At 36.7% G+C, this 72,089-nt stretch overlaps 3 protein-coding genes across 4 annotated transcripts; 1 reads left to right on the plus strand and 2 right to left on the minus strand.

The window, feature by feature from the left end:
• Window positions 1-13,754: 13,754 nt before the first annotated feature.
• Window positions 13,755-17,517, plus strand: LOC132631879 (galactan beta-1,4-galactosyltransferase GALS3-like). The gene is made up of 2 exons (XM_060347598.1): window positions 13,755-15,221; window positions 16,979-17,517. The coding sequence occupies exons 1-2, from the start codon at window positions 14,038-14,040 to the stop codon at window positions 17,322-17,324; spliced, it is 1,530 nt and encodes a 509-aa protein (XP_060203581.1). The 5' UTR covers window positions 13,755-14,037; the 3' UTR covers window positions 17,325-17,517.
• A 10,379-nt stretch (window positions 17,518-27,896) lies between these two features.
• Window positions 27,897-29,894, minus strand: LOC132631885 (uncharacterized). The gene has a single exon (XM_060347612.1). The coding sequence runs from the start codon at window positions 29,652-29,654 to the stop codon at window positions 28,698-28,700; it is 957 nt and encodes a 318-aa protein (XP_060203595.1). The 5' UTR covers window positions 29,655-29,894; the 3' UTR covers window positions 27,897-28,697.
• Window positions 29,895-30,719: 825 nt separating this feature from the next.
• LOC132631892 (ycf3-interacting protein 1, chloroplastic) lies at window positions 30,720-39,756 on the minus strand. 2 transcript variants are annotated; one of them, XM_060347625.1, is made up of 6 exons: window positions 39,344-39,756; window positions 37,708-37,752; window positions 36,766-36,879; window positions 32,660-32,740; window positions 32,164-32,328; window positions 30,720-31,063 (listed from the first exon to the last, which is right to left on the minus strand). In XM_060347625.1, the coding sequence occupies exons 1-6, from the start codon at window positions 39,644-39,646 to the stop codon at window positions 30,974-30,976; spliced, it is 798 nt and encodes a 265-aa protein (XP_060203608.1). In that variant the 5' UTR covers window positions 39,647-39,756; the 3' UTR covers window positions 30,720-30,973. The 2 variants fall into 2 exon arrangements, with proteins under 2 accessions (XP_060203608.1, XP_060203616.1); XM_060347633.1 differs by having other exon boundaries at window positions 30,720-30,950; window positions 39,344-39,753.
• Window positions 39,757-72,089: the final 32,333 nt, after the last annotated feature.

Below are 72,089 nucleotides of genomic sequence, written 5' to 3' on the forward strand. Positions count from 1 at the left end.
GCATTGTGTCACCGAGTGAAGCGATTAGTTTAATCCTCAACCATTGAGTGAATGCACCATGTTTTGCAAAAAGAAGAATGAGGGGCAGTCATATCTTAAATGCATGCTTGTAACTAATCACTATCACCATTGTAGCCATTATCATTTTGAAATGCTTGAACACTTGTCATGTGGTTATAGTTTTTTGTAAGATGCTTGACGACAAGCAAAAGTTTAAGTTTGGGGGTGTTGATGTGCCGTGACGACATATTTGATGCTAATTCTTTATACTTTTGTGACTCTTCAAGTACTTTTGGTGTTACTTTTCTTGTGTTTGTATCGCTTTGTAGGATAAGATGTTCGGATAGTATAACGGAGCAAAATAGGCCAAGGATGTAGGAAAGCATAACTTGCGAGACGCAGAAGGTGACAATCATTTTGGAAAAATTGAGAATTGGCCTTGCGAGCAGCACCTGCGAGACACATCTGATGCCACAGACACTGCTACTCATTCAGTGAAGAATGCACCACCTGCGGGAAATTGGTGCAACCAGCGGTTCGCAGGTTGCACCTGCGACGCCACCTGCGACGCCACCTGCGGCTCGCATGTTATGCACATAAGGGTATTTTTATCCAAAGCTGGTGCACGTTTTTGGGATGTTATAAATACTCTCCTAGGGTTTTGTAAAAGACATTCTATATTCAGTTTCTTGTCTCTTTGTAGTAAAAGCACTTAGTATTGGTTGTTCAAGACTTTAAGGAGGAATCTTGCACTTTTTGTCTACTTCTTCATAGCTCATTGTAAGCTTTATGAATATTTACTTTAGTTTTGTCTTTTATTTAATGAAAATGTCACGACCCGACTAGGGGCCGTGACGGGTACCCGGGGCTAACCACCGAGCACCATTCATTCTATTACTCATCATACTCAAATCATAAGAAAATCATTTTTCATTTGAGAACATAAATACTTTTATATACATAAGCCTTTCGGCTATCAAAATGATATATGTATATATATATATACATATACAATAGCAACATCGTGAGACCATATAACCCACACCTGTGTATCTACGAGCCTCTACTAGAGTGCTAGACATAGGGACGGGACATGACCCCGTCGTGCCCAAAATATACATATGTACACAAAAGAATAATCAAAGGCACATCTGGAAAAATGGAGTCCTCAAGTCAGCTAACAACTCCTACGAGTCTGGAGCAAGCTCACCTCCCTGTCTACCTGTGGGCATGAACACAACGTCCAAAGAAAACGGACGTCAGTACAAACATTGTACTGAGTATGTAAGACAAGAATGAAATGAACATAATAGAAGAATCATAAGCCATAGAAGGAAGATATAACCTGCATGAGTTTCATAGGTGAATGCATTTCATACATATATCGTATATTTATATAATCATAGTACATGTGTCATCATAGCGCATATATCATCGCATCATAATCCTCATCGTTAACCCACGCCCGGTAACCATCATATGCCGCCCACTAGTGGTGATCATGTCTGGCCTTCTAGGCACGGTGGAATCATAAGCAGCCTGCCTTAGCAGTGACATGCCCGGCCTCTTGGGCACGGTGGAATCGTATCGTCATATACGCATCGTAACTCAACATTTTCATACATGGCATAGGCATATTATAAAATTACATTATTGATCATCTCATAGACATATCATAACTTAACAACATTATTCATTTATCATTAAAAACATACATTAGAACTTGAAGGCAACTATGGCTATGTCGGGGTGACATAAGGTCGTGAACCCCCGATTCCATTATGGAGCATTTATAAGTATTCTGCCTCACCTTGAAGAAAATAGTATATAAGGTGAGTTTATACAATACACGACATCATTAACTATATAAGAACATCATATCATGAACTCTAGAATCTTTAGACTTAAGCTCCTCATCATCATTTTTGGGCTCGTAATGTATCTCTTATCTCATGTAGCTATTCATGAACATAGACTCTTAGCTTTCCGGGATATAGAGGATTCATGGAGAAGAAGGAAAAATCATGCCATAGAAAGAAAGGACTAGCCTCACATACCTTTTTCGTTTAATTAATCTATCGCTTGCTTGTTCTCCTTCAATGCCCACGTCTCTACCTTCAAGAGAATTCGCATTAACATTAGCTAATCGATTACTTAAACGTGCTTACTAAAGCTAAAGAAAATTGGGCAGCATTTCCTTTGTTTATACTACTTTCCCCATATTCTATATCAACTCCCAAACGTTCATAACAACATTCACAATATCGCAAATAACAATCATCATTCATCTACATTACCCACATTTCACCATTTCACTCCAATTTCTCCATAATCATGGTCATAGTTCATTATTGCATTTTCTCACATATAATACTTATTCCATGTTCTAAATGTCGTTCACAACATACTTACAATCACAACACACCAATATTCATAATTCACCCAAAACTACTACTCAATAATGACACTATTCACACAATCATGACCCATTTTCTACCTCCTTCTACAATCAAAGTGTTTCAACTTTTCAATACCTTAAATAACATGTAAATACCATAAAACTCACCTTAGATAGTGTAGGAATAAGCCTTGATTTGAAATATTTATCTTTCACTAAAACTCTAGTTCACTTCCCATGAAATTTTCTTGCCTTAGGTGAACCCTAGTGAGTTTCTTGCACTTGTTTCCCTTGATTTGATGAAGTTAATCATTAGTTTCACTTGGATTCTTGTATATGAGGAGTTTGGAAAGTTCTAGAGAGTTATTGGGTCGCGGAGAGAGAAAATAAAATGAATTAAATGAACTTGGGATATTCTTTTATAAATGAAAACGCTGTCCCGACATCATTATACGGACACTTATACGGTCCGTAAAAATTTATACGGTCCGTATAAGTGACCGTGAAACTGCTCTAGTAACCATCCCATTCTGTGTCAATTTGACGGCACATTATACGTTCCGTATAAATTTATACGGTCCATATAAGTGACCGTGAAATCACCCCCTCAACAACTTCATTCTGTGACCATTATACGACAGGTCATACGGACCGTATAATCGGTCGTATAATTTACCTCTTCTCTGATTTTGGTTCACGTCACTTCGGTTGACCTCAAATCCTTGTGAAGCCTTCTTGATACTTGTTTAACACCTCGTTAACAATCTAAGGGTTATTATAACTCTTCTCCAAAACATTATTACGCCATCATTAGCTCGTCGCTCATAATTCTTACCTGACACGCAACATATCCCTTGCTTTCCTTGACAACCTTCTTCCCTTACGTCAAATGTCTTTGAATCTTGACTAGGGCCATTAAATGCTATTTCTTTCTTATCACAACGTTGTGCCCTTCGCTAGCCTATTCACTGTACGTTAACGGGAAATTTTCCAAGGTGTAACAGAAAATGAGTAGCTAAACCAATTAGCTAAGGTTGGGAGACCACATGTGTTAGTTATGTGATTGAATTTTTGTATTCCAACTATATTTGTATGTTAAAAGGTGTTTTCTATTAACTCTTCATGCTTGAACTACTCTTAATGGTGGTCAGCATTATTTGTGCCTAAATACTTGTACTTTTCTTGGAAAAGAAAGTGTAAGTTAGGAAAAGAGTTAATAGCAAGTATTTGGGGCTTTAAACCCCATCTAATAACTTGAGCTTGGAATAGAAAAACTACTTGAGACTAAAAACGGGTATTCATATTTGCAACGTTCTAAGGCTTGGAAAAGCTTAGCAATGAGATTTACTAATTTGATTGAAAGACCTTTGGTAAAAATTAAGCAACCCATTGTTTACTACATCCAAACATATAAATAAGTTGAATTGATACCCACTTGCATCACTTTCCTTTGGAACCACAACCTTAGTCTTTTTACTTTTATAACAACAAATAGTGATAAATTAGTTAACAATCTTCAAACCAATCATTATTGTACCCCCTTCCCTAGAAATATAGACTAATAGTTGGGCGTTACACTTGGCAAGTATATTTCTTCATTGTATTCTCTGTGGGATTCGACCCCAAGCTCGTTGGGTTGTTTATTTGAACAACGACCGCTTTACTCCTATTTTAAAGGTGTAATTTGGGTGTATCAACTTGCTTTAGTATAGTTTCTTGATAAAATTCACACATGAAAAAAAAATTGATATTTACTTCCACTCCAAATATACCTGTACAATTTGATTAATTTTCAGCTATGTAAATTGATTCATGTTAAAGAGAAACTGAATTATTAAATTTTAATTCTCTTTTTAGATCAATTTTTTTAACCTAAAATAAGTGCTAAATGAGCTTTTTTTTGGTTGTTCTTGAAGAAAACTCCGCCATTTGATTTAAATCTGATGAATAAATAAATAAAAAACTGAATAAGATCCTCCCCATATACAATAGTCACCTACAATTTTTGTTTTTAACAAATTTCTAAGAATAATCACAATGAAGTCATCACGCGGGTCTTGAATACAAAAATAATCTAGTGAAGGGCAGAAGCCACGTTTATTACAATATTTATTCTTTGAAGAATGTTCAATCTACCCTTTTGTGTCTTCGATTCTTTTTCTAACCTTCTTCTTCTTCTGATAAACTTTCTACTTCCGATGATGATGATGATGATTATTCTGATGAACTTTCTTCTTCTTGATCGGAAACAACTTCCGTAATAAATCTTCTGATCTGATCCAACTTTGCAGTGATATATGACAAATGACGAGTCTTTACAATTTCTGATGGCGTCTCATAAACACTGGCTGATGGCGTCTCATGAACACTAGGATAATAAAAAACTAGGCCTGGATACCAGTCTTCATAAAACTTGCAGGCTCTGGGCATGGTATGAATTGGTGCGCTTCAGTTATTGGGTTGAAAACATCATAAACCTTAATTTCGTCAAAGTCAAAATGAGTCAGACCCCTGCATGAGGTTAAAACTTCAACGTCATCGGGTAAAGTCGTCTCAGATTGAGTGGTTGGGATAGGGTTTAAGGAGATTTTGTGGAATTTTCTGAATAAATTATTTGATGAATAAATGAGTTGTGTAGAACAATCCTTTTGATGGTAGAGCAAAGTTTGAGCAAATTTAGAATGAGAAATGAAACTATTAAAATTCTTGCTTATAACTTTAGATGGAACTGCAAATTTCAAGGGCTAGGGGGAGATGATGTCCATAACTATCAAAACATCTTTCATTTTCATACGCACTAATCTACTGTTGTTTTCGTCTGCGCTGTTTCCGTTTCTCATATCCTTAACTCTATCTATGTTTTTTTATGTCTACTTGAGATCCTTCACGCAGAGGCCCTCTAATAGACTAGAAATGAAGCATATGTTCGACCATTCAAAAAGCAGTAATGTGTATATAAGTGATAATAATAGCAGTTAAATCAACATTAACTAATAGGGATACGATCAAATTTTTCCAATATATAAAGAGATCTATGTTCAAATAATTTTATCAATTTAATTCATCTTTGATAAAAAATATATTTTAAATCATCTATGCCTTAAGTAATAGTAAGAGGAAGTATCATGCTATGTATAATCAATTGAATGAATACATATCTATGGTAAAATATTTATTCTTAAATCATCTATATCTTTATTAAAATATTTACTTTTAAATCTACCTTAAGGTATTCATCTTTGGTAAAATATTTATTCTTAAATCACCATTGTCTTCGGTAAGATATTTATTTTTAAATCGTCTATAAGAAATTGTAGGAGGTAGATCACACAATATAATCAATGGACTGAATACATATTTTTCAATGTAGGCCTATCTATTTTAAACTTATAGATGCATTTGGAAACAAGTCATAAACTTATAACATGAAGATACTAGTTTACGGTTCCTCCTATAGCGTCTCATGAATCCCTCTTACCCTTCTCTTGTGACAAACCTTTAGCATAATTCTCATTTGAATTGTTTTTTCATTTCAACTTTAGGTTGATTACTCCTTCACCTCTAAAAAAATGCGACAACTTCTTTAATCTTGTGTCACTGTAAACGGTGTAACACAAATCTGGCCAACCCAAAGAATATGCTTATGTTGAGTTTGTTCCGGAGGAGGCAACTAATAAAAATACTTTATTGAATAAATCAGAGCATTTCGATTAGCAGTTGAAATCTAAATCAATTGAATATTGCAGTAAATCCCCCATGGCTTGGTACAAGTATCTTAGTTGTTACATTCTTTGAGTATCATAGTAACAATGGAAAGACTAGCGGCATCATCACCACAACCATAATGTTGATATTTTCAATAGATTCAACAAACCTGTTCATAGACGTCTTTACCTCCATTGATATGCAATGATTGACTTTGTGGAAAAGATTATACTAGTTAATGTAAATGATGAATTTGGCTGGTCAAACTGAATAATGACAATCTTTGTAGGTCTTGTAAATAGTTTTCTTCAGGGCGAATAGGGATATATTGCTAGATGTTCACCCTCGTACCAAAGACAATGTGATTGCCCCTCGATTTCTTCATGTAGATATGTAGGAGAAGGTGGAGTTATACTCTTAGATTTTTCTTTAAATACTCGAATCTATGCACATATTTCTTTAATAAGTTGGAGATCTTTATTTTTAAAAACTTACAAGTATTTAATAAAATTAATTAGAAGCTATAATTTGATGTACGTCCATAGAGTACTTAATGAATCTAGACGGAACGTGCAGTGAAATGTGTTTGCACTTTTGTTTGCTTTATTTACTTCTTGAAGAAATACCTTGGCAAGAAATATGTGCCACACATGTACCTTGATGTATGTTTCAACTGTACACTTTTTTATGTGATACTAACTAGTTATAGTTGGGGTCTGTTATTACATTTATGTTAAGTTTCGACATATATCACGAGTATATTCATTAGACATCAGTATGTTGACATATGGATAAACATGATAGTATCAAAACATCTCATTCAGAGAACTCTAATTTGTCTTAAATGACAAAAATAAGTTTAGATGGTTCACGATATAACCAAATCTCTATTAATTTTTCATTGTATAGTTGACTGATTTTAATTTACAATGTTTAGATTGATAAAATCCCATAATAATCTTGTTGAAGATGCATCTTTTATTTTTAAATCACAACTAATGAGAATAAATTAAAATCCCAAAGTAATTAGCCATAAATTTCTTGGACAGTAATCAGAAATGTTACCTACTCTTAATAAATAATTTTTATCCCTAGCAACTCAAGTGTTTATATGTTGGACGTAATCAGTGATAAATTAATGTAATTCCGCTTTTAATTTAAGTTGAAAGACTTTAACTTTTACTTGGATTCGCCTACGAGCTTTGGGTATGTGCCCTCATGGCACATTGAGATTTTGGGTCGTCACTACTTCTTTATTGTCGGACTATAAGATATTTTGAGTACACGTGCTTCCATACCCATACTACACTTGTTGCACTTCTATAATGTAGATTCAGTTCCGAGTAAGACTGGGTCCTGCGGAGTAATTGCTTGAGTTTGAGGCGCTGATTTCTAGAGATCGCAATGAGCTACTTGGCTGATCCGTATCACCCTTCTCCATCTATCCTTTATGTTTTATTGTCTTTTATTTTATTCCGGATAGTGCCTTAGATATTTCAGACTTGTATTTATCTTCTTAGTGATTCTTGTACACATGATACTAGTCTTGGATGGTATATTTGGATTTCCGCACTTGTTTCTTTATAAAAGACTTAATATTTGGATAATACTGCTTGTCTCCTTATCTTTCCGCTTAATTAACCTGGTTGAATTGGTTGTTTAATCGATTTGGCTTACCTATGGGGTTGGGAATAGGTGCCATCACGACTAGTAATTTTTGGATTGTGACATTTAATAAAAGTTAAATAAAGTATTTCATTATACCAATAATGGCTCCATATAATGGATTGAACATATCTTCGGATTGAAAAGAAATATCAGTAGAAATTGACTAAGAAACACTCCCTCCGGTTCACAATAAGTGTCCACTTAGCCTTTAGCACACCCCTTAAGAAAATACTCACCCCTAGAAAAAAACGATACTTTGACTAAACTAACTTTAGTTAAAATTTGCATATTACTATTAATTTGACACATTGAGATCTGGTTACCTAGCACTTAAAACTAGCAAAATCTTGAAAAATAAAGTTAATTCCTTCTTGATTATGTAAGTGGACACTTATTTTCTTTGTTAATATTTCTTTCTAAATTGTATCACCCAAACAAATAGTAAATGAAGAGTAAAGTCCACACTACGAGTACAACCCCACAAAAATACAAGGAGCACAATTTTGATATTTCTATTAAAGTTGGGAGCAAATCAGATGTTAAGTAACTTTGTAACAATTTTTAGAAAACCCTAATCCCTTGCCCATCCTACATATAATGATGCTTTACCAGTCCCTCTTACTCTCAATTCAACGCAACCTACTGCTGCTAAGATGAAGGGACTTCACAACAATGAAGAAGACGCCGATGATGATGGAACCTGCTTTCGAAGATAAATCCTCTAGATGGATTCTTTAGAATTGAATCAATGAATCACCATGGTGTAAGTTCTTTCTATTCACTATCTTTTCTTTTACTAATGATGTTTGTTGATTCATGTTTTGGTTCTATCCTAGTATGCATCGATTTTATTTGGGTTACGGGATCATGTTTGAATAAACTGTCTCTTGCACATGCGTTAATATAGTTTCTTGATAAAATTGACACATGAAAAAGAAATTGATATTTACCTCTAGTCCAAATTTACTTGTACTATCTGATTAATTTTCAGCTATCTAAATTGATTCATGTTAAAGAGAAACTAAATATTTTAATTCTCTTTTTGGATCAATTATTGTTTACCTAAAATAAGTGCTAAATCATCTTCTTTTTTTTTTTTTGGTTCTTGAAGAAAATTCCGCCATTTGATTTAAATCTGATGAATAAATAAAAAATTGAATAAGCCCCGTATACAATAGTCATCTACAATTTTTGTTTTTAACAAATTTCTAAGAATACTCACAATCCAGTCATCACGTGGATCTTGACTACAAAAAAAAAAAAAAATCTAGTGAAGGGCACAAACCACGTCTATTACAATATTTATTCTCTGAAGAATATCCAATCTACCATTTTGTGTCTTTCATTCTTGATCTAACCTTTTTCTTCTCCTGATAAACTTTGTTCTTCTTATAAACTTTCTTCTTCTTCTGATCATGATTCTGTTGAACTTTCTTCTTCTTGGTCTGAAACAGCTTCGGTAATAATGTTCTGATATGATCCAACTTTGAAGTGATATATGACAAATGACGAGTGTTTACTATTTCCGACGGCGTCTCATGAACACTGGCTGATGGCGTCTCATGGACACTAGGATAATCAACAGTTAGACCTGGATACAATTCATCACAAAATTTGTAGGCTCTAGGTATGATATCAATTGGTGCGCTCCAGTTATCGGATTTCAAACATAGTAAACCTTAATTTCGTCAAAGTCAAAGAGAATTAGACCCTTGCTGGTGGCCAAAACTACAACGTCATTGGGTAAAGTCATCTCACAGTGAGTGGTTGAAATAGGGTTTAAGGAGACGTGAAATTTTCTGAATAAATCATTTGATGAATAGATGAGTTATGTAGAACAATAATTTTGATGTTGGAACAATGTTTGAGCAAATTTAGAATGAGAAATGCAACTATTAAAATTCTTGCTTATAACTTTACATTGAACAACAAACTTCAAGGGCAAGCGGGAGACGATCTCCATAACTATTAAAACATCTTGCATTTCCTTACGCACTGATATACTGTTGTTTTCGTATGCTCTTTTGCAGTTTCTCATGACCTTAACTATATCTATGTTTTTTTAGTCTACTTGAGATCCTTCACGCAAAGGCCTCTTATAACTAGAAATGAAGCAGATGTTTGACCATCCAAATAGTGGTGATGTGTATATAAGTGATAATAATAGCAGTTAAATGAGCATTCAATAATAGGGATTTGATCAAACTTTTCCAATCTATAAAGAGATCTATGTTCAAATAATTTTATCAATTTAAGGTATTCAACTTTTATAAGAAATTTATATTAAATCATCTATCTTAAGGAATAGTAGGAGGTAGTATCATGCGATGTATAATCAATGGAATGAATACGTATCTTTGGTAAAATATTTATTCTTAAATCATCTATATCTTTCATAAATATTTACTTTTAAATCTACCTCAGTATTCATCTTTGGTAAAATATTTATTCTGAAACCATCATTATCTTTGGTAAAATATTTATTTTTAAATCACTTTTATGAAATAGTCGGAGGCAGATCACGCGAAATAATCAGTGGAATGAATACATATGTTTCAATGTACGTAGCCTATCTATTTTAAACTTATAAATGCATTTGCAAAAAAGTCCTAAACTTATAGCTTGAATATATTAGTTTATTGTTCCTCCTATAGCATCTCATAATCCCCTCTTACCCATCTCTTTTGACAAACCTTTAGCAGAATTATCATTTGAATTGTTTTTTCATTTCAACTTTAGGTTGATTACTCCTGCACCTCTAAAGAAATGCAACATCTTTAATTTAATCCCGTGTCACCATATTATAAAATTCATTTAATAACAATGGTTATAAGGATTATTGGATAAAAATCCTTTTATCTCTCTAAAATCTATCCTTTATTCTCCTGGTACTTTGAAATACTTGGTATATTTGGAAATTTTTTTAATGATTTCCTAGTTTTTTGGAATGACGCTACTTTCGAGCCAATTTTGTTTGGTAAAAGTGACATTTATTTTAGATCGAAGGAAGTAAATGGCAGTCTAACTGCAAGTATTTTCAAATTATTTTTATATAATCATTAGGTGTGCGATATTTATTGGCTCGATTAATTTGAATTTGCTTTCTGATAAGGCTCGTAAAAAGGAAAAAACATTTTTTTTTTTCATTATCAGTACTCAAACTTAAATTTCTGAAAAAGTTTATTCAAAAAGATTGTTAATAAAATACAACATACTTCAAAAGATTACTCACGGCTTTTTATAGATCGTTGTTTAATTGTTTAATAGAGTAATATAATACTTACCTTACTTAACTAGTACTAATAGATCTGATCGCCTCAATTCAATTTTATATGGTAACAATAAGATAAACTACAATCTGTCCATACCATCATAAAATCATTAGGCCAAAATGGAAAAAAGATAATGAAATTAATTACTACCAAATCACACCCTTTAATTTGTCAATTTTCCATATCAAATCACCCCCCTTAAATACATTTTATATGGTAATACTACTATGATAGCTTAAACTAAAATCTGTCTATACCATCATAATCATTACGACAAAATGGAAAAAAGATAATGAAATTACTACTATAAAATCACACCTTTTTTCAATTTTCCATATCAAATTATCCCCATAAATGCATGATCACTATAGACACTCACCTCTCTAAATACATTTTTATATGGCAATAATAAGATAACTTAAACTACAATTTGTCCATACTATCATTAATGCCAAAATGGAAGAAAAATCGGTTCAAAATAAGTGTCCATTAAGCCTTTACTACACCTATAAAAAAATATTAACTCATAGAAAAAATAGGTATTTTCACGAAACTATCCTTAATTAATTAAAATTCGTCCAACTATTAACTTGACACATTGAGATCTGATCTCTTAGCACTTAATAAGGGCAAATCTGAAAAAATAAAAGTAATTCTTGTTGATTATTAATAACATCCAAATCCACTGCTCAAGTGAGAAAGTGTACACGGTCATATGCAATACAATGAAGTCAACTATGAGTCGGGGTTAAATCCTACAGGGAACAATATACCAGCCGATCAAGCAAGTAAGGATTTATCACTTTGTAAGCTAAGTCAAACACTTGATAATATTTTGATTTGAAAAGATTATAATTAATGCGGAAATATAAACTAACCTACAGAGCAAGTAAAATGATCAATGGTCAAAAACATGGATAGAACAGAAATGACCCTCAAGTAATGACCCAATGTATTTCACGATTTAATAAATAAAAACGAGTTTATGTTAATTAGCCTCGGATAATGATTCTATATTAGTCTCTTAGACACTAACACGACTATTTAATTGACTATCTCTAGCCTAATTAAGAGCATTAAGAACACTTGAATATGACCACAATACAAGTAATTCTTCTATCTCAAATTATTAGATGAGGATTAATGCCCCAAATTCTTGTTAATTAATCTTTCACAATTTCAATTTTTCTCTCTCGAGCTCAAATTGAAGTAAATGAGCAAGTCCTAGGGTTAGTTAATCCCTTAAGAAACATTAACTCACATCATTAAGAATAAAATCATCAAATATATAAGCATAACAAGAGTTTTAATCCAAAACTTGGACAATGAATATTTTTCATAAACAAGATTCAAATAATGGCATAGAGTACTGCATACTTAGTTATTAATACATAACAAGAAATTGAATAATAGATTAATTAAGAGTTTGCTTATTAAAATGCTCCAATCTTATTGGAAGGGTGTTGGTTGATTAACTCTAGCTCCCCAAGCTTGGAACTATGACCAAAGATGAAAATAATATCTTCAATTTTTCCAAATCAAAATATGAGCAAATAGGCTCAGATTTTCAAAATTTCATATATGGCCACTTTTTGCGCTATTAATCATTTTTACCATTTTCTTCAATTTTACCTCTTTTTGACTTGTTTTTTCACACTGTTTCTTCTGGTTACTTCTTAATCAAATAAACTTATAAATTTTACCTCTTTTTGACTTATTTTTTCACATTATTTCTTCTGGTTACTCTTCTCAATCAAATAAACCTATAAAATTGAAGTCAATCATAGCAAATGCACTATTTGTTTCAATTAAACATCACAAAAATCTAAGCATAAAGAGAAGATTAATTGGTAAAAAAAAAAACTTTCAATTATATAAGTGGACATTATCTTGGATTAAATAAAATGTTTAAGTTGATACTTATTATGAGCTGGAGGAAGCAAGAAATTACTACTCTCTGTCTCAAATTATCTATCGTGCTTTCCAAAGTAGTTACTTCAAATTATTTGTTGATTTAGAAATTCAAGACAAAATTAATTATTCTTTTCACATTTTACCTTTAATAGTAGATGTTTTTGAGGACTACAAACACCTTAATTGATAGAGATATACATAAATAGAGTAAATATGCAGTAAAATATGTATAAATACGGATAAAATAGTCAAAAATCCCTTAATTACTATTCTCTCCGTCCCAAAAGTGTCACCTTAGCAAAAATTACGCACTTTAAGAAATCAATAAATACAATGTGTAGTTGGCTAGACTGCCCTAATTTATTAGATGTTTTTTTTTTTAAAAAAAAAAGGAATTAAGCAATATCAAAGAGAACTCTTTAACGCTAAGACATACTCCCTTTGTTTCAATTTATTTGAACCTATTTTGTTTTTAGTCCGTGTCAAAATGAATGACCTCTTTCCTAATTTGGAAACAAATTCACTTTATGAATGATTTACAGCCACACAAATTTTCAAGGCTTATTTTGAACCACAAGTTTTAAAAGTCTTCCCTCTTTCTTAAATGTCGTGTCTAATCAAATGGGTTCATATAAATTAAAACGGAGAGAGTAGTTAAAAACACTTGGCACTTTTATCATTCCGAAGAGTGACACATATTTTCGGACAATTTTCTTTTTTTATTAAACTGACACCTATTTTGGGACGACGGAATATAACTTAATCCATAAATACATGATTATAAACACTCACCTCTCTCAACTCTCAAGTCTCAACTCTTCCTATTCCAAAAATGCAGAATTGATTAGAGAGAGAGAGAGAGATAGTCTCTGAATTGGGAAAGCAGAAAGAGGAAAAAGAGATAAAAACAGAAAGAAAAAAATAGAGAAAATCTTGTTTGTTAGCTTCTCTTTCTCTGCTATTTCTGTTTCTCTGTACTTCTCTGCTATTTCTGTTATCTCTCCCACCCCCATCTAATCTTTCCATATATACCAAAAATCAAACTCACAAAGTTAGTAGTATCAGTAATACTATTTTCCAATGACAAAGGAGAAAGAAAGGAAAATGTTTGTTGGTGTTGTTTGGAACTGTGCAGCTGAACTCAAACTCCTCCTTACTGCTATCCTTTTCCTTTTTTCACTTATAACTATTCTTCAATTCATGCCTTCTCGTTTTTCTTTCACTCCCACAAATCTCATCACTTGTATTTCCACTCCAACAAACCCTATAAACACTTCTGTTTCACTTATTAACACCACCTTTACACCGCCACCTTCTGTTTCAGTTATTAACACCACCGTTACACCGCCACCGCCATCATTGGAAAAGGATAAAGTACTCGAAAACGGAGTTATTAAGCGTGCTTTCAATCCTTTCGGTTCTGCTGCGTATAATTTTATACTTATGTCCGCTTACAGAGGCGGATATAACACTTTTTCCGTTATGGGTTTAGTTTCGAAGCCACTACACTTGTATGGTAAACCAAGTTACCAGTGTGAGTGGGTCCCGAACGATGACCGTCAGAAAAAAGTATCTGCTTTAGGCACCCAAATCTTGCCCGACTGGGGATACGGGAGAGTGTATACAGTTTTAGTTATAAACTGTACTTTCCCTGTCCCAGTCGGTGCAGACAACATACACGGTGGACAACTTCTTGTTCACGCCACGACTAACGGTGGTGGTGATGCTAAATTCAACACCACCGACACGGTCGTGGCGTTAACGGAAAATGAAACAGATTTTACCAACTTTGTTTCAGTTTTCAAGAAACCACCTAAATACGATTTCTTTTACTGTGGATCGTCTTTGTATGGTAATTTAAGTCCACAAAGAGTACGTGAATGGTTAGCGTTTCATGTTCGTTTGTTTGGAGAGAAATCTCATTTTGTAATACATGATGCTGGAGGTGTTCACGAAGGGTTGATGGCCGTGTTAAAGCCATGGATAGAAAAAGGATATGTTACGTTACAAGATATTAGGGAACAAGAAAGATTTGATGGATATTATCATAATCAGTTCCTTATTGTTAATGATTGTTTGCATAAATATAGATTTCAAGCGAAATGGATGTTCTTTTTTGATGTGGATGAGTTTATTTTTGTGCCTAAGAAGAGTACTATTAAGTCTGTGGTTGATTCGTTAAAGGATTATACACAGTTTACTATTGAGCAAATGCCTATGTCAAACAAGCTCTGTTTGGAAGAAGACCGCGGTAAATCTTACAGGTATGAAGTTTTGTTAATCTTTCTACTGTCAAACCTCTATGTAACATTGTTGTTTTGTCTAGATATTTTATGACTACTTTACGAAATACTGTTACAGCGAACATATATAATACTCCATCTATCTTGAAATAGTTGTTTATGTTTCGCTTTTCGTGCATCAATTTGACTAATTTTCGGATTTAAATTGAATTAGATTAATTTAACATTTTAAAATTAAAATTTAGATATTAAGAAACTAAATGGAAACTAATTTTTCTCATCAATATGGTAAAAAATAGATCTTTAAATGTTGGTCAAAGTTCATATAGTTTCATTTTTGAAAAATGAAACGTGACAAGAATCTCGGGACGATGAGACTATAGCATAACATGTATATCGGTTCGAAAAGAAATTTGATTGTTATAATGAAATATTATTACAGAGAATAACTATTATGGAGAGGTATTATGGAGAGGCTAACTATATTTGCCTTGTTTTAGCTAAGCTAAGTACTAGTAGAAGATGAATCTCTTTAGGAAAGTTTGGTCGTTCTTTTTTTTCAAAAGTTGACAGCTAATATTCTCAATGCTGACATTAAATTGACCCGTGTTGAATAATAAATGGAATATGAAGAATTTGGGTGTTTGAAATAATACCAATTGGCAATAAGAGAATCTTTTTCTTTTAGGCTTAATTAATAATATCAATGTGGTAATGTTGCTTTTTCATAGTCTTTATGAAGTTGAATTTGGCATTTGGAAGAAGTGAAGTTGAAGCTACTTCTGAAATCACTGTGTGGCTATGTTTTCATGTGACTTTATCTGCCTAATACATGCCCTAAATTCATACTATAGAGTGATTCTTTTGTAGTCTTAGTTGTTTCCAAACTCTGTAATTAGATGATTAGGAAATGGTTAAGTATTGTAGGTGAAATATTAAGTTATTGGTTGAAGGAGTAATACTGTTTTGATGGCTCTGAATTTGTATCTCCTTAAGTTATTTGGTGGTTGATAACGAAATGCTTTGATGAAGACTGACCTGACCACAAGTAGGGTTTGAACATGTATTCTAGTGAAGTCTCTGGTAGTTGAATAATTGAGATGCTTGGTGCCAAAGAAGGAAGGTCCATATGCCACTAGGGTTTAATGACTAACTTCTTTTTTAGTGTGGTATTATTTAGTATAGCTATCTGCTGATTCTGTTCGTTAAGCCTCAGACAAATGGAAAGAAATTACCTATTATATTTTATATTTGATGCGGAGATATTCACATATCGGGTTTAGTGACTAACTTTATCACATTGGGTTAGAATATTTTTATCTGTCTTGTGTGGTCCAAGTGGAAGCTAAGGTCCTTTAGAGCTTGGTGAGAATCCAATGTGGGTCAAATGCTACAAAGTATTATTGATTTGAGTTGGCTTGTTTTATGGAGTGTCGTTCATATTTTTGTGTGATCGATAATCAACTAACTTTGAGGTTCATTTGATAGTGACTTGGAGGTAGCCCTTGTCAATTAGCATTGATTGATAGTATTATTGAAACCTTTAATCATTGAGAATACTGTTTTAAAATTTTAAATTGTTGACTAAATTGTAAATTGGGAGGTTAAATAAGGACAAGATCTTGAGTCTTCTAGGATTAGTTGGATGCTTTTGTATTGTAGCTTGATAATAATAAGTGCATTCAACAATTGAACCAGAACCAGAACAAGAACGAGACTAGCCAATTTATGATGAATCCTTAGAATACGACTGATTATTGATATTTATGTGACTACAGAAAATGGGGATTTGAGAAGCTAGTATACAAGGACGTCAAGAGGGGAATAAGGAGGGACAGGAAATACGCGGTGCAACCACGCAATGTGATAGCCACGGGCGTGCACATGTCACAGAACACGGTAGGCAAGACGACCCACAAGACGGAAGGGCGGATCAAGTATTTCCACTATCACGGGACCATAGCCGAACGTCGGGAGCCATGTAGGCAGCTGGTCAACTCCACGGCGATCATCGTTGACCGGACCCCGTATCAAGTGGACACTACAATGAGGGACATTGCTGGAACTGTGAAGAGATTTGAGCTCAAGATGATTGGTCCTACACTACAACGAACAAGACAATAGTAGTGAGTGAGGTCCATATTGTATGATGCTTTTAACTATTTTTTTTTTTGGCTGGATGGATCTATTCTTCTTTGAGGGTTCGTTTCTGTATGATAAATTTTTATGTTATTTTAAGATAGATTTAGTATAGGAGCAACAGAGACGGGTGATATATGTTTTGGTATAATATTATAGGATTACATTGTGTTTTGTATTCTTTTGTCTATTAATTTATACTAGTAATAAGCTTTTTCCCAAATGCATTGTATTGGTTCTTTTTTGTTTCATAATCTGAAGTTTGGTAATGTTGTCGGTGTCGGTGTCGGTGGTCCCCCCCCTCTCCCCCCACAAACACCCATCCCCACCCCCCCACCCACCACCACCATAACTAGTGGTAGAATGTAGACAGAGAAGTGGCCTGTATTTGTCTACATAGAGAAGTTATGATTGTCATTTGTGCTTTTGCCAAAGAGACCTCAACTAACTTTGTATTCATTCTTCTAGGATTCTTGATGATCATGATTCGGTTGGTGCTTCTTTGTTCTCTTTAATACAATAACACTTTTACCAAAGTTCAATTGCCATACGATTCGAAACTCAATACATAACGACTTTGTTTTTATCCTTTTTTTATCCAACTATGATACTATTTGTATGTACATTTAACTCATGCGTCATGTGTTGCATGTTTACTGTTGAAACAAAACTCGATGAAAGTTATGTACGGCTGCGACAGATCTTTTATATCTCTCGAGATTCTTCTTCAATTTTAGTTTATGTGTCGTATTTTATTTTTTAATCTATAATCACCAAAAATGTCATGCTTATTTAAAACATATTAACTTTAAATTTTTTATTTTATTTTTAATTAAATGATTTATAGTCATATGTATGTGTTAACTTATTTTTTATCATAAATTTTACTTTTTTTTTCTTAAATTTCGTTTCAGTCAAACATTCCCATATAAATTGAGTATTTGTTTATGAGGATAGGATTTACTTTGCTTTCATGGCATAAAGCAAATCAAATGGATAATTTATCAAAGTTGTGTTTCACCTTTGCCGTTTAGACAAGTCAAACAAGTAAGGTGGATGACAGAAGGACCTTTATTGGAATTCTTTAAAATTATTCTAGATCTAAAATTGGTAAAGACAAAATCAAAAAGAAAAGGAAAGATACAGAAGAAAAATAAGTCTATTAGCTAAAGGTCGAGCAATTTCTTGGCTTGGTATGTATGCAAGGTACTGTATTCCCTTAATTAAAGTTTGAGCAATTATTTTTTTGTGTGTCACTTTGCTTAAATTTGCATGTGGCCCTTAATAATGATACTTTATCAAAGTGTCACTAATTTGGGAAAAGGTGTTTGATGTGTACTTCAATCGTGGTGTGTTGTGAAGTTTTTTGTGCTATGTCATCATCTTGCTATTTGTCTTTTTTTGTGGCTATGTGTGTGAAATTTGTAGCCTCAAATGTAGAAATATGAAAGATATGTAGATCTATTCAAGTGAGCCCATACATGATGAGGTGTGAAAACTATTATGTACAGCTTGGCTTAGATTTAGGATGCTGACACAAATTTGGTGGAAAATTCAATTTACTTATTTTAATCTTTCCTGAGTGGGCAGAGAAAGAAATATATAATAATAATAATAATAATAATAATAATAATAATAATAATAATAATAATAATTTCAACAGAGGGCAGTCAGTTCAATTGACTATTTTACATTGCTCAGGGCCCTCTTTTTCTTCCATTTATTAGAAAGAGTTTATATGTGTAATATTTGTACAATTAGGTTAGAGTAGCTTATAATAACATTTAACTCTTCTTATCGAGATCAATAATTGATTATTAGAATATAGAGCAATAAGCTATAATAACCGCTCAAATTGTGCAAGTAATATAAAGCTTTTTATACTAATTAGTCTATACTTTGTACACTGGGTATGTTATTGTTGTAGTATATACTTTTTGTATTTTACTTATGTGAGTATGTAACTAGGTACGGAATTTAAGAAAAATAAATAATGTTTAAAATTTGTAGTTTAAGACAAGCAATAAATATTTTTATCGCTGCAAATCATCTCATTAAAGATAAAATTTAATGTTTAAAATTAAGTTGTTTTGTAATTAAATATAAAAGGACCTTGTTCCTTTTAGAATTGACTAAAAAAAGAAAAATATATCAAATAAATTAAGAAAGAGGGAGTATAACTTAGTTGGATTACTGGTAGTGGCATTTAGCGTGTGTTCGGTGAGGAAAACATTTTTGAGAAAATATTTTTCAATCTTTTCATGTTCTGTTGGCTAAAATTTTGAAAAACATTTCTATATGAAAATAAGTTTCTAAAAAAAAATGAGGAAATGACTTTTCCAATGGAACTACGAAAAACAAGTTCCATAAGTGTCATTTCATATTGATTGTGTCCTCCCACCCTCTACTGCACCTCTACCCCACTCTCACCTCTCATAGTGTTTGTCTAGATTATATACAAATATTTAAGGATAATATTTTTTGTTTATGTACTGAACACAAGAAAATAAGTAAGAAATCCACTTATTTTTTGTAAAATCAAAAATATTTTCCTCTGTACCACCCTTAACGAAATCCAACTAAGATATACTTGATTTTCACAACCATACTCCTTAATAAGAAAGAAAAAGAAGAGTTAAATACATTGACAGTGAAACAGAATAGGAAAAATAGACTGGTGCGCTGGGGCAGTGGGCCTAAACTGGCATTCGAATGTGTAGAGAAAATATATAGAAGATGGGCAAAAATCTGCCAAGTTTTATAATAAACAGGTAGATTCAATTAATATAGTTTCTAACGTCTATAAGACAAGTGAGTTTGGAAGTGTTTAGGCGATTTCATGGTCCCAAGTCTCATATAGCTTACATTTATTACTCCATGAGTTTTGGCTGATAATACTTTAGTGGCAGAGTTTGAGAGTGTATTTATTGTACACTCATCTTAAATATGAAAGATATCTACGGGCTACGGCAAGTAAATCTTAACACTTACCTACTCCTTTCCTTCACTTTTACTTGTCATATTTTGCTTCTCGAGAGTCAAATTATATGGACTTTGATCAATATTTTAAGACATATTTTTTCATCATATTATGAGAAGAATTACAACTTAAATCATTTTTTGTATAGTTTTCGAACATTTAAATTTTAATTTTAAAATACTGAATTAGTAGGTGTTTGGCCATGAAAATCAAATATTTTTCACTTTTTTTGAAATTTTGAAGTTGGAGTTGAAATTGGAGTTGTGTTTAGTTATAGTTTTTGCAAAGAATATTTGGTTGTTTGAATTTACGGAAAGTGAAAAAGGTGAAAATAAATTTTTAAGTGCTTTCCAAATTTCAAATCCAACTTCAAAAAGCAAAACGTGACAAGTAAAAAGCATTTTGAAATTAAATAGTTTTAGCATTTGAAAGTAAAAAGCATTAATCTACTTCATTTTAGCTTCGAAGGTTAGTCAAAATGATTCTCAAAAAGCAAAACGTGACAATGTAAAAAAAAATGAGGGTGTGAATAATTTGAATCATTTCAAATTTTAAGATGTTGTTTGAAATTTATGATCACGATTACTGACGATTCAAGCTTTATGTAAATGAGTTATAGTTAGAAATAAGAACTGTGGACATCTTTTTTGGAGTTAGCCCACCCTAATCATGTCACATCATTTGTGTGCTGATAAAATTTTGGAAACATGTGATATGAAATAAGCGATAAATATTTATGTGACTGTAAACTATTTCATTAAAGATAAATTAAAAAATTTAAAATTAAAAAAAATATACGTTATTTTGAGACATACTAAAAATATAGCTTATCAAATAAGTTAAAACAGAGTGTGATTGTCGCAGGGTAGACATGTATATGTCTTTCCTTTCTTTGGGTTATATCTCCTTTTAAAGGGTGGTTTAATTTCTCTGCATAGGTACTACTTACAATGGATCTACGACAATATTTAGTTACTATAACAATGACTTTAATATAGTAATCTAAATAATAGTAGATTAAAAAACCTGTTATAACTTGTTAATCTACCTAAAATGTATAAAAATTAACTTTATCGTCTGTGTAGATTAATCAGATTCTTAAAAGAATATAAAATTCGAGGGAGCCGTTGGAATGAAGTGGTTGCATATGGAGCATTCATAATCTATAATGACACTAAGCATAACAGTGGGTAGCTCAATGATGACTCACCCTGTCAATTTTTTAAGAAGAAAAAGAAAAAGAATCATAGTGATAAGAGAGTAACAAAGATCATAAATGTTTGTCTCAATAAATTTACCAATCGTTCTCTTCTTTACTTTTGTTTCCTTTATAACTTACTTATTCTTCTCTTCTTGTCTCTATAATTTATAGATCTTTGATTGGTAAACTCTTAATTTAGCCATTGAGCTTGGCGACGAATTGTACATATCTTAACAGTTGAATGTGTGGTCTAGTGAACAATGAAATAGATAAAGTTTGAAGAATTTAAGTGCAAAACTCAAAGAAGTCGGCTAAAAATATTTCAAATGCCTATCTATAATAAGTTGTAGCTGTCCCCCGTGTACATGACATACACACCAAATTTGGTAAAGAATAAAGATCGAGATTATATTTTGTTGTGAATTTTATTGAGCTTCCGTGGAATTTACAAATCTCGTCAAAAAATGCTAGATTATTTCTTTTTGTCTGACTAAATCTTGATAGATATAGCTATTCAATATTAGCACTACGGGGAGTAGCAAAAACTTGTTAATATAATCAAGATCCGTACAAACTGATTCAACACCACCATACCCAAAAATAAAATAAAAATAAAAATCATATAATCTACTTTATCTCGATGATAAGCAAATACTACAAATGGATTGTGCTTTCCAGTCTGGACTGAGTTCAATGATAATATAGCACGAAAAGAGTACTTGCGTGTGTAAGGGGGTTGGGGTTAGGTGTTTCCTCTTTTAAATTAAAATAAGAAATAAAATGGTGGAGTTATTTATAAAAGTAAGTGGGAAACATTTTGAGCACATGGATACATGTGCAGAAGAATTTATGAAAAAGGCTGTTCTGATTAATTATGGTAATTTATACTTGTATAAAACGGTAACGAATTGACAATTGATGAGACATAAAGATACCCTTTTCCTCGTTAGTTATGACTTTTTGGTTAAAGGGTAGTCTTCTATAGAAATAACATAATTCAAATTTATCTACTATCTCATGACTCATGCTGTTCTGTTTGATGTGAAATTTACCATTTTGAAATTAAATAGTTTTTGAACTAGTACCTCCATTAGCTAGTACAATACGGGTCATTTGCCCGATTACCCTTGAAAGGCACTGATATTTAATTTTTATCCCTCAAATTGACGATCTTTAATTTTACCCTTCTCCTAATATCATGAGGTTTGAGGTTCGAACTCCGGCTCAGTAAAACAAAAAAAAATTGTAAGGCAGAATTTCGTAGCAAAGTTAGGCCTTGCGAATCCAAACTTCTGCCTTGCGATTTTTTTTTTTTTTAATTTTTTTACTAAGCTGAGGTTCGAACCTAGAACCTCAAGGTATTAGGCAAAGGACAAAAATTAAAGACCACCAATTTGAGGGGCAAAAATTAAAGACCAATGCCTTTGAAGGGCAATCTGCACAAAAAAAATGTTACAATTATTGATAAAGAAATGAATCTCAAGCCTAACTCAACCCAAAAGTTAATTCACGAGGAGAGAATTGCCCAAATCATATTAAAGAGACCACCCATTGTTTAAAGAGCCAATGTGGGACTCTTAACACCCTCCCCCGTCCAGGACAGGACATCTTGTGTATGAGCAATTTAATATCGAGGCCCAACATCGGAAATGAAAATTGGATTGGTCCTGCTCTGATAAAAGAAATGGATCTCGGGCTTAACTCAACCCCAAAATTTATCTCATGAGGAGAGGATTGTCCAAGATCATGTAAGGAGTCCATGTTCCCATCCCAAAACGATGTGAGATTCTAGCACCCCCACGCACGCCCAGGACTGGACAACTGCAGCGTGGACAATATAAGACAGGTGACCCATCATCAGATACAATGAATTGGGATGAGTCTAACTCTGATATCATGATAAAGAAATGGATTTCGAGCTAACTCAATCCCAAAAGCTAACTCATTAGGCGAGGATTGCCCAAACCATATTAAAGAGACCACTCCCATCCCTTAAAGAGCCGATGTGTGACTCTTAAGAATTATACTAGCGATTTTATGTAGTTTTTCAATATGTACATTTTTTTAAATATCTTTTTAAAAACTTCAATCCAAATTCAACGGAAAATTAGGTGCCTTGAATAGTTGAGCTACATATTCTGACTTCTTCATATAAATTGGGACAGAGAGAGTACCAATATAGAAGCAGGAGCAAAGTATTTATAGAATTTTTGTTTTTGGGTGCTTCATTGGTATTTCACACATACTTTTGCTAGGTTCTATTCCTAAACATCTTCATCCTTTTGCTCAATTCTGTCTTAGGCACCATAAAAGAGTTTAACTTGATAGTGTAATTTTTTCTACACTATCAGGTTGGTAAAAGATAATCTTATAGCTCTTTCAACAATATAGAAAAGCAACAAACTATTGAAAAATCTTACAAATATGGTGTAATCCTTAGCAGAAACCAGAATACGTCCACAGGTAATAGAACCTATGTTACTCGGACTCTTCATTTTCGGTGCTGCACCCGTGTTGACACGACATGGGTGTAGGTGTGGGATCCGTACCCAATCTGGTCAACCAATTTTGGGTACTTTGACCAAAATCGAGGGAGAAATTCCGGCCAGATTCAATGAATTATGTAATCAAAACAAAAGCTATGGTGAAATTGAAGAAAATGGAATAACTTGTATGTAGAAATTTCTATGTCACTCCTTTTCCTTTTATCTCCTTCCGAGATTCTCCTCTTGATCAATATTTTCTCCTCAAGATTTTCACATAATATCTCATAATTTAGGTTTCAAAACCCTATTTTTAGAATTTTGAATTATTTTTTGTTGAATCCGCGCACCCGTATCCATATCCACGAATCTTAAAATTTAGATAATGACAAATCCGACCTCTAGATCCGTACCCGTATCTGACACCCCCACCCGAGTCCGAGCAACATAGACTAGAAGAAGTATCAGCACATCACATATCCATATGAAATAGGAAGTCATAATTACACGTTGAATGGAATACACACTAATCACATCACCCACAATTGATCCCAGCCATCTCTATTTATACAGCAAGCCTTGCATTTAATTGTTTAAAGCAATATTAAAATTGAAATTCAATTTTTCACAACATTTAAAACATTTGATGCAAAAGCTAAATGGAGTATATAATATCACCATCCATTATCCAGACAGTCATAAAGAAGCCCAAAGTCAAAGAACACATAACATTAACTCTGCCACCTCCATGTTTGAGATCAAGATATTGCTTTTAAAACATCAGAAAACAGGCAGTAAGAGACTTGTAAATCAGATAGAATGTACCACACCATCACACATTAATGAAATCTTGAAGATATCTCATTTTGATACGTCAAGGGTCGTATAAGGACAAAAGAGCAATGCACATGAAGAGATAACCATTCAGCTGATGCCTGGACGTTACTCATAAAAATGTTGAGAGTTTGATATCGCTTGTCCTTTTGTGAAGTGGATAATATTGAAGAATGGAGCTCGTCTTGCACTCTTATTGCTGTACTTTCGACTTTTGAGGATTCATTGGGGGCCTTTCTTCAAGAACTTTCACAATTTTAAGTTTGTTGAAGTGTTGGATTTGGAGTGTTTCCCGACTGAGATAATCTACTTAAGGAATTTCATTGCAACAAATGATAGGAAAGTCAATTCCATCAACCATAGCCAATTTTTGGAACCTTGAAGCTCTGATATTAGAATTTTGGGAGAAATATTGTCACTCGTAACACTTTAGAAGATGGTTAAATTGAGACATTTGTACATTCTTACAACTTCACTTGTAAATAATGCAGAAGAATTATCTGAGGACTCCTCAAGTACTTCTTCTGCATATTTATAGTGAAGCGGTGAGAAATATGCAGATGTCTCAATGTAACCATCTTTCAAAGTGTTAATGAATGACTATTTCTCCCGAAAACTCTAATATCAGGATTTCAAGGCTCCAAAAATTGACTATGGATGATGGAATCGACTCCCGATCATTTCTTGCTATAAAGTACCTCAACAAGCCCAGTTATGAAACAATAAAAAACGATGTCCCTCCATATCCAACACTTTCACAAACTTGAAATTTTGAAAAGTGCATGAAATTGAGGAAGTTTGTGCAGCACCACCATGAATCCGATAAGATACAGAACGAACAAGTGAGCAAGACGAGCACGAACAAGTGAGCAAGACGAGCTCCAATCTTCAAGATTATCCACTTCGCAAAGGCCAAGCAACATTGAGCTTGCTGCTTGTGACAGTAAGTAATCGAGGTGGCTCATATGATTCTCATATGATTCTATGTTACCAATTTTATACATTACCATCTACATCTTTCCTTCTTGAGCCCACTCTTCTTAGAATCCAATCAAATATATTTCGGGGTTTGTACCTTCTGAATCACTTTAGCTAGTCTCACTGGGTCGGTTTCAAGATCTGTCAGGGTCCACAATTACTCTTTTTTTACTGTTTCTGCATGATAACTCTATGAAAGCAGCTTCTCTATTATCCATGGTGAGGCAATACAACTGTTTAAGAGCTAGTGTTTTTGCAGATGCAGCCATTTCTCTAGAGCCATTAGAGAATGAAGCAGAGTAATTTGAAATATATTGTGAGTCAAGGACCTAAACGAAAAATGAATAATTAGAGTGGATATTTGAATTCTAACATGACATTTACAGAGACCTAGTTTTTAAATGAGCAAAACCTCACTACACCTGATTAATGACTGTTATGATGCTTTCAGCAGACACAAGAAAAAAGATAAAACTGCTATTCAGCGTGCATATAGAAGTGCTTCAGTATTGTCATCAAACACATGCCATTCCAAAACAAAAATTTGCCATTGCAATTATCAGCCCTAGAACACAATCACATAAGTCCAGACAAAGAGAAAGATCCATAACTCTACAAAATCTATGATAGCCATATGCTATCGGTGAACTGCATCTATTGTGCGTAATTTATTAAAATAAGGTTGCAGTGTACCTTGTTTTTATCACTTTTCAACCTACCATAAAGAACTAGAACCTCTACATATTCCATCTTGTGTTTATATGTTGATGCACGTTAAGACCAATAAGACATAAAAGGAAATATCTTATACTGACCTCAAAATAGGAAGCCCCTGTCAATGTTAACAAAAGCATCCAAATCCATCCATTTTCCGCAACTTCCATCAAGGGAAAGGGAACAGGAAAACCTCAAACATTTCCCACCCCAGTAAAACAGCATTTTTTGTCAATTCCCAGACTCTACTCTTGGTTCATCTCTAAAAAATTATCTCAAAACTGTGAATTTAAATTCATTTCAAGTTCTAGCCCTCTTAAACTACCTAATAAGATTAGAAAGTTGATAACATAATTAGTTTGTCTTTAAGTTGTACTATATGCTTTTATATAAGTTAAAATTTTGATTATACATTCTTTGTAATTACTGACCCTCTTAAATTACCCAAGAATGTTAAAAAGTTTCTTCCTATATCTTTAATTTGTATGTCTCTGTATGTAGAGACTTATGCTTTATTTACCACAACATATCATTAACCAAAAAGGGATTTAATTCGTTTGGCCAATTGTTACTATAAACTGAAATCAAGAATTCATCAATTTAAAGCGAAAGAGCCATGAAAATTTAGCATTTCGAACCATATTACTTCATCCATTTAATGCCATTAATAAGTATAGCTGAAATATTTCTCTTTAATCTACACAAAATCCAGACAGAAAACACTTAAACTTATTATATGACGAACAGGGGACTACTGCCCAGTGGAGGATCCACAATTATGATACCGGTTTCATCTGAATCAAGGGTTTTTGATACAAAGTATAAATTTATATGTAAATATTCACTAAAATTACAATAAATAATAGATATAAATTCATAATTTCAAAAAATATAATCATTTGATGCTAAGAATATTAAAGATTGAAACCTTAGAATTTACACTGTTGTTATTATCTACATGTGTACATTTGCTATTTGTCTACAGCTAAAAGCAACACGTGCTGTATGGAAGATTACGACTCAACTTTGAAATGTCCAAAATGCCCTTAGCCTAAGCAAACGTGTTGACGCCGTGCCTGCTAACTCCCTTTTATAAGATAGTAGTATTTAGGGCATCTGACATTTGCTAAAACACAGCCAAAAAAAACACGGCAAAAACCGACCGACTTTTGAATCAATCAAAAACGATTATCATGTGCGGAAGGAGATTACTTTAGAATCGATTTTCTAATTGATGCTGATGTGTATAATTAAAGGAGGTACATATTTTAAGTGGTTTAATTATTAGTAATGGGTGCTTAAGAACATGCAAAAGAGCTTTTCCAAAATCTGAACCAAAAGTGTGCAACACTATCTTGTATTCAGACGCTCAATTAGAACAAGTCGTCGTTCGACTGTCTAAATAAATTTTGCTTGCAAATTTTAGGGGCAGTCAATTTATTAAGCTTGTTCAATGTACTAAGCCTTTTTTAATCCCCGGAGGTTTGGACAGTTGGACCTGTGGTATGAATTTTGCTTACAAATTGTTGCTGTAGACGTTCTTTTTTCATTAATAGTGCTGAATATTTTTCTTTCATTGTGAGTCTCACATTTTCAAGACTTGAAGACAAGTTTCTTTAATTCCTTCAAGATTTGATAGCTTACACTCCGTAATACTCCTATCATGTTACAAATTCATCTCTCCTTTTCTCTTTCTCACTCTAGCTAAACATAGTAAGGATCTTCTCAAAATTCCAACATATATTTAGACAGATAAACCTTCACTATCATCCTACAATATCCAGAAAAATACTGCTTGTGATTCTTTTCAAGAAATGAGAAAATGCATACAAATACACAATATGAGAGATTATATATATATTGTATTTGAAGTCATCATGATGCTGACAATGGCAGATCCCAGATTTTAACTTCGTGCACTCTGAGTTGAGAGAGTACAACAACATAATGTATTCTCATAAGTGGGGTCTGGAGAGGGTTGGATATACGCAGACCTTACCCCTACCTTTATGGGGTAAGGAAGCTGTTTCCGGTAGACCCACGGCTGAGTTAGAGAGTAGGTCCTGAAATATATATGTAACTCTATCTATAATTATTTCCCGCAAATAAATAGGGTTCGACCTTAAAACACCGGTGAACCCAAAACCCTTGGTTGGATCCGCCTCCAGTCATACACATTGGGCTTCTAGTAAGGCATTGAAATCTTCCCTAGCCTTGCGCATGCGAGGAGTCATGCAGGATGTGGGCGAGTCCGAGTCAGGGGACGATGTAGAAAACCGAACTTGGCGTGTAGCCACGTTCGATTTTCTATCATCTGTTTTTGCTGTGGTACTGTTCTTCAACACCCCTTTCGGCTCCTTGTCAAAAACAAATCCTGTTGTTACAGGAGAACGAGTGTCCTTATCATCAGTGGATTGAATGAGCTCAATTGGAAGATCAAAGAAGAGATTGGACTCATCATTTTCTTCATCATTGATTATAGCTGATGATGTCCATGATCCACATTCAAATTTCTCCAATGACACTTTCCTTGAAACATTGTGTCCAACTCCAATATCATGTACTATTTCAGGTTCTACCCTCCTAGCTCTCACTTGTTTTGCTTTTCCTAAACCAGGAATAAACAAACACATAGCCCCACATTTGAACTTTTTATCAATAGACTCCACTTTATCTTCATCGCTAGACTTATAAAGTACTTTGCTAATTTTGCTTGCCTCGACGTGTTTAACACTACTATTATTGACCTTTGTGAATCCAAGAACGTGTTTTTCCGGTGGCGTGGTTGATCTTCCTTCACCGCACGACTTGCTCCTGCGTAAGTGGTTTTCTTTCAACCGTTCGAGGTTTGCTAATGCCACGGAGTTTTGTCTAGCTAGAGGGTTGTTGGAGAGAGGAGAAGGTTGGTGGTTTTGGTTTTTGGAATTTTTCTTAGATGAATTTGATGCAAATCTTGGTGATGAGGTTGCTGAATTTGGAAGGCTGTTGCTCAAGAACTTCTTTGAGGGTGGTAAAGGAAGAGGAATTGTTAAAAGGTCAGATTTGGGATGTGTATTTGTTGATTCCTTTAAGGAAATTGGGAAGTCAAATTCATTTGATGCTTGAAGATCCATGAATGAAGGCATATTTGAAGTCTGCAGTTGAAAGTGAGAGTGAGATGGTTGCCATCAATTATGGAATGATGTATTTAAGGGAGAAGCTAAACATAGATTAACCAAAGATTGTGGGGGACATGTCTTAGCATCTCTTAGTTATGATTCTCACGTCTTCCTCTCCCAACGTGTGTGGAAAACAAATTTCATTAATCTATTACGCAATACTTTTGACTTACCATGAACTAAGTGGACGACAAGTTCTATTAAGCAACTACCAAGCAAAATTTTTGGTTTATAGGTTCTGGACTATATAAGTAAATTTTTTATAACAAATACTCTCTCCGTTTCAATTTATATGAACTTATTTTCTTATTAGTCCGTGCCAAAAAGAATGATCCTGTTCTATATTTGGAAAAAATTCACCTTTATGCAATAATTTATAGCCACACAAAATATATGTAACTCATTTAACATCACAAGTTTAAAAGTCTTCTCTTATTTCTTAAACTCCATACCCAGTCAAATGAGTTCACATAAATTAAAACAGAGGAGGTATATAATTTTGGCCAAAGCTACTGACTTCTATCAAACCCGTAGCTAACACTATAGCTCCACCTCTGCCAACAAGGGGTGCGATGCGATGATTAAAATCCCTCCACACCATTAACCAGATGTCTCGATTCCAGTCATGTGAATGAAGAACTTGATAGCGAGCGTTGTACTATTCTTCATAGGCTTATTTGACGCTAATCCGAATTAATCGCGTCAGTGAGTTTCAAATTCCGGATGCTTAAGCAAAAAATAAGTCTACTAAGCAGTTTTCTGGCATAGCATTCCACCGGCATCAAAGGTTTATGTAACCCTCTATCAACTCAAAAGACTAAAAACAAATCTTAAAATATTCTTAAACTATGTCTTCAAGTGTAAAAAGAACCCCAACTACATGAGTTGCTATATCTTAGTCAACTTAATCCTGACTTTTGAACTCAAATTTAATAAAATGAACGTGCAATCACACGGCTGAATAAAGAATTATACAACAAACAATTATTGAGAAAGGTCAAAAGCAAGCATTTTAAACACTAGAAAGAGACGAGACGAAACGATAACGTCGTATATGAAAGAGATCTAACTGATTCACTTACATAGCTAAAGTACGCATTCATTCACAAAGAATATGCAGAATGAATTTGGTGCCTAGAGAGGGGAGAATTTATACTCAATACATGAGCTCTATATAAAAACTGATACACATAAATTTTCTATAGCAATATTCAAGTTCCACTACTGTATGATTCAAAGGGCAAATCGTGTAATTTACCGACCCTGCAAAAATACCAAAAGCTGTATCACTGTAGAGAATTATAGAAGAGAATCAACACAACAGAGATGCCAATGATGACTGGAAATGCAGAGACCAAGTATAAAGCTCCGTATCCCTGCACGAAAATGTCCCTCGTCAGAACCAGCTCCAAAAGAAGCGGTAATGACAGCAACATATCTGGCGACGTTTCATAATTACAATTGGATTTTCTGATTAAGTTTTAGCTCAATAAGTACCTGATGCAGTCCCTACGTCAAGCACATTGTCTAAAACAAAAACCTTTAGTTAAGAAAATCTTCAGAAATCACTATGTGATGGAGTTATATGATAATGCATCTGAAAAGATTTGAGCTCTCTGTAACGATTCTTTTTTAGACCAGCAATATATTCTTCCACGAAGCTAAAGCTTTTCTGAGCTACTAGATGAACTTGATCTATAGCCTGTTGGCCAAGCTGTCAAAACTACTTATTTTGAAAAGTGCTTTTCGGAAAAGTACCTTTGGAAAGTAACCCCCATTCCCTCCCCCCCCCCCCCCCCCCCCGCCCCCCAATCCCAATTGATGTGAAGATGTTTGACTGTGCACGGAGTTTAAGAGAAAAAGAAAGACTATTGAAACTTGTGGTCTAAAATAAGCCGTAGAAATTATTGTGGCTATAAATCATTTCATTAAGGGTAACATGAGAAGTTTGAAGTTCAATTGTTACTAGATATGGAAAGATGTCATTATTTTTGGGACCGACTAAAAAGGATAGAGTGTCACATAAACAAGGACGGAGGGAGTAGCAGTTTGTGTTTGTCTAACCAATTTAAAAAACATTCTGCATACTACAACAACAATTTGTGCTTGACTACGGTTCCAAAAGTGCTTATAAGGAAAGCTATTTTTTCTAGCTTTTGCTGTTACTCAAAACACTTTCTTTTTTTACCTAAAAGCTTAGCCAAACACCTTAACTCTCCAAAATAAGCATTTATTAAAAAAGTACTTTTGGCTTCCCAGAAGCTTTGGCCGAACAGGCTATTAGTCATGACCTGATACTTAAACTTTTAAAGAGATTTTGCCAGGTATCCAAAAAGAGCATGTAAAATTGGTGCATTTAACATATTCCACGAGATTGTAAGCTAATTATTAGAAATGGTACCTAGCCAGCCTAATGAACAATCAGAACAAAAGGGATAACAGGAGAAAATGTTTAAGCATTATTTCGTTGACTAACCAGAGCTGGATTAACGTCTGGCTCGTCACTATTATCTGCCTCCTCAATTTCAGCTGCTGAATCCCAGTCAATCTTGAGCCGCTTAGCAGCCTCTTTTGGATCAATACCAGTGTCTGTGGCTTTTGCATACAGGGATCTGCTCTTATTTTGCTTTGTGGCTTCAACCTAAATCCAACAAGAATACAGTATAACTACTAATTAGCTGAATGATGAATTGGTGCCACAACAAAGACATCACATGTCCAGGGGATGTATAAAATCAATCAAGGAATCTCATTCGATTTATGGTGAATTTGAGATTTTGCTCTCCAAAAAGTTTACATCCCATATTTAAAACAAAAGAAACATTAAACTTCTTCTCAGAGGGCATCTCATTTATTTTTAGATGATTCAGTACTAAAAAAAGAATAGTTTAAAAAAAAAAAAAAAAGTAGTAACTTGTTGATATTTCATTATATAGTTGTGTCCAGAAGAATGCTTGAGGTCATAATCATACCTCCAAATTAGGCCATGAATTCATCTCTTCCGCAAGCATCTGCAGAGCAACCTTATCTTTTGGTACTTTTCCTTCATTAATCTTCAAATAGAAATTATAATAATAAAGGATTTAGCAAGGCAGTAGGAAATATATACTTAGAATCATGGACTGGAACATTAATAAGAAGAAAAAAAAAATAAGCACTCAAAAGACAATCAAAGCCTTTATCCTTTAGCCGGATGTTGATCAAGGAACATTAGAATATCACTAGATAGTATTTTTGTCCAACAAAGATGCCTCTTTTAAATTTAACTATGAACAATCTGATCTATAAATGCATATACAACTCGTTGAGAATCTATTGAGGTGAACAAGAAACAAGAAAAAAAAGAGCTTCTAAATTCTTTGCTATTCCACTTTCTCATTTTACGTGACATATTTTCCTTTTCAAGATGCTATGAAATATTCGACGCAGTTCTGTAAGTAATTTGTTTGCAGTACAATTCACACATTTCAAATTTCACATTCAGACAATGATGTGAGATTTCCCATACTGAACAAACTTTATACACATCTCAATGAGTAGTTCAGTGATTTCTTCAATTAGTAATAAAATATTTAAGTCAAATTAACTGATTCACTCTCCAGAGCTAATCAAATTGCACCACATAAAATGGGGTGGACGATAGTTAACATTTAAGTCATCTTCCTTGAGAACATCGATAAATTTCCTTAATAACTTATTTTATGACATGCTGCTGCCTATTTAGGTTCATTTTCATATTTTTCTCCAAACTTCTAGTTTAAATATCACATTGTTGTTAGAATATATCTACCCTGCTGAAATTTTATCTTTGTTAGTATTTAGCCAATATGCATGTAAATGCCATCTACGGCCATCACATTTGTTCTTTGCAAACAGAACCTCAAATAACATCTTCAATCGCCCATATAAGGACCTTACAAACCTCAACTACAGAGATTCCTTCCTCACAGTTTTATCTATCACTTCCGGGATGGTCTTCCTTGCAATAGTGCAAGCTGCTTTCCCTTGCTCAGTGAAATATCAAAATTTATCCAAGCTCTGAGATGTGGCTCAACATATAACCAATGTTTCACAACGATGCCGTCTTTGTTTTCTGATAATCTTCTCCTATGCAGTCACCATATTCCTTTATATATTCAATCAGCCAGGTATGAATTTGTATGCAACTTTAGTTTAGTGCTTAAATTCTCCTGAAAGGACTAAGAAATTTGATGATAGTAAATTGTGTAGCACAATAGTGTAAGTTAAGTTACTTGTTCTAGAGTAATACCAAAAGTAAAAAGAATGTGCTCCTATACTTTGCTTGTTGTAGAGTAATACCAAACGGTAAAAAAGAATGTTCTCCTACTCTTTACACATCATTCTGAAAGAGTGAGCACAGTCGATCCTACAGATTTCGGATAAATTGTTTCTATAGAATATTTAAAGATCAATTGTTTCTAAAGCTTAAATACATTTAGGACTAGTAAAATTGTGTTATAAACATATTAATAGCATTTATCCCTAGCAAGCACACCGTGAGACACACTTTTTCTTAAAAACAGGTAATTTATCAGAAAAATCCTAAGGGAGTATGGACCTATAGACCATCAAGTAGGCATAATCTGAGTGTAGGATCAATAACAAATGCCAAAATATAAATTTGCCAACAGGGTCTAAAATGAGACCCTTAATAAATTCAACTTGAACGTTCAACACCAACAATTTTCCTGCAATAATTTGTTTCAGTCTCCTCTCACATCATTGTTAATGCCACATACCTATATTGTGTAGTTCACTTTATATTTTCCTTATCACAAGGTTCACATACAAATGCACATACATACTACAGGAAATCTTTGGAAATGATTATCTCGTAGTATGATGTAGTTGTGAATTTGATCAACTGCTCCAATAATGGCTATGAGACTTTGCAGAATTAGTTGCTGTGACTGCAACTTCTATGCTTCATGAAACTTTAATCTGAAGGGCGTTCCAGAAACCTCTACTATTTCATCATATTGTTTGCACTAGTCTCATAGCCATCTCTTTTAACATAACCTTTCGGCATCTTCCTTTATGCTTTCCTCAAATCAGTATCCCCTCGGTCGTCCCTTTATTCAATATCCGTCATGCTTTCTCTTCCCCGAGGGAATGGAACTAGCACTATAATTCCGAGTCACCTATCTAGTATGTGAGTGAGCACGCCCTACGGATCCCCTTTGTTCAATGGGGGAGGGGTCATACCTTCCCCGCCCGCTTAGTTTCATAAGTCTAAAATCATTGCATATAATTTCCAGGAAAGAGTTTTAGTTTCCTTTTAACTTTGCCTCTATGAGCTTGCTCATGTTGCCGATTCCAAACTCAACTAAAGGAAAGTTGCGGTAGGTTGATAGCCAGTGTAAAGGTAGCCAAATTATCATGAGTCTCAAACAACATCAGGTTTGTCTGGGACCGGTATAGAATAGTGAGGATTCATATAGCCGACCCCCAGCTAACTTGGGATTGAGGTGGAGTAGTTGCATTTTGTGGTGTTAATTTATTTTTAGTCTTCATCAAAATTTGATAATATCAGTGTGTTTCGAAGTAGTATTTAGTTGAAGCGTAGGTTGCGTAGTTGATGCGAAGAATCTTTTACGCAATAGAGTTAAATATAAAGATTCTAATTTACCAGACTTCAAGTAGTACCAGAATCTTTCTTAGCTACATGTAACCATAGAATTGGCTCTATATAGAAAAGGCCAAGAGTAGAGAGAGTTAGCTCAACGGACTGAGAAGTGTTCTTGGAGTTATTGCCTGTTGGCTCAATGGACTAAGTAAATAGAGAAGCTCTAAGCAATACAATATAAATAGAGACAATAAACAATTTAGCTAAAAGTAAAGAGAAATCGGTTCAGAGAACGGACTTACGAGTTAGAGAGTAAACTTAAAAGGTACGAGTTAGAGAGTAAACTTAAAAGGTAGACTTTGATACCATATGAAAGGCCTAAACATCAAACGGAACTTTTAGGAAATACCTCTCTAGAAAATCCTTACAGAACAGAAGTGGAAAACACTTATAAAGGAAAAATCTCCACTTGCTTTAACACTAGATGACAAGGTGTTAGATTATTTTTGCTGCCAAAACCTATTGATTAAACAAGGTCCCAAATGCAGAAAGGACGGTTCCAGTAGTTCATAATAAAACTGTTCTCCATCTTATAACTTGTCGTTTGGTGAAAAACATTCTTCCTCAAACTGAAAAAGTACAAAAAGGGAAATGAAAATAAGGGGGAAAGAGTTCTGTTGGACGAAGAACATGATAAAGGAAAATGAATGAGAAAATGAAGAGGAGAGAAATACGAAGCAATGACAGAAGAACGTGACATATTGGTATTGCTTTGTCAGTGAGAACCTCTGTTCAATTGAGCAAACTTTGTAATCAGCGTGATTCAAATATCTGCCTATTTCAGTGCAGATATAATACCAAATATTTCCTAAAACAGGTGTTAGCATCCTTTTTCACTGTTCCAAAATCAAGGCCTGCTTTCAAAGTGTTTCCTAGAAACGAAAAGGAATTTGCCACCAAACGATGTCAATCCCTAAAATTTTGAAAACAACAAAAGAGCAATTATATTCTTTTTCTTACCCAGCAGCTTTTTTTGGCAAGAGAAAAAACTACAAAGCATCTTTTGGACTCTTATTGCAACGTTTAGTATCCTAGTACACGTAACAGGGGACACAACCCACTCAGTCAACTTCAATATATCACACTGTAACTCCTTCTAAAATGTTATGTTGCAACATATTGCAAACGCACTTCGCTGACTTCTAAATTGTGGTCTATTTTATTAGATTCTTCCATTAAAAGGTGTGGAGCTTTTTATATTTACTTAGAACAAACTTCCCTTTGCAATTGCACCAGAGAAAACACTTCACATTGACATGTTCTATTCTTATGGTAAATCAATTTATCAATTACGCTTCATTCTCAAGCAGATGATCTATTCATATTAATTAGATGAACTATATTTCTCCTTTTTATGAGCAGCACCGCCAGTCAAATATCCATATAAATAGGTCGGCATTGATTTGAAGCATTTGTGGAGAAAATACTTACTTCTTCTAAACAGGCAGCTAATTCATCCCTAGTTGGAGCATTTTCATCGTCAATGCCAAGCAGCCGCTTCCGCTCGACGTCCCTGGGGTCTTCAATCATTATAGTCAGCTTAACCTGTAATAAACCCAAAGGAGTTAGTCAATTTAGAAACAATTCGACATTTAAATAACCCGTTGAGCTAGTTAACTAAAACAGTCTATCAACTATTCCTCAATCCCAAATTAGTTGGGATTGACTATGAGAATCTTTCAGTATCCTTTCCACTTAATTCAGGTAAATTTCATTTCAATACTAAATAATTTGTCTTCAAGGGAAAATTAAGCACATTAAGATTCTTTAAACTACAACTCTCTAAATCTCACACTTATTCTGTGAAAAGGGGACCTAATGTAATAAGTTTTATAGCCTGTTAGCCAAACTTCTGGGTAGCTAAATGTGTTTATTTTATAAAGTTGAGGTGTTTGACCAAGCTTTTAGGGAAAAGTTAAAGTGTTTTTGAGTCGTAGAGGAAGTTGTTTTCCGGAAGCTAAAACAATCGCTTTTCCCAAGAAAGAACTTTTGAAACTTGGCCAAGCACAAATTACTGCTCTAATATTGGCAAAAGTGTTCTTCAAATTGATTAGCTAAACACGAACTGCTGCTCTCCAGAAATACTTTCGGAAAAGCATTTCTGACAAAAATCACTTTTCAAAATAAGCAAATTTTGTTAGCTTGGCCACACAAGCTATAATCCTAGCTAAGACAATCAATATGGTACTAAAAAGGGAGAGGCACCAACATCTTTCAGATAACAATAGGTAAAGAGAGATGAAAATGTGCAAACACAGTGACCTTTTGAAATAAACTGAGAACATAAACAGGTGGAAAATCCAAAATATTAAAATAAAGATGCAACCTTATAAGGGCTCAGTAGAAGAAAAATGACTGAAAATAAATCCATACCTCACCAAACAGCATATCCCGATTCCTCTTGAGAAGCTCCAAAGCCTACAATAAAATACACGATTGTGAATGTCACCTCACTATGATTAGAAAACCGCACAACCCATGTCACAAGTATAATATTCCATCTTTCCCAATTTATGTAGCACCTTTTTCTTTTTAGTTTGTGCCAAAAAAAACGTCACTATACTATAATTAGAAACAACTTTACTTTAAATTCTCCTTTTTACCCTTAATAAAACTATTTATAGCCACACAAATTTATAAGATATGTTTCAAACCACACATTTCAAAAGTCTTCTTTTTTCTTAAACATTGTGTCATGTCAAACAGCGTCAGATAAATTGAGATGGAGGGAGTAACAGAATTGGGTAAATGCAAAAAATTAAAAAGGACTAAACTCTTTTAATTTGAGAAACATATACAAGGGATTCAGGATCTAGGTCATCATCATCTTCTTGAGTAACAGTAGAAATAACACTTTCTTCCTCATTGCTCAATTGGTATCTTCCTTATTCACAAATAAAGGCCCCATAGAACTGCTACTATTCATAAAGTGGAAATTTTGCAAATTTTAATGTTTTACTTCCCTTTGTGGTATGTCCCAAAAAGATTGCTTCTTTCTATATTTATTAAATTGACATTTCAACCATCCCACTTGGTAAATTTAGAAGCACAAGATTCAAAGGACATTTTAATACATCACACACATCTTTAATTTAGAACCACAAGATTCAAAAGCGTCTTTTTATTTCTTAAACTTTATGTCCAGTCAAACTAAGACACTTAAATTTGGACGGAGGGAGTACAATTTTGAACCCTACGGGGTCGTTTGGTAGTTAGTTAGGAGGCAAGTTATTCACGTATTAAATCCTAAAGGTAAGTTAGTCATGTATAAAATTAATATGGTGTTTGGTTGTAATTTAGAGACTTGTATAAGTTATGAGAAAATCTATCTCCTCCCCCATTCCGATTTAAGTGTCTTACTTTCCTTTGTGGTCTGTCCCAAAAAGAGTGTTTCTATCTATATTTATTGTCCGTTTGGATTGGCTTATAAGTTGCTTATAAGCTGTTTTTAGTTTTTTTGAGTGTCTGGCTGGCCACCTTAAAGTCATTTTGTGCTTAAAATGAGCTCAAAAAAATAATTGGGCCCGTTTGATTTAGCTTTATCTAAAGCAGCTTATAAGCTGAAAACAGCTTATAAGCTACTTAAAATAAGCCCATCCAAACAGGCTCTTAGTATGTTGACAATTCAAACATTTTACATGGCAAATTTAAGACCACAAGATTTAAAGTATTACACATATCTCTAATTTAAAGATTTAAAGATTTAAAGTATTACACATATCTCTAATTTAAGACCACAAGATTTAAAAGTGTCCATTTATTTCTTAAACTCCATGTCATGTCAAACTAATACACTTAACTTGGGAAGGAGGGAGTATTATTTTATACAGAAATTAGTTATGCAGGGTTTAATTATTCGTGTATTAATTATTCACTCATGACTAATAACTTCATTACTAATACCTGCATAACTCTAACTAGCTATCAAATGACCCCTACATACATCAGTAAACCTCACAAGTATAACAAGACAATCAGGTAAAAGCAAAAAAAAGAAAAAAAGACTAACTCGTTTAATTTGAGAAACGTATTCAAGTGATTCAGGATCTGGTTCATAATCATCATCATCATCATCATCTTCTTGACTGACAGTGGAAGTGACACTAGCTTCTTCATTGCTCACAAATAAAGGCCACAAAGAACTGATTCTTCCTCTACTACTACTACTTTTAAACTGAATTTTTTGCAAATTCAAGGAAGAGGAAAGGTGTTTATGAGCAGAGGGTAAGAAGGGAATAGAGCAAATTTTGCAGGGTGAAGAGGATAACAATGAGGAAGAAGAGAGAGGTGGGAATGGCAGTTGAAGCGCCATTGGAAGTGAGGATATTTACTTTACTTGGGATAAAGCATATGGTTGCGGTTATGAGTTAACTGAAAAGGATAATAGGACAACAATTAAATATTCATTATAGGGAATGGTCTTTTGGTCACTCCTTGGTCCCGTGTTTGTTTATGTTCGACGTTTTAAAATCTTCCTAAATCCCTCCGTACCAAAATAAGTGTCTTAAGCAAAACAAAGTAGTACCAAAATACTCCTTCCGTTCCATATTATTTGTTTATTTTTTCTTTTACACACTTCTTAAGAAATCATAAATAAAGGTGTATTTTTACTACACTACCCTTATTTCTCTTCAATTAAATGCACTCTAATCAATATTGATTACAATAAAAAGCAATTAATGTTAAGGATAAAACAGGAAAACTATAATTAATTCTATCTTGATTTTGTAAATGAACAATTATTTTGAGACAGATACTTTTAGTAATGTGGACAATTAATATGAGACAGCGGGAGCAAGGATTTTTTGACAAAAGTAATCCAATTAACGAAACTATTATGTTTTATTTTTGAAATTTCCAAAACTGATATAAACGTATTTATACTAATTTTAACTGCAAATTACATTGCTTTTCTGTCACTTTGGTCCACGTGCCCTTGACCACGTACACAAATTCAACTAAATTAATTTCCAAGTAAATGGTTTGGCACCCACCGTGGGGCCAGAGCTGTTGTGGAGTTAACACAAACGTTGGAAACGTTACGGGCAATGTTCAGATTGGCCCGGATGGATTGCCCTTCATGATCTTGCAGCAGATCCGTCAACCCAGAACACAGACGAGGTAACATCAAGAGGCATTCCTACGTACCCATCAATCTAAAGAGGACCAAACTCCTACCGATGAAACCCCCTCCCTCCCTCCAGGCGATGCAGATCTTAAGGGAGAAAAATCACACTTTGAGGGTAGAAATGGAACACGTCATCGCTGCACTTGCGTCCAACCCTACTGCTAGAGTCGCAACTCCCAGTGGGATACCTTTGACCCCAACCAATAGGCACATCACTAATGGCAGCGGGCATACAAAGGCGAGAAATGGAGATGCATCAGGAGGTGAGTCCGCCCCGGAGGATCCTTTCCAAGAACAGGTCCTGCAATTCATGAAGGAGATTACCGAAAAAGTGGACCAGACCGCCAAAGAAGCTGAAAAAAATTTAAGGAATTTTCGAGGCGTCTGAGCCAAATACCAAGGGTTCCCTCGGTTATTGAAGGTCCGATCGCAAAGAAGTATATCCAAATGACGTACAAACCAAAGGCCCCTCCAGAGTTGATCCCGAAGAGAGTCAAGATGCAAGATGTCCCCAAATATGATGGGACAACATACCCGCAGGAGCATATTATGGCCTATACTATGGCGGTCAAAGGAAATGATTTAACGAAATCGAGTCGATCTTGATTAATAAGTTCGGAGAAACCCTTGCGGCTGGAGGGGCGAGGGGGCGCTCTAACATGGTATTCCCTGCTGCCTGAGCATTCAATCGGCTTATTCTCCATACTGGTCGACATGTTCATCAAAGTGCACGCAAATGCTCGAAAGGTGAAAACCAGGAAAGTGAATATCTTCCGCATCTCTCAAGGAGACGTCTTCGGGATTTCGTTACCCGATTCCAGAAGGAACGCATGTTTTTACCGACAGTCCCGGATGAGTGGATTGTCGAGGCTGTTACCAAGGGCCTGAATCCCTTAAGTTCGAATGCCTCTCAGAAACTCAAAGAAAATCTCCTCGAGTTTCAGGCTACGACCTGGGAAGATATTCATAATAGGTATGAGTCGAAAATCCGGATGGAGGACGACCTGCTGGCGACTCCCGCTGAGAACTCCCCGGTAAGACGGAAAAGGGCTTTGGGCTAGATCAGAGTTCTTCGAAGAATCACTGCCACCCTTATCCTCTCGCCGATCGTTGGAGAAGCTGAATGCAAACAAGAAGGGAAATCACAGTAAGAATAATCGTGGTTTGCAGAGCCAGACAAGGGCAGTTCTCTCGGTTCCTTTAAAAAAGGGACGGAACATCCGAAACTTGCTGACTATAACTTTACCATTGATGAAATGCAAATGGTGGTTGTGTTAAGGACCCATCCGACGTCACACCCTCTTAAACCTTTACGATCTAATCCTAACACTAGGGATCAATCCGTATGGTGCGATTTTCATAGCACTCACGGGCACAAGATGACGGATTTCCGACATATCTGGGAATTCTTAAGCGAAAGGGCAAGGAACAAATACGAGAGAGCTGGACATGCAGAGGGGAAGAGCACTCCGGATGCCCCTCCGCATGTTATCAACATGAATTTTGGTGGATCCATGATCACATGTACCAGTTTCACCGCAACCAAGAAAATGAAGATCTCGGTAACTCGTTGTTGATACCTAATTTTGGCTCTCCAATAATATTTTTTAATTATTCGGAGTTCTTGAATCTCAAACGGAGTGAAATATGCATTTTACAAATCAAAAATGATTTTTACAAAATTATTCCGACAACATTTTGCCATTTCATTTGGAAAATTATTTTCAAATATATATTTTAAATACTTTGCATATTTTCCTATAAATCTCAAGTGTATTTGTCAAGTTTAATTCAAAAATAGTTTTAAAAATTATTTAATTAATTGTTTGAACTATTAATATCAAACTTGACAAATATTTTACTCCGTTAAATCAAGAAAATTGATTAATTAAATATTTTACTCCGTTAAATCAAGAAAATTGATTAATTAAATAGATAATCAAGTACGTCTCAATTTTATGATTTATTTGGTCCGTAATTGCATATTATTTTCAAATTGATTACAATTGAATTTCTGTTAATTGCATGAGTCAATTGTGGCTATAATTGAAATAGACAATTGCTTGCAATGTGTTAATTAGGGTTATAATTGAAATAATCAATTTGTTTTATGCATTTGGTCGTATTTGAAAAGAGCTAATTATTTTCTACTTTTAACTTGGCTATAATTAAAATGCTTAATTAGTTTCCATACTTTTAATTCAACTATTTGTTAAATTAACTAGTGGCCACGTTCTGACAAAATTGTCCCTTTGTATATATATGTATGTGTATATATACATGTGTATACACACATACATATACTTGTGTTTGGGCCCAGACTTTTTTTTGGGACATCTACATGGTGTGACAAACACTAGTAGGTAATTATATTTAGTAGTTATAATTTAAATTAACTACATCCTATAACTAAGAGTAATATGTTAAATACAATTAATAGCTATATATATATTTAAAATAAAATACTTTATTTTTATTATTTATAAATTTATTTTATCTTCACTGCTTTGGCTCCGGAGCTCCGGCGAACGCCCGTTCACTGCCTTTCACCGCCGATGACTCCGTCTCTGGAGAACCACAACAACAACAAAACAACACCTCCAGATCTGTTACGCCATCGCCGGAGATGGCACAACAACCACCACACTGCCAGCCACCGTCTCTGTTATGCTGTTTAACCACAACAATGGAAATACCTTAAGTAGAGACACGTTACAGGAAAGCTTCTTCTTTACAATTACTTTAATTATTACTTAATTTGATTTGGTTTAATTTAAAGGAAGAGTTAATGCTAAAACTAATGATTGAAGCTTTTAATCTTTTTGCGTTGTTCTCCCGTCTCCGGAAAGCCTCTAGATCTGAGCTTCCACTGCCCGCCGGAGATTCAAATCATTGTGTGAATGGAATTGGGATTTCATCGTTACTTCGACGGAGATTCAAAGCATTGTATTCATTATTTTTTATTTTTTTTGTATTCACTGTCTGTCGGAGCTCAAATCTAAGTCGTCTTCTTCCGGTCATGTTCATTGTATTTGTTACTTTTTTGTATTCACTATTTAAGTTTATTCGTTGAATTTTTAGATTGTATTCAATTTTTTAGAGTATCTATTACAGTTGAATCTATCTAACTTTATTTATGTTATTTGAATACAATCGAATTTAAAATACAATAAGTTGAATACAATGTTTTTGTTGTATTTTATGTTGGTTGAATACAACCGATTTTTAAATAAATTGAATACAATGTAAAAGTAGCTACGAATGAATACAACTGAGTTGAAAACATTTGACGTGAATACAGCTGAATACATCCGACTTGAATACAATGAAAAGAATTTTGAATACATTTTTTTACTAGCTGTATTCATGTCGTTTTATCAATACAGCGAAATCTGACTCAACCTATTCTTTTAATACAATCTACTGTAACGCGCGAATACAATCTACTGTAGTTACGAAATGTAATTAGCAAAAGTGTAGCTATGCCTAAAAAACAAATACAAAATGTAGTCATTTGTGTAAGTTGCCCTTTTTTTTGGGAACTTACATAAATGACTACATTTTGAGTTTTTTTTTTTTTTTGTAGGCATAGCTACACTTTAGCTAATTACATTTTGTAGCTACAGTAGATTGTATTCACGCGCTACAGTAGATTGTATTCAAAATTCGGCTGAGTCAGATTTCGCTATATTCAAGTCAGATTTATTCAGCTAAGTTGTATCTAAGTCAAATGTATTCAACTCAACTGTATTCATTTGTAGCTACTTTTACACTGTATTCACTTTATTATATTTAAAATCAGTTGTATACAAAAAAATATCCTTCAAAATACACCCCTAAACACTGATTTTGCACTAAAAAAATTAACGAATATACTCAAATACTAAATACAAGAAATAAAATTCACTGTATTCATTTGTATACACTTCAAATTCACTGTATTCATTTGTATACAAAAAGATCTTCTTCAAAATAGAGGCGAAAAACACTTTATACACTGTATGTATACAAAAAATACAGTGTATTTTTCGGTCAGATCTGGAAAATACACTTCCGGTCAGAACTGTGTATTTTCCGATCAGATCTAGAAAATACAGTCTGGAAAATACACTTCCGGTCAGATCTGTGTATTTTTCGATCAGATCTAGAAAATACAGTGTATTTTATTTTCTGGTCAGATCTGGAAAATATACTTTCGGTCAGAGCTGGAAAAGTCCGATGGCTGAGAAAGAAAATAACAAAAGGACGAGCAACATAGTGTCAACGATGAATAGCAAAACGGAGAAGACGCCGGAAAAGATGACAAAAACTCAGATCTAAGAAGAAGACGCCGGAGAAGAAAGGGAAAAGAGGAAGGGGTTGGCAGTGGCGGTGGTGTGGAGTTCATGGGGGGTTGTACAGTGGTGGTGTTCATGTTTTGGGTCGTCGTGGGCATGGCTGCTCCGGTTCACCGGAGCTAGAACTCCTTGCTGGAGCAACGCGGGAAAGAGGGGGAGAGAGAGAGATGGGAGGGCAGTGGCGTAGTGATTGGATTGGCAGTAATAATAAAGTATTCTACTTTAAATAGATATGTAGCTATTAATTATATTTAACATATTACTCTTCGCTATTGGATGTAATTAATCTAAACTATAGTTACTAAATCTAAATATGTACTAGAGTTAGTTATGTCATGTAGATTTCCTTTTTTTTTTTTAGGACCGAGCCCAGTCCATTCGGACCAAGACCCGACCCAACCCCAATTATACACAAACATATACACACATTACACACAAACATATCCCGATGGTCTTGTGTGTGTGTGTAGAAGGGTTTCAAGAGAGAAACCCTAGGCGGCGCCACAGTTCTCTCTTTCTCTCTCATCGTCATCGGCCAAAAATGGCAAAATTGCAGTGTACAACTGCTTTGTTGCAGTGCTGTTCAATCGATTTGGGCAAAGCAATAATTGCTTTGCCCTTTCTCCACCATGCTTTAACCAAACGAGATATAATCCTCCTCATCTTATACTTTTTCTGTAAATCAAGGTGTAAAAAAAAAAAAAAAAAACTAAATTCGTTTAATTTGAGAAACATATTCTAGTGATTCAGGATCTTGGTCATCGTCATCATCATCATCACCATCTTCTTGAGTAGCAGTAGAAATAACACTTTCTTCCTCATTGGTCAATTGGGTATCTTCCTTATTCACAAATAAAGGCCCCATAGAACTGCTATGATTTTTAAAGCGGAAAATTTGCAAATTTTAGTGTTTTTTTTTTTTGGTCAGTCCAAAAACGAATGCTTCTTTGACAATCCAAATATCGTATATGACAAGTTTAGAACTACAAGATTCAAAAGACATTTTAATACATTATACACATCTTTATTTTGAAATCACAAGATTCAAAATCTCTTTTTATTTCTTAAACTTCATGCCTGGTCAAACTAAGACACTTAAATTGAAACGGATGGAGTACAATTTTGAACCCTAGGGGTCATTTGGTAGCTAGTTAGGAGGCAAATTATTCATGTATTAAATCCTGCATAAGTAATATCACATTTAATAGCTGATTAGGAGGTAAGTTAGTCATATATAAAATTAATGGTGTTTGATTTACAATTTAAAAACCTGCATAACTAATACACGTATTAGTTATGAGGAAATTTAGGTACATTATTTTATGCAGCAAAGACGATGGAATAACTAAGTACATGAATAACTAAACCCTGCATAACTAATCCCTCCATTAAACAATACATAAATTTACTCACAATTAATCTCTGCATTACTAATATCTATATAACTCTAATCAGCTACTAAACGCCCCGTAATATCAGGAAACCCACAAGTATAACAAGACAATTAAGTAAAATAAAAAGACTAACGTGTTTAATTTGAGAAACATATTCAAGGGATTCAGGATCTGGGTCATCATCATGTTCTTGAGTAACAGTAGAAGTGACACTTTCTTCATGATTCACAAATAAAGGTCCCAAAGAACTGTTTCTGCTTTTGTTACTCTTTTTATAGCGAAAATTTTGCAAATTTGAGGAAAGTTGTTTATGCATAGAAGGCTAGGTGAGAAAGGGAGGAGTTGAATAGAGCAAAATTTTCAGTGTGAAGGGGATAACAATGAGGAAGAAGAGAGGGGTGGGAATGGCAGTTGAAGCACCATTGAAGTGGAGATATTTACTTGGGATATCTCAAGCATTTGCTTGCGGTTAAGAGTTAACTGAAAATGATAATAGGACAACATAAAATAATCATTAATTTCCTCTTATGATCTTTTTGTCGAGGTTTTAGTCAAAATTGTCCCTAATCTATGAAAGCATGTCTACTGTAACCTTAAGCATTTTTAATATCTTAAGTTTGTTAAAGTAGAATATCTTTAGCCCAACTAAAAGAATTGACTTAAAAAACAAATGGTTACTATCAAAAAACACTACTAAAAATCTGACAAAAACCAACCGACTCAATTGGTTTGATTCCAATTTTTTCAATAAAACCGATCGAGCTTGGTCGATCGAGGGGATATAACTTCCTCCTCCTCCTCCATCATATCGGCCCAACTCTTCGCACTCTTACCACCGTTTTGGCCACTCTTAGCGTTAAAGTTGTTGATTGAGTGCACTGGAGTAGAGGCGACCATTCTATCCAAATTGCGGTCATTCCCCGTAGAGATTAGTTGTTGTCCAGAGTCATATTGTAGTTTTTTTTTTTATATATATATATCAATCAACCACTCTAATTGAGTGGCTACTTTATTGATTTCATCAAAGCACAAAACAAAGGAGATCAACCTCCTTGTACCTACATTGTATGGACATCCCCATACTAAGGGAATTGTAGGATTTCTGATAAGCTTACAAAAGGATGTTACAGGAAAAGTAGAACCTCTTCATCTATCCATAAGGCATTAAGGAACATCAAAAGAATAAATCTTATCTAACCTTTTATCTATATTACAACAGTTTGAACTAATATTATTCCGGAATGTTGGAATCTGCATTCTATCCATATTCATTTCTTCTTTCACTTCTTTGGGAAGATTATGAAATTCAGTTATCCAAGTGATCGAGTTTCAGTTTAATCCCCAGTTAGACAAACTGTCAGCCACTCTGTTGCCTTCCCTATAACAATGAGCTATGCTCCATCTATCAGCCTGTTCCAGGAGTTTTTTGATATCTAAAATAGTGTCCATGATGTTCCATGGGGGGTTGTATTCATCCATTATCCAATCTACTAACAGCTTTGAGTCACTTTCTATATCTAAGCATTTATATCCATTTTGCGTGCACCAATCAATTCCAATCTCCATAGCTAAAGCCTCTGCCACATTGTTGGTAGTAATTCCAATATTTATTCCATCTGCAGCAATCAGAAAGCCTCTGTTATTCCTTATTACACCTCCACCTCCACTATTACCTGGATTTCCTTTTGAGCACCCATCCGTGTTTAATTTCACGCAACCATCAGTAGGAAAAGATCACTTAACAGGGAAGGATTTGATACATGTTTTGGCCTGTTCTATGATCTTGATGAATTGCATCCAACTTATGTAAGGGTCCACATTTTGGAACTGTTTGTGAGTTACCATCACAAGCTGTTGGTATATTCCAAGCTTGATCTTTTGAAAAGACATCTTTTTATCCTCAAACCTTACTTTGCACCTGCTAATCCATATCTGCCAGATGATAATCCCAGGTAGTACTTGAAGGACCATACTTTGGATAGGATTCTTGCCTTTAGTAAGCCACCAGTTAATGACCTGGTGTCTTAAGCTGTTTGAATTCTGAAAAATCCCAAACCATTGTTTGAAGTGACTCCATACTTGTTGACTAATATTGCTTTTATAAAATAGATGTTCCACATCTTCTTGATTATGACTAATACAACAAGCACACATAGAAGGGAGATGCACATTGAATCTCCTCAAATATAAGTCAACAACAACTTTATTTTTAAAAACTTTCCATAGGAAAAAAGAAACCTTGAATGGAGATTTTTTGTGCCACATCATTTTATTGATCAAAGAGGGATTCTGAGCCCTTCTCACAGTATTCCAGGCCGATTTACAATTAAATCTCCCATCTGTTGTAACTGTCTAAATAGGATTGTCGTTTAGACTGGGAGAGTTAATAGTAACTCCTCTGATTTGGTGTACAATATGCTCAGGCAGCTTTCTCTTGAGATTTTCCACGTTCCAGGTTCCATCTACAATATATTCAGCCACAGTGCCTCTTACCGAAGTTTTAGCATCACCAAACTGGGCTAGGTCCCCCAAACCAGACCAATTATCCCACCAAAAACTTGCATTTCCTTTGTTGATTCTCCATAATATAAGATGATCAATTTTCTTTTTAATCTCCATCATCCTTCTCCAATTATGAGATTGTGAGTAACTCCATTTCCTAGCCACTGGATGAATTCTTCTAGCATATTTGGCCTTCAAAAATTCTGCCCACAATGACTCATTTGTTCTGAATTGCCACCACAACTTGGCAGAGAACGATTCTGAAACATCCTGCAGGGACCTTATACCAATACCACCTTCTAAAGTAGGCATACATAAACTGGACCATTTAGCCTAGTGATACTTATTCTTGCCTTCATTGTTTCCCCATAAAAAGTTAGCAAACATTTGCTCCATTTGTTTGAAAATAGTTTTAGGAGGTTTACAAATGGCCAGAAGATGCACAGGCATAGCTAAAAGCACATGTTTAATAAAAAAAAAATTCCCTCCTGTTGATAATCTGCCATAATTCCAAGAATTTACCTTCTTGATAATCTTGGTTGCCATATCAGCAAAATATTGAATAAGCTTTCTTCCTTGAAATAAAGGGCATCCTAAGTAGGTAATTGGAAACTCTTGCCTTTGAACTTGAAGAATATTCTTCACAATTCTGCTCCTCTTGTTAGAAGTCTTCTTATCCATTATAAAACAGCTTTTATCTCCATTGATCTTCTGTCCAGAATTAGTGGAATAATCCTCAAGAACCTTCATAATTAGATTCAAAGTCTTAGTTTTTCCTGCACAAAAAATTATCAAGTCATCAGCATAAGCTAAGTGATTGATTTTAGGTCCAGCTGCTTGCATAGTGAAGCCTCTGAACCTTGGATTATTATACAGTTCATTTAACATGCAAGATAAAGATTCTGCAGCAATTATAAATAAAGCAGGTGAAATAGGGTCGCCTTGTTTCACCCCCCTTTCAGACTTGAAAAATCCATGCCTCTTCCCATTAACAACCACACTATACCAATTGTTAGCAAGCATATTCCAAATAATGAAAATCACTTTTTCATCAAATCCCATTTTCCTCATGACAGCGCATAAAAAATACCAGGAGAGTCTGTCATAAGCCTTATTCATATCAATTTTAAAAGCAACATTACCCCCATTATTCTGTCGCTTCATGTCATGAATAATTTCCTGTGCTAACAGGACATTTTCACCAATTGCCCTTCCTTTAATAAAACCACTTTGATTTGAGGAGATAATCTTTGGAATAATTGTAGAAAGCCTTTCAGAAAAAACTTTTGAAATAATTTTTTGAGTGACATTGCTAAGACTGATAGGCCTAAAGTCGGAAAAGGTTTGAGGAGCATCAATCTTAGGTAGTAATATCAAACAAGTATTAGTAAAATATCTTGGGATTTGTTTGCCATTAAAAACAGCTCTAACCAATTTAATAATGTCACTTCCTACAATGTCCCAAGATTTTTGAAAGAAAAGACCACTGAATCCATCAGGGCCAGCTGAGCTGTTTGGATTAATGTCAAAAACAACACTTTTAACCTCCTCTTCAGAGGGGTTTTTTGATAAAAATTCATTATCAACAGAATTAATGCCAATAGGAACATGTTTAAGGATATCAAGGTCAATATAGTTGTCCTGCTGTGAAAAAAGATTCTGATAAAACTGAACTGCAGCATTGCCAATCTCCTCTTCCCCTTCAATCCATACTCCATTATCACAGATTCTATTGATATGAAGATACTTCCTTCTGCCCTTCACCACAGAATGAAAAAATTTGGTGTTTTCATCTCCTTCTAAATTCCATTTCAGATTTGCTTTTTGTCTCCAAAAGCTATCCACATGTTTATGCTGTAATATCAGGTCTGCCTTAGCTTTGTTCATGCTTATTCTATCCTCTTGTTCCATACTCTCCATGTATTTCTCTTCAGCCTTCATTACTCCCTCCTCAAGCTGCTGTATTTTATCAAAGATGTTGCCTACTTTATTCTTGGACCAATCTCCTAAGGCTTTGCTAGTATTTTTAAGTTTCTGTTGAATTTCCCAAAATATGTTGCCACTTGTCTGGGAAAACCAGTGGTCTTTTACAATCTCCTGGTATCCTTCTATTTCGGTCCAGAAGTTCAGGAATCTGAAGTACTTCACATATGATTGACTAGAATTCTTGCCAGTTATTAAAAGGGGGCAGTGATCTGAGCTAACTCCTGGTAAGTGAATAACATCCGAAATTTCAAAAGCCTCAGACCATTTTTCATTGCTGATCATCCTATCTAATGTTTTCCATATCACTTCTTCGCCCTTTCTTTCATTCGACCAAGTGAAAATATTCCCCGAGAATCCATTATCTTTTAAACCACAATCTTGCAAACACTCCATGAATGGCAAACTTTTTTTCACACTGTGAGGTCTACCTCCCATTTTCTCATCAGTAGATAGAATACTATTAAAATCACCACAGATAGCCCATGGTTCATTGATTGTAGAAGCAATTACTCGCATATATCTCCAAAGGGCCTCTCTACCAGCTGTTCTTGATTTAGCATATACTACTGAAATAAATACCTGTTGGGAAGAGTTCAGAACCACTTTGCAAGTCACCATTTGGTCTTCTGAGCAATAAATGGAACAATCAATATCATTACCCCAAAAGATCCAGATTTTGTTACTATTATTAGCATAGGCCCCATGCATTCAAAGATTGTATTTGTAGCTTTCAATTTTTGATTCCTTTATGAAAGGTTCCTGAAGAGCAACCAAAGGAATTTTGTACTCTTTGATCATATATTTCAGCCTCTCAGTTGCAGCCTGAGAGTTCATTCCTCTAATGTTCCAACTAAGACACTTAAACATTAATATTCTGTTTGAAAGCTTTTTTGGGATCCTTCTTTTGATTTTTTGCGCTAATATTCCTCTTGTTTTGCTCACCCTCCATTTTCCCTTTCATACCTCCTGAAGGCATTTTCTCAACTGTAACTTTCTCTGCACCAGACTGTTCTTTCTTACTCTTGAGATCCTTTATTAACTTCTCTTCTTCCTCGCTCTCCTCTTGAGAGTCATATTGTAGCTCACCAAACAACTCCACAGATTGTGTTGGCACCTCATTCATTGAAGTGTTCAAAGTATCCATTAAGGACTTCAAAACTGCGATGGGACAAACCAAACTAGCAGCATGCTGTTGAATTAGCATGTTTGCCAATTCGGGATGTGCAACATGAAGTTTAGGACTGCCCAGACTAGGCTAGTTTTTCCTCTCTAACCGAAAGAGTAGCAAAAGAGTTAGGACAAAGGATGTCCTTTGAGGAATTTGATTGAACACCTTGCTGCGTCGCAATGTTAGGCTCATTGGCACGAATCAAAGTGTCTTGTGTGTTACCACAGTCCAATCCTCATAACCAACTCTATTTTTAATTTTGCTTAACTCCTTAGCTTGCATAGAAAACCCAGCATCATCTGCAACTGTTCTCGAATCCACGTCCACAACGACTTTCTTTTCTTTAGTTTGTTGTCCATCTTCTTCATATTCATCATCCAAAACCCAATTATTCTTGTTTGTATTATGAAAATTTTCAACTTGCTGCTCATTCATGACACCATCAGTTTGTCTTGAATTGTCACAAACTTTTGAGTCGACATCCGAATTTAGTTGCTCACTTCCTGTCCTGAGAGATTGAGAATTTGAGCCTTTGACCACTATTTCGTGTTGTACCTCATCGTCAACTTCCTTAAGTTGTTCCTAGCATTCAAATAATCTCTTGCATCACCTTGAAGTTTTTCAACCGAGAGTCCATCAACTGCTTGCATCCCATCTTGAATCTTGTTCACTTTCTTCTCCTATAACAAGTGACACTTACTCTCATCGTGTCCTTGATGTTTGCAATGGTTGCAATATGATGGTAAATTATCATAGACAAACTCTTGAAATTTCTCCCTTATTTTATCAGTCTTTTTGTCTACAAATTGAAGCTTCAACTTGTCCGGCAATGTGTCCATTAAATCAAGAATCAGTTTAACCCTGGCTGTACTGGGTCATTCCAACTGCCGAAGGTATATATAGACAGCGACAACCTCTTCACAAACAGCTCCGGAGACAAGTTTGGAAGAGAGATCCAAACCACCGTCTCCGTAGTTTTCTCCTTAGGGTTAGAACCTATCGACCGCAGAAAAACCCTGATTTGATGCTCCTTTCCCTTGTGCGTAAATTAGTTGACTAACCTTGTTAGAGCATTTACGGAGTCGTCATAGTGATTAACCCTAATCAGTATTTTTCTACGAGCAAGTAATCCGATCAAACAATGCCCCTTGATGCCAAATAATTTCGGCAGCAAAGTTCTCATTGAAGGCAAATCCGACGCACTTGAAGAGAGCTTTACCACTATGGCTAGAGCCTAGATGAAGCCCTTCTTCCTTATCAAGTTCTTGTTGGGTGGAATCCCACGGATAACTTCAATAGGTTTTAGGTTTGTTTTTCAAAAAGATGACTCAATTGGTTTAGGGCTTAGGCGTGTGGAATAAGAAACTTGAGGGTTAACGTTAGAAGTGTTCGTTAAGGTTTGGAGAAGGCTCTCCTGTAGCCAAAGGCTGGGAGAGATGGGGGCAGCCATGGAGATGGCTAAGCCGCCACCATGTCACCAAAAAAAGAAGAGAATCGTAGGGTTGTGATCGAATTAAAGAATTGCCAAAAATGGGAAGAACATTATTTTTTAAACAGACTAAAAACGAAAGTAAGACAAATTAAACAAGACAGAGTATTGATTATTAATTTCCATCCTATGTTTAATTTGTTCGACATTTTGAAATCTTCCTAAAGTAGTATCTTTTCATAGTTTCCGATCTATATTATTAAATACATATTTTCATTACTCGCTAAAATATGGAGTAACTCTTTTGAAATTTAAAATCCTCTTATTAAATAAGTAATAAAATATTTGACATAACTTTGCTGAGAGGTACGTATGAAAAAAAAAAAAGAAGAAGTTATAAATATGCCAAATGTTAAACAACATTGTAATTAAGCTCAACATCTTTTTAAAAATATTATTTTTAAAATTTTCCTTCATTTCCTATATTTCTTAACTTTCTCTTGGTGTTCTAATCTTTCTTCTTCATTTGGATAGATTTGGATTTGAGCATTTTGGGTTCCAATTAAATTCTTTTATTGCGTTTCTTGTTCTTCGACTTGTACAACTTTTTATAGAAATTATAGGGTTAATTCATAATTCAATGATAAATTTCCCATCTAACCCTACTTTCTTTTTGGGATGAATTATTGGAAGAAAAGAATATGGAGATTGAAAAGTGGCTTAGATTTTTTTTGCCGAGAAGAATCATTACCTTAATATAATCTTAAAATGATGATCACTGAAATTATGTTACAACTGGAACTTCTGTCATGCATCCTATCATCAAACTTTAGACTTGAGTATATAGCTGTGATAAACACTTAAAACATATGACAATTTTTCAACCAAAAAAAAACATATGACAATTTAGGCATTTCCAATTGGGAAACACTTAAACATTCTCCAAAATGGCGTTCTCTGTAAATGAATAGCCGAGCAAGTGCCTAACGGCAATATTAATTAACTCCTGCCCTAATTTTGTTTAGTCTTTATATACATTCACGTTCCGCTCGCTATCAATAACTACTTTCTTTTTTCCTCAACATTAAGTGTGTCAAATGAGAGGATTAGATTAGTTTGGGTGGATCGAAATGAGTTGAATTAATAACTGAGTGGGTTAATATGATTTGGACAGGTCAAAATGGGTTGAATTAATAAATGAGGGGTTTCGTATGTTTGAAGTTATTCCGAAGTAGATAGGCCAACAATTTTTTTAAAAGACTAGGAATATAAATAGCGATTTTAAAAGACTGGGTATATAAATAGCGGTGTCCATATAGGGTACCCCGTAATAATTTTACAGTTTCTCCTTGTGACGCTCCTAACGGAAGGCGGGCAATGAGAGCAGGTCAAGCATGACTAATAGGCTTCTAGTCTGACAAGCTTCTATAAATGAGATGCACATGAGACCTTAGGCAAATACCACGTTGAATATGAGAAGAAAATGAAGAATTTATAAGGCATATATAACTCAAGTTCACATGGTATTGGAGCTCGATGTGGCGTAGCTCGAAAGACAGATTCGTTCGGGCTTAGACCCAAAGCATACAATACATGCCATGAACTTGGGTCGTGACACTCATAGGTAAATTTGTGCTATATATCAGCCTAACTTTTAGATGAGTTGGATTGACCTAGTCAAAATTAACCGAATTAATAAATAAGCAAGTCATAAGCCTAATCAATTTAAACAAATTAGGTGAATCATATTTTCATGAGCTAAAATAATAAAAATAAGCCAAAAGTCATAAGTTAGAATTTCCAACTTATGGCGTTTGGCTTATAAGCCATAAGTTATAAGTCCATCCAAACAAGCTCTTAAATGAATTAAGTGAGTCATGTTTTCATGGGCTAATTTTACCATCCCTAACTTACATTTATCTCTCTTCTCTTTTTTACAGAAGTCTGCAAGTTGACACTAGCTAAGGAAGTGAGTAATAAAACATATACATTTGGAGATGTTCGCGATCTATGAAAGAAGATGCTCTGGAACAAGAATTAATTTTCTTATCTCCATACTATGTCTCAGTGATCAAAGAAGTACTCCTTTGGCTCCTTTATGCTAATAAGCGTCCTACCGGAGAAATTCTCTTTGCTTTAATAATAAGACCAGTTAGTAATTGCATCCTTCGGGATGCTCCAGTCGAGACACTTCAGTATCTCTTTATAGAATGTGTGCATGTTGCTCACATTTGGACATCTCTAAACATCTCCCTTGATGTTCACAACTTTGGCCCAACAATCAAAGAAGCTTGCTCTAAACGTAACGTCGATTACGTCATGATAATGGGCATTTATTTTTGCACTAACACTCTCCTTGTTTACCCCAAATTTGGATAATCAATTAAATTTGTGAGTAGGTATAGAATATGTGGTTAAGCTTCAATCTATTTGGTGGGAAAATATATGTATGGATATGATATGAAGAAGGTAATAATGAACAGAGATTCGCTATAGATTTATGTATATATTAATATATGAGTATTACTTAATTGAACAAACTTAAGAGATGAACACAATGAATCCGGACCAAATCCAATATTGAGAGAGAGGTTTGTATATATTTTCTAGTACAAAATGTTCTTGATATGAGGAAGCCAACCTCTCAAAAGTAGGGCAATGACCCCTATTTATAGCATTGCCCCATGGGCTTCACACAACATGAGGCCCTAAAAAATAAAGAAAAAACTCTGAAATGGATTAGGTTGGGTTAGGTTGGCCGTACGGTCTGACACCCGTACGGTTGGCAGTTGAACATGGCAGGACGGTACCGACGCGTGGCAATCGCGTAACGGATCTCCCGGACTAACGGCCACGATCAAACGGACTAACGGCCACGATCAAATGGACCAACGGCCACGATCAAAAGAACCAACGACCACGATCAACTCGGCTATGGAGAAACCAGGCCAAATGCTGCTCTTCCCTCTCTTCCTTCGGTCTCTGGTCTTACCGATTTAACATCTATCTGATTTTTACCGTATACAGATAGTCCCCACACTTTTCAGACCGTAGTTTATCGGAGTAACGGGAAGTGGATGCATCAAGAAACCGGTGACTCGATTTATCCGTTGTTATCTTTTCGTTTTGGCGGGAACAGTTGTGTCACGTCCCTCTGTCATCGGCCACGTGTTCTCATCCCGGATGGTCAAATCTGATAACCGCCGTAACGCACGTCGCTTCAAGTCATTCCTCATTAATTATGGGACACGTGACACTCCCCGGTTGGCTGGGAACTGTAACCGCCTGGATCCCACGTCTATATAACGTCTTCCAACACTTCATTTTTTCATTTTACGATACCTTCAATCTCTATCTCCAATCCTTCACTCCTTATACCTTCAATTCTCCACTTCATTTCTTACTGCTTCAGTCCTTCACTTCTTCTTCATTTCACTTTTCATTCCATATTTCTTATTAATTCATTACTGGCATTACGCGAACGGAAATAGCTTTGCCAACTCCTTCATCTAACCATTTTTTGTTGAGTGTGCTGTTGCTTCTTCCTCTTGTTCTTGACCATTTTTGAATTCTGACTGTTCCCCTCACTTCTATTCTTAACTCCCTTTTCGAATTCACCCAATCTCTCTTTTCCATATTTTCAAATATCTGCCAACACCGAAACCACTTCCCATGATGTTCCCTTGGTTTCTTCTCAAGGAACCGAGCCAACTTCGCTGCCTAAGGCAAAAATCGCCTTCGAGCCTACTGCTTCGGACATTGTACCGGCCAAACCTAATTTCAACAAAGATTTTGAGGTTGAAAAACCTTCTCCGGTATCCGATAGAGGGTTTGATGTGAGACGATGTCCCTCATCCATTACCGAGGATAAACTTGACTTAGTCCGGGCTGATTGTGGATGGGACAACCCCTCAGTCCAAGTTTTTGCCCTCGGGCCAGACGAATCAGTCACCGACCATCGGGAGGGCTTCCTATATGTTTATACTTATCCTTTCACCCTCAAGCTCGACCCCCCGGTCGATCCGGTCATCTTAGACATGTGCCAGACTTACAACGTAACCTTGGCACAAATTGGTCCGATTGTTTGGAGGGTCGTGGCCTGCCTCCAGCTGTTGGCTAATAATGCAGGAAAGGAATTCACGCTGGCCCATTTAATACGGTTATACTCCCCGAGGTTGTTCCGGGGTGGGGTAATAAAACTCGCAAAGCGTAGCCGGAATCCAATTTTTTCAAAAATGGGTGAAGATAGAGACCGGGGCTGGTTGGAGCGATATGTCCGAGTGCGGACCTCGGACATCATTCTGGACAACTACATGCCTTTTCCGGAAAGGTGGAACAATAAGCGTAAGTCCGAACTCTCTTAATAATTGCTTTTGTATGTTTTGTCAAACTTCAGTTCCACCTCCTCACTACTTTTCTTATTTATATTAGCCGTGGGTTGGATTCCTCCGATCGTCCGGAATCTCAACGAATGGGTTACTGCTCTCCTCAGCCAACATGGCCACGACGATCAGACGTGGGGACACCTGTCACGTGGCCGATGGGTCGCCCAGAACCATGGTAATACTTTGCTTCTATTCGTATTCATTGCATCTTCTACCCTTCTGTAACATCTTCGATTTTCAGGCTTACCCAAGGGCTCGGTGGATCCGAGGCCGGAGGTAGCAGCTGAACTCGCAACGTCGGCATCTGAGTTTGATTCAGCGGGTGCATCCCGTATCCTTGCTGCCGCCGCCAAGAGAAAAAGGCCCTCGGACAAAGGGCAGAAACCGAATAAAAGGGCGAGGAGCGCCGTTAAAACTTTAAGGGATGAAGCAGAGCCCGAGCTCCTCGTTCGGAGGATCAGTGTGGCCCCTTCCGTAGCTCCCATTCAGGAGGAGGGTGTCATTGTCTCACCATTTTCTTCAGTCGGGGAAGGACTTTCGGCTCCGGCGTTACGCACAAGTGGGGAAGAAATTCATTACCCGACTCCTTTAAGGTCGATTGAATTCGTTGATATTTCAGGTGATGCTTCTTCCCACAAAACCCCTCTGCAAAGGACAAGAAGATCCAGAGAGGCACCTGCTGCAGGAGTCGGTCAAAGGACTGAGCCGGTCCCCGAGACCGAAGTCCCCACGGATATTGATGCGCTGCCCCACTACGAGACTGTCGCAACTTCGGAGTTCCCTGCCTTTGCCGAAGCTGCTGAGGTCCCTCCGAGTTCTCTAACTCCGGCCTCAAGACCGGATGAGTTTGATGAAATGTTCGCGGACACTCCTCCTGCTACCGGCGAAGCTGCTGGTTTCGGGCATCTCCCGATCCCTCGAGCCACGAGGGCAGCTAGTCGAACCACCGAGTCCGGTGCCAGGGATAGCTTGGTGCGCACCTTTCCGTCCCCAAGCGTGGAACCGAGGAGGACGAGATCGGCTATGATCACCGTTCCCGAGGATTGCAGCTTTCTTTCTCGCCCGGTGGGTATGGCAAGCTACCTGAGGCCCCTTGTCTCGGACAAACGAAAGATGAACGGAGTCCCTTGACAGTGCCTCATTAACGAGAGTATGCATGCGGGCAATCGAGTAAGTTTATCAGCCATCCTTGCATGATTTCATTGGGAATTTTAATCTCGTTTATTCAAGTGTTTAACTTGCCTCATTTTGCAGAGTGTGGTGCTTGTTAATGAAGCCTTCGTCCGTGCCCAGCAAGAGGTGGACGATCTCAAGGGTCAACTGGATGCTCAAGGCCGAGAAACGGAGAAATATCTGCACCTTGTGAAGGAGGACGAGTTGAACCGAGCAGTCACTCTTCACAACCTCCAACTCGAGCTTGAGCTGGCCGAGATGGTCGAATATAACTGGCGTCTCGAAGTTGACAAAATCGTCATTAGCCGAGACAACGCTCATTTATCCTCAAGGCTTGGTGAGCTTGAAACCACCGTCACTCAACTCCGGAAGGAGCTGGACTCTGTCAAGTCCGCTACGAGCATGGCCGAGAGGCATCGGTTGCTCGAATCTGAGAATGCCCGGTACAAAGAGCGTATGAGGGTGCTCGAGGAGAAGCCGGAGAAGAGGGCCCAAATATGTGATGATCTAAAAACCGAGCTCCAGGAGACGGTTGATGCTAATGACACTCTCAAGGCCGAGCTCGAGTCGTACATTCAAATGCAAAGTGTCCTCGAAGAGGCTCGGGATGTTTTGGTGGCAAAGCTAGCCCAGGCCGAGGCCGATTTGGAAGAAGCTCTAAAGATCGTGGAGGCCGCCGAGGCTCATACTACCATTGCTGTTAAGTATTAAAAATGGAAGTCTCGGAGGATCACCCTTGAGCAAGCTGAGCATGGCTTTATGGATCTTCCAGCCCTGATTCTCGAGGCTAAAAGAGTCGAGGAAGAGGATAAGGGTGCCCTCGGGGATGACTCCGACGACTCCGAGCGGACAGTGTCCAAACACTCTGGATCCAGCCATACCGGATAGATTAGGGCCTGTACTAAGCCTTTTATTTTTTTGCCTTTGTAGGAGTCTCTGATGTAAAATCTTTTGTATAAATAGAACATGCATTTTTTCTTTACCTTGTTTGATTGTTTGTTATGACTTCTGCCCGAATTGTTGGTCCGTTTTAAGGAGTCATTATTTCTGACTGTGCCTGAATATCGGCTTTTCTCTTCATCCGGTACATTTTGTCCGTGAATTTTATGGAGTTTTTGCCCGTGGAACTTATCTTATGTTTTGTGAATTCGGACGTCTCCGAATCATGATGGGCATTTTTATGGCCGGTATTTTTCGGCTATTCTATATATATATTTTTTATATAGGGCCGGTATTTCTCGGACACCTTAATCTCAGCCTTAGCTAAATTTTGATGTAAAAGTCTCCGTTTGTGGGATTAACGACTTTGGCTCGGTTCACTATGACATTGTTGCCTTTGTCGAATTTTGACCACAGTGCCCCGAATAGGGTATATGAATGAAGTAATGCCGAAATACGGCGACAATCATTGGGGTAAAGTGTTTTAACAGGAAGACGTCCGAGATATCGTTATCCGAACTTTCGATAATTTTTACATTGCAAGTATTTATATACATAAGAATGAATTTTTTCCTTCTGCTTTTGCCGTATCAAATACTAAATGGACACGATTCATTCTGATCATTTGGTCCTTACATCGAAACCTACTGCAGAAGGTCCGGTCTTGGTTTTGCCGTAGCAAATATTGAGTGGACACGATTCATTCTGATCGTTTGGTCCTTACATCGAACCTAATAGAAAAGGCCCGGTTTTAATTTGTTGAGCTTCTCCGTTGACCGGAGTAAACTTCGATATGGGCGTAATAGTCCCCTAGCGCTTATCCGAGCTGCAAGATAGGGTAAGCGCTACTAAGTCCCCATTCGTAGGGTGTGACCCCGAGTTTCCGGGCGTTTGTCCTTGTCTTCGTCGAGTAACACGTTGTACTTGTTGCCTCATTAAAAACCTTGTCGGAAAACCCATTTTAGGACAAAACCGTACTAAGGAAAAGAGTGCAACACATGTTTTCAGACCTAGATTCTAACTTTATCCGGTACTTGACCTCCTGTAAAAGAGAAAGGTTAAAAGAAAAACATGGGGAGTCCATACCTTAGCAGTAATATCTTTTTAGATGAGCCACATTCCAGTTATTGTGCAACCGTTGCCCGTCCATGGATTCCAACTGGTACGATCCTTTTCCAGTTATCTCGGTTATCTTGTACGGTCCTTCCCAGTTCGGACCCAATTTTCCTTCGTTGGGATTCTTGGTGTTCAAGGTAACTTTCCGAAGCACCAAGTACCCAACTTGGAAATGCCGAAAATTGGCCCTCCGATTGTAGTACCTTTCCATTCTCTCTTTCTAGGCTGCAATACGGACCAATGCGTTTTCGCGAAATTCATCCGTGAGGTCGAATTTTACGGCCATGGCCTCCTCGTTTGACTCCTCGGTGGTATAGCTGAACCGGAGAGTCGGTTCACCAACTTTTACGAAAATAAAGGCTTCGGCCCCGTAGACCAATGAGAAAGGAGTTTCCCCCGTGCTAGATTTCAATGTGGTTTTGTAAGCCCACAATACCTCTGGTAATATTTCCCTCCAGTGATGCTTTGATGCTTCGAGTCTTTTCCTCAGATTTTGGATTATTGTTTTGTTCGTGGATTCCGCCTGTCCGTTCGCACACGGGTGATATGGAGTTGATACAATTTTCTTGATCTTCAACCCCTCGAGGAAATCATTGACTTTGCCGCCCACAAACTGGGGACCGTTATCACAAGTTATCTTGGCAGGGATGCCGAAACGACAGATGATGTGGTCCCATATGAAGTCAATGACCTCCTTTTCTCTAATTTTTTTGAAGGCCTGTGCTTCAACCCATTTGGAGAAATAGTCAGTCATAAACAAAATAAATCGGGCTTTACGTGGTGCCCATGGCAATGGACCAACAATGTCCATTCCCCACTTCATGAAAGGCTACGGTGACGCCACCGAATGCAGCAACTCCTCGGGCTGATGAATCATCGGTGCATGTCTCTGACACCCGTCACATTTTCGGACAAAATTCTTTAAATCTTCCTCCATCCGGTTCCAATAATAACCGGCCCTGATAATTTTTCGGACCAGAGCTTCAGCACCGGAGTGGTTGTCGCAGGTTCCTTCGTCCACCTCTCTCATCACATACTCCATTTCTCCGGGACCCAAACACTTGCCCAGGGGTCCGAAGAAAGACCGTAGATACAATTGGCCGTCTACCAAGAAGAAACACGCAACTTTCGTCCTTAATGACTGTTATTCTTTTGGGTCGTTCGGGAGCTTTCCCTCACGCAAGTAATCGATGTACTTGTTGCGCCAATCCCAAGTTAAACCCATTGTGTTTATTTCGGCATGTCCATTTTCTATCGCCGTATTTATCAAGTGTACCGTAGTCCCGGGGTTGATTTCTTCCCCTTCGATCGAAGATCCCAAATTGGCCAATGCATCGGCTTCACTGTTCTGCTCCCTATGTACATGCTGTATGGTCCATTCTTTAAATCAATGTAGTATCACTTGGATGTTTTCCAGATACCTCTGCATCCGTTCGTCCTTGACCTCGAAGATGCCGTTTACCTGGTTTACGACCACGAGCGAATCGCACTTTGCATCGATTATTTCGGTCCCCACACTCCGGGCTAATTCCAAACCTGCAATCATAGCCTCATACTCGGCTTCATTTTTAGTCAATTTAACAGTTCTAATGGATTGCCGAACGGCATCCCCGGCCGGGGTTCTAAGGACGACTCCTATCTCGGAACCTTTGAGGTTCGAGGCTCTGTCCGTACGTAGCGACCAAATACCCGAGGCTTTCCCCAAGGTTAGCAGAAGTTCTTTCCCAACCTCGGGGACCATAGCCGGGGTGAAATCCGCCACAAAATCGGCCAAGATCTGGGACTTGATGGTCGTTCGAGGTTTGTATTCGATATCATATCCGTTAATTTCTACGACCCATTTAGTTAGTCTACCCGATAATTCCGGTTTATGCATGATGTTTTTTAGGGGGTAAGTAGTCACTATACATATCGGATGGCATTGAAAGTAGGGCTTGAGTTTTCTAGAAGCACTTACCAATGCCAATTTTTCCAATAAGTGGGGATAACGGGTCTCCGCATTCCCCAAAGTTCTACTTACATAATAAATAGGGAATTACGTACCTGATTCTTCTCGGACCAAAACGCCACTTACCGCTACCTCGGAGACAACAAGGTAGAGAAAAAGCTGGTCGTCCGCTTTTGGTGTGTACAATAGCGGTGGGCTGGACAAGTACCGCTTTAATTCTTGTAAAGCTCTTTGACACTCCGATGTCCAAACGAAATCGTTCTTCTTCCTCAGTAAGGAGAAAGAACGATGACTCTTATCCGAGGACCTCGATATGAAGCGATTCAACGCCGTTATCCTTCCGGTGAGCCTCTGCACTCCTTTGACGTTATTCACTACCTCGATGTACTCGATGGCCTTGATCTTGTCCGGGTTGATTTCAATCCCCCGATTTGACACCATGAAACCCAAAAATTTGTCGGACCGGACACCGAAGGCACATTTTTTCGGGTTGAGCTTCATGTTGTACTTGCGGAGTACATCGAAGGTTTCCTGCAAATGTTTTAAATGGTCCTCTGTTTCCAGGGACTTGACCACCATGTCGTCAATATAAACTTCTATTGTTTTCCCTATTTGTTCTTCGAACATCCCATTAACTAGGCGTTGGTAAGTTGCACCGGCATTTTCTAGTCCAAAAGGCATGACATTATAACAATAAGTCCCATTTCGGGTAATAAAGGATGTTTTCTCTTGATCCTCCGGGTGCATCCGAATTTGGTTATACCCGGAGTAGGCATCGAGAAAACTTAACATCTTATGCCCGGCCGTCGCATCGATCATTCTATCGATGTGAGGCAACGGAAATGAATCCTTCGGGAACGCTTTGTCTAGATCCTTGTAATCAACACACATTCAAAATTTATTACCTTTCTTCGGTACCACTACTACATTAGCTAGCCAGTCAGGGTACTTTACCTCCTGGATAGAGCCTATGTTCAAAATATTTGTTACCTCGTCTTTTTTGAAGGCGTGTTTTGCTTCTGCCATGGGCCTTCTCTTCTGCTTTACCGGGGGAAACCTCTCGTCCAAACTGAGCTTGTGAGTTGTTACTTCCGGCGGTATACCTGTCATATCTATGTGGGACCATGCAAAGCAATCGGCATTAGCTCGAAGAAATTCAATTAACTTGTTCCTGAGCTCCGAGGTTAACCCCGTGCCCAGGTATACCTTTCTGTCCGGTAAATATTTGAACAAGATGATCTGCTCCAGCTCCTCTACTGTTGAATTGGTTGCATCCGAGTCATCTGGCATGACGAATGATCTGGGCACACCAAAATCATCCTCTTCATACCCCGAATCTAACCCCGACTGCTTTGATTGCTATTTGGTGTCCTTTTCCCCGGTTGACTCTTCTTCCTTTTGATCTGATTTTTTAGGCTGAGGTGTCGCTTCCTCGATCGCGAACATCTCCCTTGTAGCGGGTTGTTCACCCCGGATAGTTTTTATCCCCTCCGGAGTCGGGAATTTTAGCAGCTGATGCAATGTCGACGGTACGGCCCTCATGCTATGTATCCAGGGTCTACCCAGTAATGCATTATACTTCATATCTCCTTCGATTACATAGAACACCGTTTGCTGGATAGTGCCATCGATGTTTACCGGTAATGAGATCTCCCCCTTTGTGGTTTCGCTCGCCATGTTGAACCCGCTGAGTACCCGGGATACCGGTACAATCTGATCGAGTAGCCTTAGCTGTTCGACCACTCTCCACCGGATGATATTGGCCGAGCTACCTGGGTCGATCAAAATACGTTTAATTTGAGTTTTAAAGATAAGAATAGAGATTACCAATGCATCATTGTGCGGTTGAATGATGCCTTCTGCGTCCTCGTTGCTGAAAGAGATGGAACTCTCGGGTATGTAATCCCGGTCGCGTTTTTCAGGCACAGTAGAGACCTTGGTTCGTTTCATCATCGGCCCTCGTGGGGTACCGGTGCCCCCAATTATCATGTTGATTATATGTTGGGGTTCTACTGGCTCGGCCCTTTTATGGGTCTCCCTTTCCTTGTAGTGACCTTTGGCTCTTTAACTCAGCAATTCTCGGAGATGGCAATTCTTCAGTAACCGGGCTACCTCTTCTCTTAACTGGCAACAATCCTCAGTTCTGTGTCCATGGGTTCCATAATATTCACACATCATGTTCGGGTCCCGTTGGCCCGGATCCGACCTTAGAGGTCTCGTCCATCTTACATCCGGAATACGGCCAATGGCCGATACGAGGTCCGAGGTGTTGACGTTGAAGTTGTACTCCGATATCCTCGGCGAATCTTTGTTGCCGACAGAGCTTCCGGCATTACTCATGAATGAGAGACCTCGACTGTTCGACGGGCGCTCGACCCGTTTATCACCCCGACCAGTGAAATGGCTCGGGCCAACCCTGGATTTCTCCGACCTGAAGCTTGGTTTCTCCGAATGAGAATATGGATGATACCTTTCCTTCGATGACCTCGCCTCCGGTTCGTAATTTTTCCTTGGTCTCTCATAGCTTTTGTTCATGTTTACTGGCCCCCGGGGAAGCTCGAGTTGGTCATCCTCCACCCGAATCTTCGACTCGTATCGGTTATGGACATCTGCCCATGTCACAGCCTCGTATTCCAGCAAGCTTTCCTTTAATTTGAACGAAGCCGTCGAGCTCCGAACATTGAGCCCCTTTGTGAAAGCTTGTGCAGCCCATTCCTTCGGAACCGGGGGGAGCTCCATTCGTTCCCTTTGGAACCGGTTGACAAATTCACGCAGTAACTCATCGTCTCTTTGGGCTATACGGAAAATATCCGCCTTCCGAGCCTGCACCTTTTTGGCTCCGGCGTGTGCTTTTATGAACGCATCGGCGAGCATTTCGAAAGAAGTGATTGAATGCTCGGGGCAGATGGTCGTACCAAGTCAATGCTCCTTTTGACAGAGTTTCCCCGAACGTTTTTCAGCAACACGGATTCGATTTCATCTTCTTCCATATCATTGCTTTTTATAGCGCAGGCGTATGAGGTCATGTGTTCGTGAGGGTCCGTTGTACCTTCATATTTTTGGATATCCGGCATTTTGAACCTCTTCGGGATCAATTTCGCAGCCGCACTCGGAGGAAAAGTGTCACGACCCAACCCTGTAGGCCGTGACTAGTTCCCGAACTGGGCACCTGAACACACTCATCAAATCTGAATCACATACAGATAGCGTATACGGGCACAAATATCACACGCTTCCTCAAATTATATCAAACTGTCTCAGACACATTCCAAACACAACCATATATGTACATATATATCAGAAGCCGACAAGGCTATCAAATGGCGCAACGGCCCAAAACATATACAAACGCACGCCGACAAGACTGCCATGGCAAGTGGGATCATACGAACACACCTGTACAGAAGTAGGCACAAAACCCACATATACGTCTACAGACCTCTAAACAGACCAACCGAATCATATGGCAGGACAGGGCCCCGCCGTACCCCTGAACAAATATATATACATATGCAACGAACAAAGATATATACTAAAATGTAGGCTCCGGAATAAGAGGAGCACTCCAAACAGCAGAAGAGGGTGTCCTAAACTGGTGGTTCACCAAACTGTGCGTCTGCACCTGCGGGCATGAAACGCAGCCCCCGAAGAAAGGGGGTCAGTACGAAATATGTACTGAGTATGCAAAGCAGAAGATACAGAAAACAAATCTGAGGCATAAACGAAATGGAAGTACAGAACATAAGTGCAAACCCAAAATACCAAAATGTTTACTCTCAAAATATAGTCATGCATAGGGCACAGAGAATATGGTCGCCCACCCGTCGATGGCGCCATAACACAGCATAACACCAGAAGTTTCAAATCTCCGTATCACCATCACACATCATAACACAACATAACGCCATACACAGCGTAACGCCAAATATAAGTGGAACCCGACCCTCTAGCGAGTGGCTCGGTGAACCATAAACACAGCATAACACCGGAAGTATATCAAAGTGCGCACGACAACAGAACCGACCCGGGATCCGGCGAAAGATATAACAGAACGCACGAGCAGAGTCGTGAGTAACCATATGCATAAAATCATTATCATGGACTCAAATATAAGTAAAATGACCATACTTGAAAATCGAAATAATAGTCATACCAAATTCTTTCAAAAGTCTTCCGAATTACATAAAGGAAAGTCGCGGGACCCACGGACAGGTATCGACCCGAGCCGGGCCCGCCTATGGAGAACATACTCATTATACGCCATACAAACTCCTACGAAGATATCGAAGCAATCCGAGCCTTTATGTGAAAGATACGGCGTCCATAATTACGGAATTCTTTAAAACAAAACTTTTTGTGAAACATTTGGAAATCAGTTATTTCGAAGACATAAGGATTCATATTTCATCACATCAAACATACGAGTGCCAAGAAATATATAAGAGTCATAACGTACTCGGATTGCGAATTTAGAATTTCCTCGAGGCTCGTGATATAACCTATGTATAACTAAGGCATGCCAAAAGAAGGAAGGTTTGAGCTTTACATACCTCGTACGCACTCCAAGCTAGCCCAACTCAAGCTAATCCCAACCTACGCCTCGGGCTCCCTAAGGTCTACAAATACGTCAACGAATATCAAACATTAGACATAGGCACTTAGGCGATTTGTTCCAAACTAACACTCAATTCTACAGAAATTTGGGCAGCATTTCCCCTGTAAAAAGGCCAACCCCGAGAATTTAACTCGGCCAAATCAACAATCACAACAACAATAACCAACCTAACAACCCCAATGACCAATCCGAAAGGCAATATAACATTAATAGCTCTCTTTTTCATCATTCAACAACATTCATAATATTCAATTCGACGGCTTACATTCAAGCCACATCACCGCTCATACATTCAATTTCCAACCCGAACCCATACCAATAATATTCAAGGACATTTTAAACAATTTACATAATATTTCCAACAATCCAACAATCGCTCCAATTTTCCCGAAAACAGTCCCAAACCCAAGAACCTCGCTATACACACTTCCGACTTTCGAATCATGATTTGCACCAACAATCCACATTCTAACAATGCTATTCTCATGAAAATAAAAGTTGCATTAATTGCACATAATTCTCCAAATCAGTCCGCAACACTTACCATATCAACTTGCGACATTAAACTCTTATTTCCAACATAAAAGTCATCACAACAACCACTAAAACATTAAGCGACATTAATGCGTTCTTTGGCATATTGTATGACCCACATTCGGCTGTCACCACACATGCATATATTAGTGATTCTTAGCCATCCTACACACTACAAAAATCAAACATGCTACATAAGATCAATTCATCACCTCCACACCACACAACATACACACACTTCACACGGCTAACACACCAAGCACACGACCCACTTTCAACATACCCTATCTCATGATTTTCATCCATTTAGCATACTACAACATGCATACAACATTTATGACACATAAAACAAGATCAGATCTTACCTTTCTTCTTCAACTCCACACTTTGCCTAGGGTTTGCGATCTACTAAACGGATGGTTTGATCGCTCCAACAACACTTCCACGTTACTTAGGGACCTTCAATTAGTGGATTTGCACCAAAGAAATATTTTTGGGATGGCTAAAATTGGACTTGATTTTTCTTAGGCTTGGCCGAATGGTGTTGGTTGTTGTTCTTCAACTTCTTGATTTTTTTTTGCTAAGTTGTAATGAGAGAAGATGACTTAGAAGTCATATTTTAAGCCGCAAGATGAACCCTCCAAGTGTCCATGGTCCACCCATGAGTTGGACCATTTAAAATTGGCCACAAAGTGTGTGGGACTACTTGCATGATTTTCAACTTCCAATTATGTGACTTTTGGTCCCAACTTTTCCTAAGTGTTCCATGCCAACAATTTCATGAACAACTTATGTCTCAAAATAAAATCGAAGGTCAAAAGTCTCTACTTCAAGTCCCGGAATGGTCTTGGCCCTAACTTATCATAGTTAATCCGGATCGTCCCAATGTATAAAATACGGGACATAACAAAAAGGCCTTTGGACGTACCTCTTAGAATCCGACCCTTTCAAAATAGGCGGAGCCCTCGGGATTTGATCCACCCGAGAGTTGTATGTTTCCACCCTTTTTTTGGTCGAGTTTACCCGCTTTGCCAACGTTTCGAGCATTCTCAAAACCTGGGTGGATGAACCAGCTCCGGACCCATTGCTCTCAACCATCCGTGCCTCATCTCTTCTGGGTTCAGCAACACCCTTTGCCTTCTCCGGGATCGTTTTATCTCTTCCGTTTTGCAACTGGGCTATTGTGATTCCCTGTTCGGCAATCGCCGCTCTCTGTTCCTGCAACATTTCAAAAACTAAACGTAAGTCAATATTATCATTCGGGGTATCCGGTTCTTTCCGGCCCTGTGTCCGGGACAAAGTAATTGAATTGTGAGTATTTAAAGGGTCAGTGGCCGGCTGGGCGGCATTCTCCTAGTCTACGGTGTTTTGTCGGTTGAGGCCCTCCCTCGAATTAACGGGGTTAGGGTCAGCGGGGTTTGGTAATTTTCGGCCACGATCTCGTTGTTGTTGACGTGATCAGATTGCCCACTGTTAGCCATTTGGTCCGATTTTTCAGAGACGAACAGAAGATGTTTTTGATTTTGACAGGTAAGATAGAGATCAAGATCAAAGACCACTATTATTCTAGCCCCACGGTGGGCGCCAAACTGTTTACCCCAAATTTGGATAATCAATTAAATTTGTGAGTAGGTATAGGATATGTGGTTAAACCTCAATCTATTTGGTGGAAAAAGATATGTATGGATATGATATGAAGAAGGTAATAATGAACAGAGATTCGCTATAGATTTATGTATCTATTAATATATGAGTATTACTTAATTGATCAAACTTAAGAGATGAACACAATGAATCCGGACCAAAATCCGATATTGAGAGAGAGGTTTGTATATATTTTCTAGTACAAAATGTTCTTGATATGAGGAAGCCAACCCCTCAAAAGTAGGGCAATGACCCCTATTTATAGCATTGCCCCATGGGCTTCACACAACATGAGGCCCTAAAAAATAAAGAAAAAACTCTTAAATGGATTAGGTTGGGTTAGGTTGGTCGTACGGTCTGACACCCGTACGGTTGGCAGTTGAACATGGCAGGACGGTACCGACGCGTGGCAATCGCATAACGGATCTCCCGGACTAATGGCCACGATCAAACGGACTAATCGCCACGATCAAACGGACCAACGGCCACGATCAAGTCGGCTATGGAGAAACCGGGCCAAATGATGCTCTTCCCTCTCTTCCTTCGGTCTCTGGTCTTACCGATTTAACATATATCCGATTTTTACCGTATACACTCCTCCGATCCTATTCATCTTTGGAACATTTGGACCAATGGAAATAGGAATGTTTTTATTCATACCTCAAGCTTGCTTTCCACAAAGCATATCGTTGCGCAAGCTGCTGATTTCCTTTTCCTTACCAATGTGGTCACCTCTTCTCCTCAAACCACTGTCATCCTTGTCAAATGACAATTGCCTCCTGATGATGTTATTAAGCTTGATGTAAATAGAGCATTAAAGGAGAAATCATACAGGTAGTAGGATACTGGCTCCAAACACCTTCCCTCTATGTCTATTATTTAAGCAGAACTGCATGCATTGTTACATGGATTATAACTGGCCAAGGAGTTGAAAATCATATCTTTACGGATTGAATCTCACTCACATGTAGCATACTCGATGCTCAAAAGAGTAAATTATAAATACTCCCATATCCTTGATAAATGCAGGTCATTGATGGACGATCTCGGAGGTCCACCAGTGCTACACATCTTCAGAGAGCCAACACTGTAGCAGATATTTTGTCTAAATATGGCTGTATAAATAAGGTAAGGCTGCATACAATAGACCCTTGTGATTCGGCCCTTCCCCGGATCTCGCGCATAGTGGGAGCTTAGTGCACCGGGCTGCCCTTTTTTTATGGCTATATTAATAATATTACAACTGCGCTTCTACGTTTCATTAACCGTCTTCTTTTGTATTTGACTATAATGTAAATGACGCTTCAAATCAGCTACTGAGGAGAAGGGGTCACATCCTGTAACAGTTAGTTAATATATATAAATATAACCTCTTAAGCAAAATAAACTAAACCTTATTGATTTAGGAATTACTTCTACCTCATCAAAATTGTAAATTCCATTTTATTCCAAAAAGTCACTAAGAACAGATCGTGGTTCATCGGACACAACTATTAACTATCCGTCAATGGACTCCTAAGTTTAACCCCTACCAACAACAATTAAATTTTACCATCATATGGATTCGACTATGTGAGTTGCCTACCGAATATTATGATATTGAGATCTTGAAAAAGATTGGAAACATTATAGGAAACACTTTAAAAATTGATAGTTGCACTAGTTTTACCACTAGGGGCAGATATGCAAAATTTTGCATCTGTGCTGAAATTGGGATGTCCCTTGCAAAAGACATTATGATAGGTAAACATCTCCAACAAATTCAAGATGTGCCTAATAATCCTTTGTGTACAAGGTGTGGATGTCTAGGACATACTATTCATTAACGTCCAAAGCAGTCAAGTCGGAGAAGGAAAATGGAGTGAAGGGGAATGAAAAACAGTATCTTACACACACAAAAAAAATACATCTACTAGCCATCCTACACCACATCACCAGTTAGCAACAGTCACAAGCCACAGAGACAGGAGAAGTGGGTCAATCAATGATAACACCGGCGAAAAGTCATCAGGAAAAAAGCAAGAAAGAGAAGAAGGCAAAAAAAAAAAAAAAAAAAAAAAAAAATTGAAGAAAGGAATTGTTTTTGCATGTACAAAAGAACATGACCAGGAAAACGCCGCATCAACAAGTGGAATGTCAAACTTGATCAACAAGTTCGAAGTCAACACAGACAAAACAATACCTTCGTTTCAATTTATATGAATTCATTTAATTGGGCACGATATTTAAGAAAGAGTGAAGATTTTTGAAATTTATAGTTCAAAATAAGTCTTCAATATTTGTGTGGCTCTAAATCACTTCATAAAGTAAATTTGTTTCAAATTAAAAAATAAATCATTCATTTTGACACGAACTAAAAAGGAAGTAAATTTACATAAATTGAAGCAGAGAGAGAATACTTTACGATGACAATGCTAGTACTAAATCACAGCCACACGCCTTTCTACCCCGTCGATC

This window comes from Lycium barbarum, chromosome 1 (assembly GCF_019175385.1).
Source record: "Lycium barbarum isolate Lr01 chromosome 1, ASM1917538v2, whole genome shotgun sequence".
NCBI lineage: Eukaryota > Viridiplantae > Streptophyta > Magnoliopsida > Solanales > Solanaceae > Lycium > Lycium barbarum.

What these genes read in the sequence shown, in the direction of transcription:
- LOC132631892 (XM_060347625.1), bottom strand. Translation starts at nt 39,646, where the DNA reads ATGGCGCTTCAACTGCCATTCCCACCTCTCTCTTCTTCCTCATTGTTA. An exon ending in TAGCTGCCTGTTTAGAAGAA is followed by an intron (nt 32,741 to 36,765) that starts GTAAGTATTTTC and finishes TTCTATTTGAAG; the next exon opens with ATTAATGAAGGAAAAGTACC. An exon ending in CAGACGTTAATCCAGCTCTG is followed by an intron (nt 31,064 to 32,163) that starts GTTAGTCAACGA and finishes ATTTTCGTGCAG; the next exon opens with GGATACGGAGCTTTATACTT.
- LOC132631885 (XM_060347612.1), bottom strand. Translation starts at nt 29,654, where the DNA reads ATGCCTTCATTCATGGATCTTCAAGCATCAAATGAATTTGACTTCCCA.
- LOC132631879 (XM_060347598.1), top strand. Translation starts at nt 14,038, where the DNA reads ATGACAAAGGAGAAAGAAAGGAAAATGTTTGTTGGTGTTGTTTGGAAC. An exon ending in GACCGCGGTAAATCTTACAG is followed by an intron (nt 15,222 to 16,978) that starts GTATGAAGTTTT and finishes ATGTGACTACAG; the next exon opens with AAAATGGGGATTTGAGAAGC.